Genomic DNA, 72,089 nt, shown 5'->3' with positions numbered 1-72,089 from the left:
TCAATCTAGATATAGCAGTGGTCAGTGAAGTGAAATCTAAAGAAGTCGAGAATTTCTGGTCAGATGAGTACTAGAGTCACATCAACAGTGGCAGAAAATGGTATTACAGAAGTGTAATACGCTATGAATAGGAAGGTAGCGTAGCGAGTGAGTTACTGCGAACAGTTCGGTGATGAGGTGGTTCTCATCAAAATCGACAGCAAACTAACACCGACAACAATAGTTCAGGTAGGCACGTCGACGTCGCAGGTAGTGGATGAAGAAATGTGTGTGTGATTTCCTAAGGGACTAAACTGCTGAGGTCATCGATCCCTAGACGTACACACTACTTAAACTAACGTATGCTAAGAACGACACACACACACCCATGACCGCGGGAGAAATCGAACCTCGGCGGAATGGGCCGCGCAATCCGTGACATGTTGCCTCCTTCCACGTGGCCACTCCGCACGACAGAGGAAGTATATGAGGATATCGATCACGTAATTCAGTACGTAAAAGGAGATGAAAATATAATAGTGATGAAGATTGGAATGCATTTGTAGCGCAGTGAGTAGAAGGAAAGTTACTGGAGAATATGGGTTTGGTAATAGAAAACGAGAGGAAAAAGATCGATTGAGTTCCTCAATAAATTCCATCTAGTAATACTGACTACACTGTTCAAGGATCACAAGAGGAAGGGTGTACTTGTAAAAGGTAAGGAGATACAGGAATATTTCAGTTAGATCACAATAGGCAGAGATTCCGAAATCAGATACTGGATTGCAAAGCATACCCAGCAGTAGATATAGATTCAGATCACAGTTTAAGAGTGATCAAGAGTAGACTGAGAGTCATGAAGAATGATGAGGGACGCTTGAAGTTCTCTCAGGCTACACATACTGCAGTAAAGAATAGTTCAGAAGGTAGTTCACTTGAAGAGGAATGGGCATCTCTTGCAAGAACAATCACGGAAGTAAAGAAACCATGAATAACAGATGAAGTACTTCAGTTGATAGATTAAAGAAGGAAGTACAAAAATATTCAAGGAAATTCAGGAATACAGCAATACAAGTCACTTAAGAATGAAATAAATAGGAAGTGCAAGGAAGCTAAGCTGGCCTCTGTGGCCGAGCGGTTCTAGGCGCTTCAGTCCGGAACCACTCGGCTGCTACAGTCGCAGGTTCGAATCCAGACTCGGGCATGGATGTGTGCGATGTCCTTAGGTTAGTTAGGTTTACGTAGTTCTAAGTCTAGGGGACGGATGACCTCAGCTGTTAAGACCCATAGTGCTTAGGGCCATTTGCAAGGAAGCTAAGGCAAAATGGTTGTATGAAAAATGTGATCGCAAATGAAAAAATTGACGGAAGGACTGTCTAAGCAGACAGGAAAATTAAAACAACCTTCGCTGAAATTAAAAGCAAGGGTAGTAACATTAAGAGTGCAACGGAAAAGCGTTCGACAACGTAAAATGGTACAACTTTTAGAAATTCTGAGAAAAGGATGATATACAATATGTACAAGAGCCAAGAGGGAATATTAAGGGTGGACAACCAAGAATGAAGTGTTCAGATTAAAATGGGTGTAGGACATGGATGCAGCCTTCCCTGCCCCCCGCCCCCCTCCTGCTGTTCCATCTGTACATCGAAGAACCAATGATGGAAATAAAAGAAAGGTTCAGGAGTGGAATTAAAATTCAAAGTGAAAGGATATCAATGATAAGATTCGCTGATGACATTGCTATCCTGAGTGAAAGTGAAGAGGAATTACATGATCTTCTGAATATAATGGACTGAGAGTAAATCGAGGAAAGGCGAAAGTATTGAGAAGTAGCAGAAATGAAAACAGCGAGAAACTTAACATCAGGATTGATGGTCACGATTTAGATGAGTAGATTAAAGAATTCTACTATCTAGGCAGCAAAATAACCACTGATGGATGGAGAAAGAAGGACATCGAAAGCAGACTAACACTGGCAAAAAGGGCACTCCTGACGAATAGGAGTCTCCTAGTATAAAACGTAGGCCTTAATTTGAGGAAGAAATTTCAGAAAATGTACGTTTGGAGCACAGCATTTTATGTTAGTGGAACATGGGCTGTGGGAAAACCGGAACAGAAGAGAATCCAAGCATTAGAGGGGTGATGCTATAGACGAATGTTGAAAATTAGGTGGACTGATAAGGTTAGGAATGAGGAAGTTCCGCGCAGAATCAGAGAGGAAAGGAATATGTAGAAAATACTGATAAGAAGGGACACGATGATAGGGCATCTGTTAAGACATGAGGGACTGACTTCTATAGCACTAGAGGGAGGTGTGAAGAGCAAAAACTGTAAAGAAAGCCAGAGATTGGAATACACCTAGGAAATAACTGTGGACGAAGATTTTGATTTACATTATTATAATGCTTCTTGCATTTAGCCTTGATTATGAGGGGGTTTGTCTATTTCTGAATAATTTTAGTTATTCACTCAATTGTTGGGTTGATCTCATAAATTACTTTACAGTCAGAATATAAGATGTCTGTCATGTTCTTGAATAAAAATATTAAAATAAAGGTCACTCGCCGCTCAAAGCAACCCTAGCATTCCGTGGTTCGGCACAACTTGATTCGAAGGAATGCAATAGTTTAATGGTATAACGTTGTCATTAAAGTTGTTAAACTCGATGCACAAACATCGTATGAACAAGTATGGGGAGGGATCCCTCTTGCATTCTTTCCAAGGAATCATCCTGTCATTCGTCTTGCGTGTGTTATGGAAATCATGAAAACCCTACGTCTGGATTGCCAGAAGAAGACTGAACCACAGTCCACACGAATGCACCCAGTACCTTACTCCTCACGTGAATTTTTTTCGATCTGTGGCAGAGGACATCAGGCGTAGCAGGAAGGGGAATCTCAAAGGGAAAGATACCACACGAAAAAGACTGTCAATGAAATGGTAACTTGTGGTTCCATATGTAAGGCAATTGAAAATGTAACAATCAAGGGGAATAGGCTATTTTCTTATGTGAAAAATATGTTCGGATTGTTGTTAGTTTGATTGAATTTAAGATATAAATAGCTTTTAAGGTTAATAATCTCATAAAATATCATTTAAAATCATTAAGTATCAAGATTTGATCACGTGATCGAAAGTCCTATGTTATTGGCTGATGCTATGGTGACGTTACAAGTTAGGAGTAAGACGAAGTTATACGGGTGTAAAGAAGCGTTACCCGAAGTTACGACGTTTTTACGCACTTTTCTTCAAACAATTTATCTATTTAGTGAAGGAAAACTCTATTAAAACTGTAAAGTAACAAAAGGAACGAATTTTGTGAACGCTGATAGTGGAAATCTTTCGAAAATTGATGCCTTCATGCTCCACCCACTTAGAGCGGCGGAAGAACTTACGCAAACGTGTACATATGCTATAAGTAGATTGTCGACTATCAGTCATAAGCTACGACCCAAAGCACAATAAAATTATTCTTGGCAAAACTTAGTGCTATTTCCTCTGTAGAATACCCTCAGCAGGGATACTGCGTGTAGCAGATGTTCGTTGACGCAAAAAATAAGGCATCTGACAGAAGACAAAGAGGTCACATGTACGGATTCTGCAAGGTTCATATATTATTAAATATTTTCCACATACGAAAATAACGTTAGCAAGAACTGATACAGAATTTGTTTCGATTGTGGAATGTATTAAATATACACTACGTGAAGAAAAGTATCCGGACACCTGGCTGAAAATGACTTACCTGTTGGTGGCGCCTTCCATCGGTAATGCTGGATTTCAATATGGTGTTGGCCCACCCTTAGCCTTGATGACAGCTTTCAAGCTCGCAGGCATACGTTCAATCAGGTGCTGGAATGTTTCTTGGGGAATGACAGCCATTCTTCAAGAACTGCTGCACTGGGGAGACATATCGATGGCGGTAGGTGAGGACTGGCACGAAGTCGGCGTTCCAAAACATCTCAAAAGAGTTCCATAGGATTCAGGTCAGGACTCTGTGCAGGCAGTCCACTACAGGGAGGTGATTGTCGTGTAACCTCTCCGCCATACGCCGTGCCTTACGAAAGGTGCTCCATCGTGTTGAAAGATGCAATCGCCATCCCTGAATTGCTCTTCAACAGTGGGAAGCAAGAAGGTGCTGAAAACTTCAATGTAGGCCTGTGCTGTGATAGTGCCACGCAAAACAACAAGGGGTGCAAGCCCCCTCCATGAAAAACATCACAGCCTCCGAATTTTACTGTTGCCACTACACACGCTGTCAGATGACGTTCACCGGGCATTAGCCATATCCACACCCTGCCATCGGATCGCCACATCATGTACCGTATTCGCCACTCCACACAACGGTTTTCTACTGTTCAATCGACCAAGCGAGGCGTCGTTTGCCATTACTGGCTTGAGGTATGGCTTATGAGCAGCCACTCAGCCATGAAATCCAAGTTTCTTAACCCCCCCGACTAACTGTCATAGTACTTCCAGTCGATCTAGATTCAGTTTGGAATTCCTGTGTGATGGTCTGGATAGATGTCTTTCTATTACACATTACGACACTCTTCAACTGCCGGCGGTCTCTGTCAGTCAACAGACGATGTCGGCCTGTACGCTTTTGTGCTGTACGTGTTCCTTCACGTCTCCACTTCACTGTCACTTCGGAAACAGTGGACCTAAGGAAGTTTAGGAGTATGGAAATCTCGCGTACAGACGTATGACAGAAGTGACACCCAATCACCTGACTACGTTCGAAATCCCAGAGTTCCGCGGAGTGTCCCGTTCTGCTCTCTCACGATGTCTAATGACTACAGATGATGTTGGTATGGAGTACGTGGCAGTAGGTGGCAGCACAATGCACCTAAAATGAAGAACGTATGTTTTGGGGGGTATCTGGATGCTTCTGATAGCATAGTGTAGGTTCGTATCAGTCTTCATCTGAGAAATGGACAACAGAGGATAAATGGATTTACTTTGTGGACAGACAATTCACTGTTTTGGGAAGAATTGCTATTAGTGTAGATGCCACTACATGCCCAGCATACAAAGAGGTGTATGAGGATGAGGTTATAAGAAGAAATATAAAGTGTCTACAGCATGCAGGTGACACAAGCGTAAGGGTTGTGATGTCAATGAGTGAAAACTAGCTTTAGCGTCTGCAGCAGACTTGCTTCATCTTTATGTAAGATGACGAAACTGCAAAAGTTTAAACAATAGGCATCCTAGCTGGAGGGTACGAAGATAAAAACATTGTTTCTAATGAAGTAAAAAGTACTTGGTCACATTGAACAGATAGAATCTTTTTGAAGTGACGTGTGTGAACCGCGAATGGCGAAGCAAGGGCCTATAAACAGCAAGGAAAACACAATAATATTCTGTTTCTGATCGGAGTGGTGTAGTCTTGTAAATTTGATTTGGTTTTCATATGACAGGAATGACGAGTTGTTTTATAAGTAAGCTAAAAATGTTCTTTTGGGTTACGTTCGAGACAGCAAAAAGAATATTGAGAATGTGCTAAATGACTATGAGTTTGGCCTTAGAAAACGCAAAGGCAAGAGAGAGGCAATTCTGACGTTGCGGTATAATGGAAGCAAGGGTAAAGAAAAATCGAGACACGTTCGTAGGATTCGTCGATCCGGAAAAAGCGTTCGAAAATATAAAATGATGCAAGATGTTCTAAATTCTGAGAAAAATAGGGTTAAGCTATAGGGACAGACTGGTAATGTACAATATGCACAAGAGCCAGGAGGGAATAATAAGAGTGGACGATCAAGAACGAAGTTCTGAGATTAAAAAGGTTGTAAGACAGGGATGTAGACTTTCACCCCTACTGTTCAATATGTACATCAAAGAAGCAATGATGGAAATAAAAGGAAGTTTCGGTATTGGGTTTAAAATTCAAGGTGAATGGATGTCAATGATACGATTCGCTGATGACATTGCTCTCCTGAGTGAAAGTGAAGAAGAATTACATGATCTACTGAATGGAATGAACAATCTAATGCGTACAGAATATGGACTGAGAGTAAAACGAAGAAAAACAAAAGAAATGAGAAGTAGGAGAAATGAGAACTGCGAGAAACTTAACACCAAGTTTGATGGCTACGAAGTAGATGAAGTTAAGGAATTCTACTACCTAGACAATAAAATAACAGTGACGGACGGAGCAAGGAGGATATCATAAGCAGACTAGCATTGGCAAGAAGTGCATTCCTGGTGAAGAGAATTCTACGAGTATCGAACATAGGCATTAATTTGAAGAAGAAATTTCTGAGAATGTACTTTGGAGTGCAGCAATGTATGGTAGTGAAATATGGACTGTGGGAAAACCAGAACAGAAGAGCATCGAAGCATTTGAGATGTGGCGCTAGAGCCGAATGTCGAAAAGTAGGTAGACTGATTAGGTTACGGATGAGGAGGTTCTGCGCAGACTTGGTGAGGAAAGGAATATTTGGAAAACACTGATAAGGAGAAGGGACAGGATGATACGACACATGTTAAGAGATCAGGGAATGACTTGTATAGTATCAGAGTGCAAAAACTATACAGGAAGAGAGTGATTGGAGTACATCCAGCAAATAATTGAGGACACAGGCTGTAAGTGCTACTCTGAGATCAAGAGGTTAGCACAGGAGAGGAATTCGTGGCGGGCCGCATCAAACCAGTTAGAAGAGTGATTGTCCAAAGAGAAAAAATGTTGGGTAAAACGACCATTGCCAATAGACGTGTAATGTCGTTTAGTGACGTGATACTTTGTTGTGACAGTAGGACATATCTCGGAGCAAGCTAATGTTAACTTTATAGTGCAACATATTTTTAGCAAAGTTAGTGAACTTGTGCGTCGACGTGGTGGCAATTTCTCCGTACAATGCAACCACATTTTATGCATCTTATTCCCGGAACGCTCAAAAACAACTTTCCAGGAGCTTTTATAAGTGGATTTGTACAATATGGTACTACACACAATTTGTAACGCACTTTCCGAAACGTATATTGCGAAACAAGACACCAATGTCAATTAGCATTATGACACCAGGAGCAACGAGCTAGCCAGTGACGTTACAAGCAGTATACGACTCGAATGGAGTGTTTCGGCGGGCTTTAAATTATTATTTTAATTTTATTTGCGTTTTTATTAAAGAATACTGCAATTAAAGAGGGAAAAAAGCATGTTAGGAGCATAAAATGACATAATTAAACATTTAAGACAATTTCGACAAAACAGTGAAATACCTTATTGTAACGTTGCACTAGCGAAATGAAAAGAAGATGAGTTACCAGAGAACATGGACTCCGCAATATGAATAGAGGAGGAGAAATTATAACTAGCTTCTGTAAGAAATTAGAGTTAGTTATAGCAATGTAGTTAGTTAAAGCAATATAGTTATAGCAATGTACTTGTAAAAGAGCACTGACACACAGCAAGATTTCTGTTGATTCCAGGGTAGACAAATAGAGATTCAGAAGTCAGGTATTGTATCCTAAGGCGTATCCAGAAGCAGATATAGCCTCTGCCGACAATTTGATAATGAGGAGCGTTTGCTGCGGTGTGTAATATCGACTAATCTCGCAGGTGGTGATAAAATAAGTCCTGATAAATTAATGATACGCAGAATAGATACATGATGCCCAAGAGAAAAAGTTAATAACATCATCCGGATTTAATGTTCGAGGAAAATAATTAACCCCGAACAACGCGCACTTACACCCACTTGGCGCAGCGGAAAGAATGGACCAGTATATCGAAATGAACGTAATGAGCAGGTGGCCACCTGCTGGGTGGATTCCGGATGGTGTATTGGACTTCCTTTTTCAATTGTTTCTTTGGTTTAGAGTACTGCTTGCTGAGAAATCTCTCCCACGGTTAACTCACGGTAGCAGCCTGTGTGGCTGGACTAGCATCGTCATCATGTTAATGATTGTAGATGAACGGACGTAGCGAGCGCTACGGTCGCAGGTTCGAATCCTGCCTCGGGAATGGATGCGTGTGATGTCCTTAGGTTAGTTAGGTTTAAGTAGTTCTAAGTTCTAGGGGACTGATGACCTCAGCAGTTACGTCGCATAGTGCTCAGGGCCATTTGAACCATTTTTTTGAACGGACGCGTTGCGAATGTCGCCTACAGCCTTCGACGACTGGGGTCATAGGAAATAACTCACATGACGCCTCGGTAGCAGGGGCAGAACGCCGTACAAGGAAGAGCTCAGTTTCTCTTCTGGTATCTCCCGACACGACAACAAATACTATCTTATTCTCCTATGATCTATTCGACACTTCGATAATGATGGCCCTTCCAGACATTTTACGTCTGCCTTATGAATACTAATCACGTTGGCCCGTAGAATGTGTAAGTCTGGCGATATACCATCTGACTTTCGGAAAAATATCATCCAAACAATTCCGAAGACTGCAAGAACTGCGAGAATTACCGCACAATCAGCTTATCAGCTCATTCACCCAAGTTGCCTGCAAGAATAATATACAGAAGAATGGAAAAGAAAATTCAGGATTTGCTTGAAGACGATCACTTTGGCTTTAGGAAAAGTAAAGACACCAGAGAGGCATTTCTGGTGTTGCGGTTTATAACGGAAGCAAGACTAAAGCAAATTCAAGACACGTTCATAGTAGCATTTGTCGACCTGGAAAAAGCGTCCGACAATGTAAAATGGTGTAAGATGTTCGAAATTCTGTGAACAATGCAGGGAGAGACGGGTAATATACAATATGTACAAGAGCCAAAAGGGAATAATAAGAGTGGACGACCGAGAACGAAGTGCTCAGATTAAAAAGGGTGTAAGACAGGGATGTAGACCTTCACCCCTACTGTTCAATCTGTACATCGAAGAAGCAGCGATGGAAATAAAAGAAAGGTTCAGGAGTGCGATTTAAATTCAGAGTGAAAAGATGTCAATGCTACGATTTGTTGATGACATTGCTATCCTGAGTGAAAGTGAAGAAGAATAACATAGTCTGCTGAATGAAATAAAGAATCTAATAAGTACAGAATATGGACTAAGAGTAAATCGAAGCAAGATGAAAGTAATGGGGACTAATAGAAATGAGAACAACGAGAAACTTAACATCAGTATTCATGGCCACGAAGTTGATGACGTTACGGCAGCAAAATAACCAATGACGGACGGAGCAAGGAGGACATCAAAATCAGACCACCCCTGGCAAAGAGAACATTTCTGGCCCAGGCAAGTCTTCTAGTATCAAACATAGACCTTAATTCTAGAAAGAAATTTCTGAGAATGTGTGTCTGGAGCACAGCATGGTAGTGAAACATGGACTGTAGATAAAGCGGAACACAAGAGAATCGAAGCATTTGGGATGTGGTGCTACAGACCAATGTTGAAAATTAGGTTGACTGATAAGATAAGGAAGGAAGAGGTTCTCTGCGCAGAATCGTAGAGGAAAGGAATAAGTGGAAAGCACTGACAAAGAGAAGGGACAGGGTAACAGGAGATCTGGTAAGACATCAGGGAATAACTTCCATGGTACTAAAGGGAGCTATAGAGGGCAAAAACTGTAGAGGAAGACAGAGATTGGAATGCGTCTAGCAAATAATTGAGGACGTAAGTTGCAATTGCTACTCAGAAGAAGAGGTTGCCACAGGATGTTAGACACAATACTTCCACAGTACATATACTTAGGAATAGAGCAGTGGTACGTAAGGGGAATTGGATACCTTATATTTCTTTGCTTTTGTTAATCCGTTATGCAATGTCTTTGTGATGTATGAAAGTTGTAAATTAAAATAGAAATTATTGTTGGTACTCTAGCATTCTGTGCAGCAGAAAAACTACGTATGTTTTGTGCAGGAGGGCAGCCCAGTGTTGCAACAATGCAGCCTGCTACTCTGAGTGACACTCTGGGTAAAGTAGCAGACGAGTGGCTTTAGTAGCGTTGATGCTCGCTGCACCTCAGAATGAATTTTACTGCCACGAATTAATGTGCTCACTAAATTAACACTTTTCACGGTCAATTTGCTTATCGAGTATGTGATACGTGCAGCAATACCCACGACCTGATAGACTAATCAATCAGTAAGGCGGTGGCTCTTTTATTTTTCAGGAAAACAAGTCAGTAATTAATTGAGTATTTAGTATTTGACGTATGGGTTTCAGTTTAACGCTCCGTTACTCGTGCGAAAATTCGTGACATCTACACTCGCGCGAATGACTGGTGGCATCCACAAAACAAGCGGTCTATTTGTACACTTTGAACGGTCTTTATGACTGGTTTTATGATTTTTTTATTAAATCTAAATATAATACATTTAATATTTCTACACAGTATAATATATTCTAACGTTTGAAACAGTTTGACCATTCGAAGAACAGCCGGCCGCGGTGGCCGAGTGGTTCTAGGCGCTTCAGTCTGGAACCGCGGGATCGCTACGGTCGCAGGTTACAATCCTGCCTCGAGCATGGGTGTGTGTGTTGTCTTAGGTTAGTTAGGTTTAAGTAGTTCTAGGTTCTAGGGGACTGATGACCTCAGATGTTAAGTCCCATAGTGCTCAGAGCCATTTGAACCATTCGAAGAACAATATCTTCAGCTTGATTACTGGCATTACATGGTCCCTCTTGTTGCTTACCGACGTACGGTTCTAAATTCAAAGTGTAAGATGTTTTTACATCAACCAAAGAAAACACGTTTAACCCATACTTTACTGGTTTGCTAGGAATATATTGCCTGAACGGGCAGTTTCCTACAAATGCCAAAAGGTGTTCGTCAATAGTAAGATATTCAGTAGGTGAAAAATATTTTTGGCAATTGTTCGTGAATAGTTCAAGTACCTTTCTGATAGTTGTGAGAGCAGCCAACTTGTCCCTGCGAACACCTCTATCACGGATATTATCAAATCTCAGACATCTCAACAGTAGCCTGAATCAGTTTTCACTTACGCATAAATAACATGATTCAAGTCCGTTTCCCGTTGGGTTGTCCCACAATTTCAATATTCTCTTCCTGGAACATCTCAAAGATCCACATAGATATAACAAACCAATGAAAGGTCTCCTCTCTATCGCACCTGTTTCTTTAGCATCCTGTTCCCTAGAGAAGTTACAGGGAACTTCACTGATGTATATATATTAGTGCATCTTGCGATAATGCTTATTATGTTTTCATCCAAGAACAAATTTAGAAATTCTATTTCTGTCTTTTTTATACGAGATCTACTTCTAACACTGGTAGGATACTCATTTTTCCTCCCTTTAGTTATTTCGTCTTTCCCTAAAAAGTGCATCCTTTTGAGTTACTTCTTCTTGTGATTCATATTCATCGTTTTCTGACACTTCTTGTTCTGTCCCTGAATCATGACCGCTTTCATGAACGGAATCCTCAGTCTCTGAGTCAGCACTATCACTGTGAGCAACTTCATCACTCAGCTCACTGAACCATTCCAACCGTACATTAGGATCTCTACTAAACTCTGTCCGAGGTTTTTTGCCTTTGACATTTCTTCCACAATTTAGAAATAAAGAGAATACTAGGCAACATGGATAATAACTGCAATCAGTTTCAATGCGTCTAAATTTACGCACATGAAAGATCGATTGAATCTAGGAAAGCAATGAAGTAATACAGACTTACTTTTTTTCGGATTGTGGCAGCAGAGCTCGCGCGGATGACAAGTATCCTCCACACTATAATAATATCTTATAAACAATGTATCTTTCGTAACTAAAAGCCAACAATGATTGCAGATAACAGCCGGAGAGTTAACAGAGAGCTACTCAAAATGGCGCGAATTCAATACAGCCCTGTAAGACAAAACTGAGCGGGAAAGTCATGTGGATGACGAGTGCTATCCGCGAGAGCAACGGAGGGTTAATACGTCATGCTGTCGCTTTTGTAATGACTCCTTTAGATAGTAAACCTTCACTTACGCACTGCATACTGTCGAGCAGAATCAGTTACCTTTATGACTTTCATTTCCTCTTCTCTGCCAAACAAAGGTTACATTACAATGTCTAGCACAATAATAATGTAATCATTGACTATGAAATATAGTATTGACACGAACTTCTCGATTTCAGTATTCTTAAACTTGAACAGGATATTTATTGCTAGGTATATGATCATGTTGTACCTTGGAACTGTTCCTCACATTGGGGAAAATTTTACTTTCGGAGTAATTTTTGTAATTACAGAGAAATACTACAGCACACATAAACTGAATGCTATCATTTCAAAATGGAATAACAAATGTTATTTTATTTCTATTACAGTGATGGCTACACGCCAAAGTTTGAAAACTATTACAAGGAGCAACACACTAACCCATGTAACAGACGAGACAATAAGGACTTAAGAAGCAGATTAGCACAGACAAAGATGAACGATACTAGTATCAAACATTGACCTTTAGAAAGAAATATACGTTCTAAACACAGTAGTATTTGGAACTGAAAGATAAACGGAAGAAAAAGTGGAAAGGCGAGGGTTGAAGATTTTGACATATGGTGTTGTACGAGGATGTTGAAAATTGGATAGGGATAAAACAAGAAATGAGTTGGTTCTCTGCAGAATGGGCAAAGAGAAGAACAAGCGGAAAATACTGACAAGAAAAAGGTACAGATAGTAGGACATGTCTTACGTTATAAAGGAGTAACTTCCGGGCTGCTAGTAGAAGCCGTAGGGCGTAAAACCTAAAGGGAAGAGAGACACTAGATTAAATCCAGCGAATAACTGAGGTCCTTGGATGCAGGTGGAGGTCCGGGATCAGGTGTTTGCAACTGAAGAGAAATTTGTGGTTGGCGGCATCAAACCTGTCATAAGACTCAGAAAACACACACATACACACACACACACACGCACACACACACACACAGACAATGATCCAAAAGGCCAATGAGTTTGCGTACGTTATGCTATGAAAAAGATACCCGAAACAAGACATGAACACCTCCAACATGAACTACATCGTCTTCACTACATCTTCTTGAACCTCTCACGGTGCTGTCAGTGGCTTTCAGCCTTTACTAAGAGCTAATTTCCTGAGTCGTCGGAGCACAGTACGCGCTTCCAGTCAGCTAATGTGTAATTTCCATTTTGTTTTGCCCTCTGAAGGTGTGCTGCTTCATGAGGCGCTGTGCAGAATGGTCTTTTGAGGGCTACCCGACAGCAGCTGTCCTCTGTATGCAGTTCCCTTCTAATCGTTCACATGGAAACTGGTTGAAATGTACCTGCTTTGACTGGCAGGAGCAATTCTTGTCAAATTTGAAAACGTTTGTCTTTGACAGGTTGTGAAACATGTCTACAGTTATTGTCACTTCGTAGCCCTTGTTGCATGGCTGGGAGAGGTACACCGTATCTTGTAGAAAAGTTGGTGCGTCTTTTTTATGCATCACTGCAAATTTAAACGCAGCCAATACACCTCAGACAAACAGAAGCTAAACGATGTCAAAGTTAGCGTAAGGAGGGCTATGCGTGAAGCGTTCAGTGAATTCGAAAGTTAAATTCTATGTACCGACTTGACAGAAAATCCTAGGTATTTCTGGTCTTACGTAAAATCAGTAAGTGCATCGAAACAGCACATCCATGCACTCTGGGATGATAATGGCATTGAAACAGAGGATGACACGCGTAAAGCTGAAATACTAAACACCTCTTTCCAAAGCTGTTTCACAGAGGAAGACTGCACTGCAGTTCCTTCTCTAAATCCTCGCCCGAACGGAAGAATGGCTGACATCGAAATAAGTGTCCAAGGAATAGAAAAGCAACTGAAATCACCCAACTGAGGAAAGTCCACTGGACCTGACGAGATACCAATTCGATTCTACACAGAGTACGCGAAAGAACTTGCCCCCCTTCTAACAGCCGTGTACCGCAAGTCTCTAGAGGAACGGAGGGTTCCAAATGATTGGAAAAGAGCACAGGTAGTTACAGGTTTCAAGAAGGGTCGTCGAGAAGATGCGCAAAACTTTAGGCCTATATCTCTGACATCGATCTGTTGTAGAATTTTAGAACATGTTTTTTTGCTCGCGTATCATGTCATTTCTGGAAACCCAGAATCTAGTCTGTAGGAATCAACATGTATTCTGGAAACAGCGATTGTGTGAGACCCAACTTGCTTTATTTGTTCATGAGACCCAGAAAATATTAGATACATGCTTCCAGGTAGATGCCATTTTCCCTGACTTCGGGATGGCGTTCGATACAGTTCCGCACTGTCGCCTGATGAACAAAGTAAGAGCCTACGGAATATCAGACCAGCTGTGTGGCTGGATTGAAGAGTTTTTAGCAAGCAGAACACAGCATGTTTTTTTCAATGGAGACACGTCTACAGACGTCAAAGCAACCTCTGGTGTGGCACAGGAGAGTGTTATGAAACCATTGCTTTTCACAATACATATAAATGACCTAGTAGATATTGTCGGATGATGCTGTAGTATACAGAGAAGTTGCAGAATTAGAAAATTGCAGCGAAATGCAGGAAGATCTGCAGCGGATAGGCACTTGGTGCAGGGAGTGGCAAATGACCCTTAACATAGACAAATGAATACATAAAAAGAAGTATCCTTTGATGTATGATTATAAGATAGCGGAACAAACACTGATAGCAGTTACTTCTGTAAAATATCTGGGAGTACGCGTACGGAACGATTTAAAGTGGAATGATCGTATAAAATTAATCGTTGGTAGGGCGGGTGCCAGGTTGAGATTCATTGGGAGAGTCCTTAGAAAATGTAGTCCATCCACAAAGGAGGTGGCTTACAAAACACTCGTTCGACGCGTACTTGAGTATTGCTCATCAGTGTGTGATCCGTACCAGGTCGGGTTGACAGAGGAGATAGAGAAGATCCAAAGAAGAGTTGCGCGTTTCGTCAGAGTTTTATTTGGTAAGCGTGATAGCGTTACGGAGATGTTCAGCCGTCTCAAGTGGCAGACTCTGCAAGAGAGACGCTCTGCATCGCGGTGTAGGTTGCTGTCCAGGTTTCGAGAGGGTGCGTTTCTTGATGAGGTACCGAATATACTGCTTTCCCCTACTTATACCTCCCGAGGAGATCACGAATGTAAAATTAGAGAGATTCGAGCCCGCACGGAGGTTCTCCGGCAGTCGTTCTTCCTGCAAACATACACGACTCGAACAGGAAGGAGAGGTAATGACAGTGGCACGTAGGGTGCCCTCCACCACGCACCGTTGGGTGGCTTGCGGAGTGTGAATGTAGATGAACACGTCTGGAGACTTCACTTAAGGTGTGGTCATGGCCAAGTCCAAATACAATAGCTCCTTTCTACCATTCTGCCACATCTTGAAGTTGACCTAGCTTACTGCGCTGGTTCCACATAGTGGACTGGCACATACAAAACACATCACTGGCACGACTTACGTTGGACTCACATGACCGGTTGGTAACAGTTCTACACCGTCTGCAGTCCTCTGAAACGGTCAGTGTGCTCTTTTGTGTGGGTGACTGATATTTTGTCCGGTGCGTTTCTGATAAAATTCAATCCAATTAGTCTGTGCTACAAAATTCATTCAGGATGAGACAAGTCTAACGCTAATACGTAGTGTCGTTAAGGTACAGCAAATTTAGTGAGATAAATCATAGTGATACGAGTCAGTTCTCCTGAAGAAATGCATCGTCTGAAGTAATTCATCGTCACCGTGTTCACTGCTCCGCGTAAAGAGGCGCCCACAACCTGAACAATGCCAAGTCTCTAGTGGAACATAGCTGTTAAGTGGCAATCTCCGACGCACTCAGCCGGTAATCCTCACCGTGCAGCAGACGAGGAAGGTAAATTGAAGCCAGTGGTTCTCCGGGCGTAGAGTTCCTTCGGGCGCATTAATACGGTGCAAATTGGGGGAGCGGACGCTCGGCTCCCACCCCGCGTCTCGTCAGCAGCGCCAGGCTTCAGACGCTGCCTCCGTGAACATCAGCGAACTTTATGCAGAGCGCTACGGCGCCGTCGCCCCAGGGCTCTGAAGTGCAACCGGCGTCAACGCCCCTAATGGCAGTTGTCTGCTGCCTTACCACGGCTGTCACTCAGTGTAGCGGGATGCATTTTCGCAACATGTGCGAGACCTACTGCGCTAAGCAGACATGGCTTTTCTATCACAGAGAATGCTTCAGCACTAACAACGATTTCTATTCTAATTTAGAACATTCTCACAGCACAAAGTCGTTACACAACTAATTAATAAAAGCAAATTGTTTAAGGTTTTCAGCTGGCCGGAGTGGCCGAGCGGTTCTAGGCGCTTCAGTCTGGAACCGCGTGACCGCTACGGTCGCAGGTTCGAATTCTGCCCCAGGCATGGAGGTGTGCGATGTCCTTATGCTTGTTAGGTTTAAGTAGTTCTAAGTTCTAGGAGACTGATGATCTCAGCTGTTAAGCCCTAAAGTGCTCAGAGCCATTTGAACCATTTTAAGGTTTTCATTTCTTGTTACGTATGACATTCGTAATCACTGTAGAAATATTGTGTGAAACCCTAATTGCTAGCTTTATTTATTTAGCGTGGAAAGGTTACAGAAATTCGCGACCAAGTGCAGTGCAAGAAGTACAAGAAAGACGTAGTCTATAGCAGAGAGCCTTACATTTATTTCTAGAAACAACAGTTATATATATATATATATATCAGAAATTATTGAAATTATGAAACAGTCGTGCAAAGAAATATGCATAATATACAAATGTGGTAGTGCAGTATCCAAATTAAGAAACACGAACCCCCTGTACGCTGGGCATAGCTGCTTCGCCTGTCTACAGCGCAGTTTCGTAAACGTCTGTATGGCAACGCCTACTCACAGCGGCATAGACGGCCATTGTTTTCGCCTAATGCCATTTGCACTTTGGAACTGAAAGCTATCAAAAGCACTATCAGGGATTCCCTTAAGCTGACTCGACTGCAGGAGTGTATTACCAGTAAGGAATCAACGTATTAAAACTCCATACACTATGCGTCACTTTTTTCACATATCTCAGTGTTTATGACATCATGTGTCTTGAGCTGAGTGGCGTCCAATGATATATTTGTGTAAGTATATTCAGCGCCATACGTTCATACTGCCAGCGAAATATGTCGCATATAGAGTTTATAACGAAGAAGTAATAAATTTAAATGTCATACATGATATATCAGAATTTCACGCACCTCAGTACTCATGACGTCATACCTACGGACGTATGTGTTACACAACGATGTAATTTTGCAGCTACATTCAGCGGCATACGTGGATACTGTTTGCAAAGGTTTGGTGAATATACTTAGTAGAGAAGAAGTAATAATTTTAAACGCCATGCACTGCACTGTAGTTTTCCACGTATCTCTTTGTTTATGACGTTACATCTCCTGAACTGTGATGAGTATGTAGTTCTTACTCCCCACAAACATTATGGCATAGTTGGCCGACAGTAAGGGCCATATGTACCAAATCTGGTACAGTGGGAGATAGGCAAAACACACACATACATGCGTTACATACGTTTTTATATGTACGTTAAGCCAACTTCCGAATTTTTCTTTGTCGGAATTCGTATGCATCATATCGTGCTCGGATTCGAAATTATAGATCCTAATATTTTATTGTTCCCATCGTTTTCCTGTAATTTGTCATTAATTGCGTCAGTACTCGTGTGTGTCGTGGTAAATTGTGTATTTTCAGACGTTGGAGAGTGTCGCGAAAAACTCGTACCATGTCATCCATTGTAATCTTAATGTGTGATTTTTAGGAACTTTTAGAAACAGTATGCTCTTTCAAAAACGATCATTCCCTAATATCTTTGTTTGACTACGTAAAAAAGTGAGTACAATTTGCAGCATTTTAAGTCGCAAACACGTTTTTGAGAATTCTCCTATGTTACGCCTGTTGCGCGTAGCTTATTTCGTTGCAAATTTGCGTTTGTATTTACAGTTATTGTTCAAAGAATCGATAAATCAAAATTTCTGTGCGTATCGAAATGAACATATCTACATTTCAGACTTAGAAATTTACATGTTTTGTGCGTAACCAACGTAATAAATCGGCGCGTGTGGTCTATTGACTGTGACATATCGTGTCACACTTACTTTTTCCTCTCAACCAGAGTGCATGTAGTGTGCATTTAACGTAATCAAACGCTATTTCTACTTTGTCCGCGACTATAACCTCATAAATATTTATAGGCAGTACTACCTGAATCTGATCTTAAAGGGAATAACAAATACTTATAGCTAAACAGAGGCTGAAATTAAAAAACGAACAGTAGGTTTATTGGAACTTGATTTCCTTACTTTTCCGTAAAACATTTCATAAGCCACAATGCAGCGCCACTGTGAATGGGGCACTCTAACGCGAGATGAGTAAGTTGATGTTCGTAAGCAGCTGTAAATCGCCCTGACTGTTGACAACCGATTGGAAACTGCTGCGAACTGCTATCTTCGGAGACCTCGCAAGAGATTTATAACAGAGATACTAATGGCACCTCAGACACCATCCTCTCCTTTGAATTTTGTTTCCTCTGCAGCAAGTACTGAATCTACCACTGTTTGTCCATTCGGCTATGAGTGGCGTGTCGGTGGTAGGGCTATCTATGCTGTACAGGGGAGGCATGAAGAACTCTAAGTATTGTACCTATACCATAAACCAGTAGGTTGGAGGTGCTGTCTTTCGCTGAGCCAGTGGGACTCATCTGAACTGTTGGGAATCTTGCTGTGTCCTGTGTCGTGAGGTGGCAAATGTAAAAGGGTAAGTGTCTATTAACTGTCGGCAGTTCAAACGTACGCTGAATAATGATTCCCCTTATGGAAATGGCAGGAGGAGATAGGAAGGAACACAAGTATCACGCAGTGCATACTCCTGGGAAACTCGTTCAACATTTTGAAGAGACTATTCTGGCAGCCATAGAGCGAACAGGACGAAATCAACAGCCGACTGTGGGGACTTTAGGAACAACTGAGGCCTGTCATCTGAACTTAGAGGTCATATTTGCCTCATTGCAGTGACTGGCAGAGAGGGTTGAGAAGACGAGCCTTACACACCGGGCCTCAACGAAACTCGCAATGTGTCGCATTATACCCAGAAATTATCGTGGCCCGCTGGTTCTGAATCGAGTAGAAGGACTCAACAAGAGACTTCGGTGATTCTATGACAAGCTATGCTCTCTTCTCATTTAATGAGAAAATTGGCTTTCAAAAAGATATTCTCGCCATAGGTAATTCCTGGCAGACACAACTGTAGAAGTATGGTTAAGTACACAGAAACACAATTTTTCAAAATCAGTCCTGATATAAGCCATAAGCATAAGGTCATCAATTATAAAAGGTACGTAGACCACAGCGTTGAAGAAATTGTAGCAAAGAATGTTATGCTGAACAGTATTGATCCAAATTTGTATTTTACTGTTGAACATGAGGTCCATGAAAGCATTAATACTTTAAAATTGCTATTACCAGATAAGAAGCTGAATGTTAGTTTTGTATCTACGAGGCATTTTTCCAGTCCGTGATTTTCAGGATTATGGAACTACCATTAGAAATGGAAAGAATTCAGGAAGAACTGAAGAGCCTGAAACAGATTACTATAGCTAATATTTACAGCACTGATAGCTAATAATTACCGCACTGAATGTGTTAACATCTTATTTAATAAAATAAGAAATTCTTACCAGAATTCAAACCAGTTCCTAATTGAAGACAACTATAGGTGTACTAAAATGGTCTATCTGGGCAATATCTCTGACAAATTTAATAAAATCATAAAGACAGCCTTCACCATAGAATTCTCAAGAGATTATCTACTGCAACGTAAGTTAAGACATGCTACAGACAACCAAATGCTGAAATTCCAGAGTTTATAAAATAATTTGTAATACTTGCAACAGCCGTTACATTTGTGACACAGGCAGTGCTTTTAGGATTAGATTTTAGAAACATGCTTCCGGAACAGGTAGTAGTATAATTTGCTTATATTCAATACGTCACCCATAACAAATATTCCAGGGGAGCTACTGACAACAACTTCAAAGTTCTTCATAAAATCACGAAGGAAATGTTCCTTAATAACGTAGAGGAACTTGAGCTTTATATTCACCGTAAGAAAGAACATCCAGCCCTACATAACAAGCAACTGGAATTTACAGAAAAGTTTTTATGCCATTTTTTAGATGGAGTAATCTAGCTTCCGAGATATTCACGTTCACAGTTTTAGATTCAACTCTCATATAAGTCAATGTACGTTAGTACTTATCTCACTATAGTGGCACGACCATTATGTTCCAATCTTTTTCTTTTTAGCACTACTGATTATTTTACAATTTAAAACTATGTATATCTCTATTTATAATTTTGATACTCATGACAATATAAACGTTATATCAATGTAATATTTCGCAAATACTACTGCATGTCCCGAGAGGCCCCGCCCCCCCCCCCCCCCCCCATTACTGTACTTCAGATTTAAATGTTTATTTTTACTGTTAACATAAATATAATTCCTATTGGCTACAATTAACCTTTTACTGCACTACATCATCACTGTTATTTACTTGTCATTCCTAGGTGACTAACAGTTATGTGTAATCTGACGTTAATTGCAGTCCTGACTAGGCAGTTGTATAAAGTTTCTTATCATTCATAAAATCATTCATGGGCTGTAGATATTACCTTATGACATCAGTATTCGTATTTTCATAATTCAGTTTACATATGGGCCACCAGTTGTTCGACTCTTGTGCTATTGATCATTTTAATATTTTAGCTGTTTTACTGTCACGACAACATAAACGTTACATACAGTGGATGTTTAAGAAATACAGTAAAACTTGCTCAAAACGGAATCGCTTAGGACTACAATAATTTTCCAAATTGGATAAGTTTCCGGATTACGCAAAACTCACTGGGATACGTAAGATTTGTCAGGTATCATGCAACAAAATACAGTAAAATTTTTTAACTAAGCGTATACTGGATTTACATACCTTCAGTCCAGAACAGATGTTCATTTACTGTGCACTGGACAATATAACACCGGGCTATTACACTAATTGATAAATAAACACGGTATTTCTATATTTTTACTCGATCTTTAAATTCGTTTATTATTGCTTGTACGTACATATTAATCCCATGTTTATTTGATTTACATTTCACTTTTTTTGCCACATATCAAAGAGAGAGGGAAACTTGTTTTAATTTTCTGTTCAAACTTGTTTTATAGGCTATTTTTTGCCCCATACAGTAGTTCCAAGAAGTTGGGAAAATTTGTATGTGCTTCAGATTGCAAAACATCGTTTATGCATGCAATGGCTTCTTCAGGCGTATTAATTTTTCTAGGGGCATCATTTTCCTCCTCTTCTTCTTCCTTTGTTTCTTCTTCATCATCCTCTGTGTTGCATATTTCTATTAAATCTGTTGCTGAAGTGAAAGTGGAGTGAGTTGACAAAAAGTCATCACTTCGAATGTAATCATCGGCACTACATGAAATGTTTCAGATTTTCATTAATCCAGCAATGCAGCGTTTTCTTAAACTTCGATGGCCACAGAAGCGTCTTGCTCTTGACCCCCAAATCCCACTTTGTTGAAGCACTTGGTGACAGTTTCGGGTTTTACTTCCTTTACTGCGAAACCAATCCAATTTACTGCATCCAGGGCAGAAACTGACCTTGCAAGAGCAAACGAACATTCGGCTTCTTCAACACTAAATATAAGAGGTTGCATCAGTAATCACCTATAACGACATTTGAATGTGTACATAACTCCCTGGTCCATGGGTTGTGTGAAGCTGGTTGAACCTGGAGGGAAACAAGCCAATTTCACGTTTGTTAACGTTACTTTCGGATGGCAGGCTGCATTGTCTAGGAAAAGGAGAACTTGGCGGTTTCCTTTTTCTTCGTTTTGATGTTGAAAGAGCCCAGCTATTCTTCCATAAGACCATTCACCATCCACGCCTTTTTATTGCTTCACCATATGACAGGAAGCTTGCTGAATTCTATGTTTTTGCAACAACGGGGTTTTGCCGCCTTTCCAATCACCAGTGGCTTCTCCATTTCACCCAACGCGTTTCCACACATCATTCAGTGAGTCTTTCCTTGGACATTTTTCCGTCGGTGCAGTTTTCACCTCTAATTGCTAGCAATTTTGAAGGCAGCGCGCGATAAAACAGTCGCGTTTCATCGGCACTGAACACGTCTTTCGGATCATAATTCATAATTAAATTGAACAGTATTGTCTTCCATGCTGTTGCTACACTTTCCTGCACATCCTTAGCTTCCCCACACATTTCATTCCACTCGATGTTGTGCCTAGCTTTGAAACTGTCCAGCCATTGTGTGGATGCCTTAAACTCCGTAATTTCAAGCTCTTTAGCGAGCCTCATTCTGCAACATGGGTCCAGATAAAGGTAAGTTTTTTGCGTTTGCACTTGCGAACCATTCCTACACTATTTCGTTAATTACATTATTTCCGGTCTTCTTCGCCTTCCTTTTATATGCCCGTTCCCTTTCATCCAATCTACCCGAATCTTATCCTTGTTTCTTAAAGGCTCACAGATTTGTGTTTTACCGCATTTGAAACGTAACAATTTCACACACAGAGAGATTGTCTTTCTCACTCACCTCCATTACATTAATCTTTTCGTGAAGTGTTAACGAAACACATACCGTTTGTTCGACATCATACTACTGTATCTCTTAAAATGCTGCTAGTCAACTGAAAGTGACAGGAAATAATTACCTTGCCGGGTAAAACCATTGTTTAACGGAAGAATACCCACCTATTTCACTGTGCACATTGCAGCAGAGTGTTGGTAGATGCGCAACAATGGTCCTGTATGCGCCAGTGTGTGTCAGTAATGAGGAAAACGAGAAAGCCGATAAACAGAGCGCTGACGAACGAACCTTTTCCTTTGATGTACTGTACAGACACTGAGCGTAACTTTTTCGTTGTTGCACAGAGCGGCGCGGTTTTAGGTCCACACCACAGCACCGCGCTGCGCTGGACTCTTTACTTGGTTTTGTGCCGATTAACACAGCTGTTAAAACCAAGTCCTTGTAGAGTCGTGAATAACTAGTGAATGGTACTGCAGTTGTACTGTATGGGCTATTTTCCGCATTATACAATGAATTATTAAGTATGTTCTAAGATTTGTTTTCGGTTTCCCTATTAGGCACGTTCCGCTTTCTACAAAAAACAGCATATAAAATTGCACTGAGTACCTCGGGACTGAAGTACTTGAACAGTATGGGCAAATTTCAGAAATTATACACGTGCTGATTTGAGCACGTTTTACTGTATTATTGCATTTTATAATTCCACGAATTACAGCATTTTAGCCTGTAGTAATTGAGATAGGCAGAAGCTCTTTTACTATAACACTTCATCACTGTCATTAATTGTATCTTACTTTATGACAAAGACTTGTCAACGATCTAAAGTCATTCGGATTCTTGATGTGTACATGTGTTTTACATTTCTATGAAAGTTATTTGTATAGTCTGTCATTCATACTCTAAAACTATATTATTACATTTTTTAACAGTGACGTGGCCACTTAAACAATAAATATTATGTCTGTGAGAAACTAACTCTATAATGAACACCAAATTATATGTACAATGTAGATATTCACCAGATGGTCATACAGGATAGATCGTACGTTCCCACCTTACCACTGTTATTAATTTTATCGTTTTTTGCTATTAAAACTGATTTAGATCCGGAGTCTAATACATACTTAGTATACATATGTGCGGTATGAGTCACCATCCGGTCAGCCGCCCTTTCCAATTCTTACTTCGTACAAGGGCAAGCAGCCCAGAAGTAAAAACTGGAATGAGGCTGCTGCCTCCGATGAGCCGAAGGAAACATGGAGAGAACACACAACACAGTTGCATCATCATTTCGACGCCTACTAAATCACACATGAAACACGACGAGCAGTTTTCTTTTCATACGTAGGAGTGTAATGCTTCATGACGCAATTATTCAAAATCTTTCAGATCAGAGATTGAGGACAGAAATTCTAAAACATCACAATCCTAGCCTCAGTTAATTGCTTAGTTACCGATGCACACAAAGTTCAAGAGTTAGCTGAGTAATATTTCTGTCTACCAGTTATCGCTTCGCTTGAGACAAACAACCCGTGCCCCAGCCACAGCCCCATCCCCAGAACTGTCATGTTAGCACCGCGTAAACAAGGCAGGACACCCTACATACAGCGTTTGCCACTCCGGCGCAACGGTAATTTTAGTACATTGCCCCAGCTCGGCGCAAGGCGCAGTCACGTGTGAAAGGCCGTGTGACCCACGGTCGGAAGAACTGCTTCTTCAGGCAAGTAGAATGCAAATTTTGTCATCGCATGGGACATAAAAACTAATCCGCTGTTAGAATGCTAGAAAGCCCTCCCTTGTTTGATATGGGAATGAGAAACGCATAAACACGAATAGAGAAGCGCATTTCGCAGTAGTCCCCTCACGCACGAATCCAAATGTTTGCGCATGGATGCGTTTGATTTCTTCAGATTAGACACACAAGAAAATGTGCATCCCATTAACCAGAAAGTTTCCCGCGCTGCAATTCAACAACTCTGTGACAAGTACAAACATTTGCTCCACGGTACTCTAGGACGAGCAAAACATTTTCATGCGAATATTATGCTGGAAGCTAATGCATTACGAGACGACGCGGCAACAGAAATTCATATACTGGCATCGACTGCTGTCTTAAAAGCTATTTTAGCAAGTCATTGGCATCAACCTTAGTCTTCATTCGAAAGCCGAAAGAGAAAATTCATCTTTGTGCGGATTTCAAATGCACGGTAAATTCACAGACACTCGTTGATTCCTACCCACTCCCACACACATTGGAAATATTGGATCGTTTATCGGGAGGACAATTCTAGTCAAAAATGATCTTGGAGAAGCCTATCTTCAGTTACGATTGGATGAAGAGACAAAGAAAATTTTAGTGTAAATACTGATGTTGGCCTATTTGAATATCAACGTGTACCTTTCGGATGTGCTTCTCGACCCTTTCTGTTTCAAAAATTTCCCAAACAAGTACGGTCAAAGGTGCCTTCTTGTTTTAATCATATTGACGTCGTAATCGTCTACGGACAAACACTGGAGCAATATCTTAAAATTTTGACTGTCACTTTTAACTGAGATAGGACTCAAATGTAACTTTCAGAAGTGTTCTTTCTCCAATACAACGACTGAATACTTATGACATATCATCGAAGGCAGTCGTGCACGTCTTTCGACGAAACATTTTCATGCAATTCAGCAATTCCTTCTCCTAAAAATTTATGTGAACCGCAAGCTGTTCTTGGAAAACTGACTTAGCACATAATGTTCATTCTTAATGTAGCGCAAATTGCCGCTCCTCTAAACCGCCTCAGACCTCAAACTTTTCTGTTTCATTGGGCACAAGACTGTGACCAAACTTTTGAAAGACTGAAAAATTCGTTGATTCGCCAACCTTGCCTTATGCACTACGATCTGCCCAAACCAACTGTGCTGGCAGTCGATGCCTCGTCCCATGGCATCGGGGCATAACTATCCCGCAAAACTGATAAAACAGAACGCCAATCGCATTTGCATCCAAAATATTGAACAGTGCTCAGTTGATTTGTAGCCAATTGGAGAAGGAAGTCATGGAAATAATATATGGTATTACCAAATTTCGTCATTGCCTGGACCTCAGAAAAATTTTCCTGGTCACAGACCATAAGCCTTTGACTGCCCTGTTTCATCCGTCAAAACCAGTACTTGATGGCATGGCGCAAAAGCTTCGACATTGGTTGCTGTTATTGTCAAAATTACCAGTATGAAATTCTGTATCATCCGAGGGAGCAACACGCAAACGCCACCACACTGTCTCGGTTCCTTGTCGGCTCAGTTGCAAAATTTGATGCATCAAAACCTACTTGTTTACATATTGATCCTTGTGATTCGCGAGCATTGAATTCTTTTCTTATTGATTCACAACGGATCACAGAAGCTATGGAGCATGAACAATCACTTCAATTGCTAAAAAGTTACGTCCACAAAGGTTGGCCGCACTCTCACAAATGTATTCCTGATTCCTTAGTGTGAAGGTATGCACCGCAGCAGTTTATTTCTTTTGAATGATATGATCCTGACTTATATGCCTATCGAACAGACAAGAGTGTTAATACTCGCCTTACTGCAACAACAGGTGTTAAGTCTTATACAGGAAGGTCACTGGGAAACAGTACGCACTAAGCAACTGACTTGGTCCAGATAAGCAAACAGAATGTGTGAAGGCACAAACAATGACGCACTTCCGCCGACAATCAGGCCTCAACACCCCAGGAATTTTTCTCCTGGACACATTCTGATACTCCACGGCAGCTGTTCCACATAGACTTTGCTGGTCCCTTTTCGCAAGCAGGTTGGTTGATTATTGTTGATGTCTACGGCAAATACCCTTTTGTTATGCCGCCATCTCTATCAAGCTGCTCGCTTCCGTATTTTCTCTGGAATACTTGTCACAAATAGTTGTTTCTTACAATGGATCTCTTTTATTCCAAGGAATTTTCACAACTTTGCGCACACAATGGAATACAGCATGTCAGGCAGCACCAATCTCGCCTCAGTCTAACGGCGAGGCCGAACGTTTCAGTTGAACGTTCAAGATGCAAATGTCGAAACTTCGAGCTTCACATTCACGAGAAGATGCCTTATTGACGTTTCTCATTTCATATCGCACTTTGTTTCCTCCTGACATTCCGCCAGCAGAACCTTTGCGACGGGATATGCCATCGAACCTTGCTGCATTTGCTTCGTCCGAGCCATTCTGCTCCAGCTTCAGACTTCACCACGGAGTTTCACACGAAAGTCAGATTTCAATATCGAATGTAGAACAAGATACATTTATGAGAATCCACTGTTGTTCCCAGCACCGTATACTACTCGCAACAATGCTGGCAAGCATGTGCCAACAAAATGAACTACGGACCTGTGAATTCAGTGATCCTGCCGTTAATCAAACTGTTTCAGATTTCTTCACTGCACAACGTCCGGCCGCCGTAATGTAATCACACCCGACCGCCACAATGCAGCCGCGTACGCGGCTTACCAACTGGGTGCTTCCAACTGCTGCTGTCCCACCGACGGAAGTCTTCACCTGCCCAACTGCGACGCTCTTACTGCCCACGCCGTTGGTCGTCTCTCGCACGGAATCGACGCCATCAACGTCGCTAGTAGCCGCCACCATCTACTTCACATTCCATACTCCTACCTGTGCCCTCGGATGCTACCTGCGTCTGGTTTTCCGAGGTGTTTCCCTGACGCTCGCAAGACGCAATGTGGGGACGCTGATTGGTCTGATCTGCCCCCAGGCAAGTAATCAGAATCATCGAGATCCATGGCACAAGCTTCCGTCGTACCTTCCAAGCAGGGCGGAGAGGGGTGTAGTCATCTCTGCTCACAGCCAAGTAACCAGCCTCATCAACCAAGGCACAGGATTCAACTCGTACCTTCCAATTTTGGCTGGAAGGGATACGGTATCGGCAGCTATCCGTCACCCGCACTTTCAACTACGCGTGCCTCCGTTTACGATTCCGCGTTTCCTACAGCCGCAACCGCATTACGAGGGCGCTGTCATGAACGATTACGCCACTGGCAATGAGCAACCCCTCCCCGGAGCTTCAACCGAGGGTCTACTTAGGTTCGAATATTCATCCGCTGAGCATATGTTGTGTGTTTGCCATTTCAGTAACATTTACGGACTTTCATAGTGGCCAGGGCTCATGATCTACTGAATACTTATTGTATTGAGGACTGATTGATTTTTATATCTGCGGCATTTGTATATGTTTCAACATTCAAAGCTACTGTTAAGAAGTGAACTGACACTGCAACTACAGCAACAATGTTATGTACTACTTCCACTATTTCATATCAGATGTAGAATAAATTAATATATGAGTCCTCTGTTCATGAACAGCATCTGCTCCTCGCTCCTGTATCCACTAAATAACCACACAGCGTGGAAGGATGTCATAACAACAAGTACCTTACACTGGCACAAAATCACCGCACGTTCTGTAATCCATGCTTTAGGTCCGTGTTTTCCTTGTAAGAAGCGACTCGGCTGTATAAACAAAGTTCAGTTATACCTGGGCAAACGTAATCGACATAACAAGTAGTTGATTTTAGTGAAATACGCGTTACGTAAGTGTATTGCACTAGCTGCAGATGGTTACGTACGTCTGTTTCAAATGAAGGACACTATTGATAACACTGCGGTTTCATGGTTGCTAGTTGGAGTCGTTCCTGCCAGTAAATCCATGACATCTTTGATTAATGGTAGAACGCATATCGTCTACTTGGTTAACAATCTGGTGTCCTACCGACCGTCCTTGTTACGTTTACCGTTACCAGAAGCCCTGCTGAGTGCAGTTCACTTTCATTGGGTAGCAACTGTTTTTTCCATTTAGTCGTTTCTTATAACGTATTATCTTCTTTATAATATCAAAATATTCTACGTTAATATCTGAAGGGCTGAACTACTAGTAATTATATATCTAATACATGTACTTCACGCAATGTAAGTCTCAAGGCCATTGGATACCGATGACGTTACGCCAGAGACAATAGGTGGGGCTTCAGCTATTTAACTACCGGCAGACAAGCCGTGTTCAGCAGTGTTCTCCACGCCTGCACAGACAGATCTGCTCCACGCTAATGGTTCTTACAACCATCAAGGATACATCAGCCGACTTCTTTCACTACATTATTTTAGTGTCCGTTGCGATTGTAACTGAAGCATTATGCTTTATTACTCTTCTTTGTGCCTGAACTATTGTTGTCAGTGTTGGTTTGCTGGCGATTCTGGTGACAACAACCGTCACACTGAACTGTTCCCAATAGCTGACTCTCTACACTACCTTCGTACTCATAACTAATCCTACTGTTATATCATATCGGATGTTGTTGATGATACCCTATAGTCTTTTTTTTTTTTTTTTTTTTTTTTGTGGTTTTAGGGCGCACAACTTCAATGGTCATTAGCGCCCTGACTACTCTAAGAATGCACCGCGAGGCACAAGTTGACCACAACAACTAAAAGGGAAAACACGATAAAAGACAGACTGACAGGCATAGGATTAAAAAACAGCATCATCAAATGTCCTTAGCGAGGTTTGTCAAATTGATAAAACGAAGAACACGAGCAGCTGCTCGTGGGTCATCCGCTAAAATGGCATCGAAAGTATTTGGCAGGTTAAGATCGAGGCGCAGTGTGTTAAGATCTGGACAGGACATTAAAATGTGTCTAACCGTCAGCAAGTGCCCACATGGGCAGAACGGCGCCGGCGCAGCCGTCAGCTGATGGCGATGGCTGAACCGGCAGTGTCCAATTCTTAACCGGGCTAAAACGACCTCCTCCCGCCGAGAAGGGCGTGAGGAGGACGTCCAAGCCACGGGAAGAGGTTTTAAGGCCCGAAGCTTGTTGTCGGTAAGTGCAGCCCAATCGGCATGCCACAGAGATAAGATGCGCCGACAAATCACCCTGCTAAAATCGGACGAAGGGACGCGCCTGACCTTCAATTCTTGTCTTTCCATTTCATCTTATTGATCTATATTATATCTAGATTGAACTTGTGCACTTCCCTTTTCAGTTTTTCTATGTTTCCTATCACGTTAAAACTTCTGACGTACTCCGACTAATAGAATGCTACCATTTCGTTGATTATTCGTTCTTTTTTTCTTATTGTCACCTTCCCCCTTGGCAGTCGCCGCCGGAGATCCGAATGAGGGACTAGTCCGGAAGCTTCTTCGAATGGAGAGATCATTATGAGACTTTTTCCAATTACAAGCTACATGTCCTGTGGATACACCTTACGTGTCTTTAACGGTGTGATTTCCATGGCCCTCTGCATCCTGATACGATTGATCAGAGCTGATTCTTCCGCATTTTAGGGGTACTTTTCCACTCCAAGTGCCCTGAATCTCGGTCCGCTCCTACAATCTCTTTGACAAGGCATTTGGCGGATCGAGGGTGATTTCTCACGCCGAAAGTCTTCAGCCACAATCCTGATGATTTTTATTCAGAATTTTATCAGTGGCCGGGAACAAATGGATTACTAGTCAAAAATGCTGCTCTTGGACTACGGTTCAAAGAACTGCTCATGTCGCTCGTAAAAGTTTACTTTTATTAGTTTTTGTCTTTCTTCGGCGCATTATTCTTCACTTTCCTAGTTCCCTAATTTTTCTTCTCTGACGTTTGTCTTTTATTCGGTTTTCCGCAGCCAGCACCGATTACTCTCTTGTACCAACCTCTTCATCTCAAGAACCACTTGCATCCTTCGCCATCAGTTATTTGTTGCATGTCCCTGGATGTTTTACGTGTTAACACCTCATATGACGGTACGCAGTGCACACAGGCACACTGTGTAACCGCTCAATGTCTTTCAATACGATCACAACGACACCCCTCGATCGACGTTAACACTCGTGGTGTCAATCGCCTTCATACATGGCAGTGGACCTTTGAAAATTCGTGACGCTAGCTCAATGGTCGTCAATTGATTTAAATGTATTTCCCGGCCGACTCTTAATTCAATTACTGCCACGGGGGTGAGGAGAAAGAACACATCCGGGTGGTACCAGCATTATGCGTATTTAGATGTTCCATTAATATGAATGGTTTGCAATGTTGCAGCGATTCAATTCGAACTCTATGCTGATGTACATCAGTACCGACAAGGACCATTTTCGCCGATAAACATGCAAGTACGTAATGGATGTCCAGTTTCTCAATATAGTTCGTCGCACTCACACATTATACATCCGCTGTAAGAACAATTTCATGCCTTTACATTTTTCGTGTCTCACAATATTGGTTGGCTAAATATTATGACGATACGTTGCATACAACTTCCACAGATATTTTTTATCATGTATTCAAGACTACGTAATGAAGCCAAAATCGTAGATACAATTGAAATGTAGTTTGTTTCTTAACCCTTCTCTTTTCACTAATTAAATACGAAATATGAATCGGGATAGGAGGTGATGATCCTATCCTTCTTTATTAGTATTTTAGGTCCCCGTTAATTAATATCTGGTAGTTAATAAGCGAACTATTTTGTATGCTGGCGCGTTGTTTGTACCAGTTACCCCAGCAACCGTCCAAGGATAAGATTCTATTAATGTTCCGCGCACACGCGTTTCACCATTTTATAAATTGCAGAATTACGTAAACTATAGCTTACCGTTGCGCACAACTTTAGTGGGTTCCACAACCATAATAATTTCCCAAGAGTATTTTTCCCAGCTAACAAAAAGTTCGAATGATGTAGTCGGATTCATTTTCACTTCACCCGACAATAAACGTCTCTGATCACTTCGTCACACGTAGGCCTAATGTATTTTAAACGTGCTTGAAGAGTCTTTAAATAATCTCCTTAACGAATTTCGCAGTCGCGTACCACTTTTTCATCGACTAGCGCGATCGCGATAACTGTAGGTAGAGAGCTCAATAATGTGTTACATGTTCTTTTATATGTATTAAAAAACAAACGCGCCCCTATATCTTTCTGTCCAACTTGGCCTTTGCTACTCTGCTTTTTATTACTTTTCATTATATTGCTTCTTAGTAATACTGTGCAGTTATTAAGGTTTCGTATTACTTTCCCCTTTTTAATTCTTCCCCGTTTTTAATTAATATGATGCTAAGTGACACGCCTGCCCGCAAGTACCGTTATAACTGACGAAGATGATTGTTTTGGTGTTACAGGTGTTATTATATGGGGAGACATAACGTTGCATGGGCGCACTGACCTTCACATTCTTGAACACAGTTCACTCACCAGTCAACGTTCTTGAGACACTGTACTGCTTCCTCTTTTCCTTCTTTTCACTGGTGCATTCAGCACTGACTTCATTTTTCTGGATAATTATGAGTGACAGCATCAAACAGCATGCAGGAGCTCTTGAAACGAAAGGATATTCTACGTATGGACTGGCCTAATCGTGCCCCGACAGCCCCATGAACCACGTTTGTGAAGTGTTGGGGGGACTATTGCATCACGTCCAGATACGAAAATGACCATCCAGCAGTGTGCAACCGCGCAGGTGAAGGAACTGAACACCCTGCCACAGGAACACTTTACCATCCCCGTGACCTGCATGGAGAACACTGCAGAACATGGAATGCCATCCGTGGTGATCACATATCCTATTAAGAACCTTTCGTAATGTTCAGGGGACCATCATGTTCGCAATGACTTCAATGTAATTATTGTCTTTGAATACAAGTGTCATTTCTGTTCGTATCATTGCACTTTTTTTTCACTTACCGTCTTTACTATACCGTAGCCCTGTTACTTGGCAGTGGCGCATCATAAGGAAGCTATTTTTGTCCTTAAGTTTTGTAAGCTAGTGTACATGGATCACCGCAAATGTATAGAAAATGTAACATCAATGTATATATCCCGTGCTTCATAAGATTTCAGTTTAATATATAAATACTTCGGTCCGATAGGAAAAATTTATTCTTTGCAAATTTTATTAAGATGAACAAATGAACAGTGTAAAATGGGATGGACTAGGGTAAGGGTTTACGGAAGCGATATGTAGGTTTATAAAAGTGGGAAAAGAAGTGGCATTATGTGAAAATAAAATATTTTCTTGGTAGTAATGGATGCCCGGATGGACAAGATAATCGAAGTATTGATGCGTGAAAAGTCGAAGTGTACAGACGGATGTAGAGGACCAGTAGCTTTTCAAGAGGGAAAGAGCAGTATTTTACAGAAAGGAAGCGTTTTTTATTGTGATAACAGTCGCGCGCTGTAACGTAGTTAAGGGGATAATATTACGGAGACATATACTGCAGAAATGGAAGTGCAGAGATGAGCGTAACAAAGAGGTTGACAGCATAATACCCAAGCATCATTTTGGCAGTGAATTACTAAATTTTAAGGCCGGCCGAAGTGGCCGTGCGGTAAAAGACGCTGCAGTCTGGAACCGCAAGACCGCTACGGTCGCAAGTTCGAATCCTGCCTCGGGCATGGATGTTTGTGATGTCCTTAGGTTAGTTAGGTTTAACTGGTTCTACGTTCTAGGGGACTAATGACCTCAGCAGTTGAGTCCCATACTGCTCAGAGCCATTTTACTAAATTTTAAGAGGTAACACCGATCTGAAGTTATCCATGAAGAGGAGACCAAAAGCGAAGATTTAATGAAAAAAAGAAACGCGAAAGACAAGTCAAGATACATAAGACAGCAGAAAGATGAGGGTCTTCGACGGGTTTCACCGCAAGAACACAAATATATGTTGCAGAAGCAAAGATTGCATGCAAAGGAGATAACAGCGTTATTTCATGAAAGAGACGGAGTGAAGCTGAGAACTACAATGGTGGTGCGAAATTAGTTGTAGGAAGCGCTTGCAGCTTTTCGTATCTGAATAGGTGGTCTGCGACAACTCAATTAATGTCAAATTACTTACAGTGAGGAAAAATATATGCGTTAGAGCTGACAATGAAATATTAATAAACAGATGCCATGTTACTCAAATGAATCTTTTCGTGTTAGTCCACTGATCTGTGGAAAAATCTGTGTAAATATATTAACTTGACCACTAAAACCTATCTCCATGTTACATCCCAAATGTCTGAAGGAGGTATTCACACAAGGATGATGTACTGAAGCATGAGTGGAAATAACAGCAATTTTAATTGATTTGTTGATTTTCGAAATAACTCATCCTTCTGCTCCGAGAAGATCTGCAGCTCCTGCGACTGCCAGCTGCCGCAGAAGACACATCACAGATAAGGATTTTGGCTGACTGGTTTGGAGGAGGAGACCAAACAGCGAGGATATCGGTCCAATCGAATTGGGGAAGGACTGAGAAGGAATTCGGCCGTGCCCTTTCAAAGGAATCATCTCGGCATTTGCCTGAAGCGATTTAGGGAAATCAGGTAAAATCTAAATCAGGATGGCCGTACTTGGGTTTGAACTGTCGTCTTCCCGAATGCGAGTCCAGTGTGCTAACCACTGCGCCACCTCACTCGGTCTGTTGAGGAAGCAATCACTTCTCAGGAAAGCCGACTTCCTTCCTCATCCTTCCCTATCCCATGAGACCGATGACCTCGCAGTTTGGTCTCCTCCCCCAAAATCCACCTCCCCCTCCCTACAGAAACGCAGCTGCTCTCGGTCGTTACTTGAAGACTGTCGGCAATTAGGTTGCCAGTGGTGGGAGGTAATGCCTTAAATTTGGTGTTCTCTTAACACTTTTAAACTGTGGATGCTCCGCGTTCTTCTCACAAGGTTCCGCTTTGCTAACTACAGATGTTCGTCTACAAGTTAGATATTTTTTCAAACGGAATGTAGGCGAATTGATCGCATTCATTGTCGACATTAAGGGGTAATTGTATTTGTGCATCTCTGGCACACCATAGATTCTAAGACCACCTGGCACTCTGGGAACGAGTCCCTTGGCTGTCTCAGCATCAAGTTTGGAGTCACTGATTGAAGTTTCCGTATTTTGAATTACCTTGGCAGTGGCGTCTGTCCATAGTGCATTGTACACGGCATCTTCTAATAATTCCTTCACCTCTTGTTCATATTGCACGTTGTCCAAGAGGACAGTGGTATTGCATTTTTCCTCCTTTTACATCACAATATCGTTTTTCTTCTTCACTTGTATGACAGCTACCCTTACCTCATGGCTAATGTTGAGCCTCTGTGGGTTGGCACGCAGTAGAATTCGAACGGTTTCTCACGTGATTTTCTCAGCTTATATCGCAGTTCTATGGTGGAGTGCTGCTTCCACGGACTCGAAGGTTTCCTCCTCACCGATCCATTCGTATGTGACAGTAAGTTTGCTCCCTTACCCAACTTCTGCGGCCGCGTTGCTGAACGAATGAATTGAGAGGTTTACCACAGGTGTGTGACTACTGTTATTTGGCTTCCCAATTAGAAATGAAAAATGCGTGTTTCATTGTTTTCGGAAATTCAGTCACTAAGGAGGTGAAAGAGGGTCAGACTGATTCACTGCCCCATCATCACCCATCCCAAACCGCTAAGGATAGAAACTTGAAATTTGGAGAGGGTCTGGATCTTATACTGTAGGCATCGTTTAAGAAGGGTTGTTCGAAACTACACCCCTAAGAGGCTGAAACTGGGAATGAAAGGTTTTTTCAAAACATGTCAAGGTAATTTTTAAGCTAGAGGTACAAAAATGGGTTTTTTGTTTCTCAGTCAGAAATAAAAAAATACGAGTTTCAGGATTTTTCGAACTTTAAGGACTAAGGGGGTAAAAAAAGGGATAGAAATATATAAGGAAATATTTCTTTACATTAAAAAAATTTTAATGGTAATTCTATGAAAACTGGTGGTTCAGTTCTAGGTTAGATATGTTGATATGTGTGTTCTGCAATGAGCTTTTTTGGAAATACCACGACAAAAACGTAAAAGGCATATTTACAAAAATCGTGGATCCCAGCTACCAGAATCCCTTTTTGTGGACAAGTACATTCTCAAAGACCATGTTTCTTTGAATTTATTTAGCGCGAAAGGTACACAATTTGTGAGCAATATAAAAATTCAATTAAAGAAAAACAAAGCCAAACAAAACGAAAAGTCTCCGCAAAACCTACAATGAATGTGAGCGTAGCAGCAGGGGCTAAATTAGTTATGTGAGGAGTGAATCATGTGAAATTTGCACCGCAGATATTGAGAAAATTGGAAATGCTATTGATGTGTGGTTTTCACAAAATAGATTGATAGTCAGGGGCTCGTATTCTTAGCCAATTCACAGATTGTAATAATACTTAAACAGAGTATTTTTGTGCAATCATGCTCATTATGCATGTTTCATTAATAAACTAAACGTAGGGCGAATTAGAATGTCTGTGGTGCTGTTGCAGGACTCTCGTGCGAGTCATTTAGGAGATATCGCATTTTGAAACATTCTTGCACTGACACTTGAACAATATCTGTGGTAGCACACACTAAAGAACAACACTAGTCATGTGGATTTTGACCCGTAACGAGACAATTGACAATCACAGGTTGTTTCCAAAATGAACACCGGCAGTGGCAATACACGCATTCAGTCTGGTATGGAACGACTGCTGCACACGTGCTAGCGTTTCAGCGCAGATGCCTGAGCAGGCTGTAGTAATATGTCATTGAGTATCATTCGACGTAGTTAGTATGCCCAGCTAGACAGCATCTTTCAGCTTGAAGCGTAGATAAAAGTCTACAGGCGTCAAATCCGGGGAATGGACAGGCCAAATTACAGATCCTTTGCATCCAGTGCAACTCTATGTAAACAATTTGATAAGACAGGCCGAATACTTCGTGCACTTTGGGCTGGACAGACTTCATAGTGGTATCCAGATTCATCCTAGACTGCAAAGAAATGTCTTCTAGCATCAGTAGAAGATAGTCTGTTCGAACGCTGCGATACGTTTGTGCATTCAGAGTTCCTTCTATGAAACACGGGACTATGAGTTGATGGTTCACTATACCACACAACACGTTTACACTCCACAGAAGCTGATTTTCCACCTGACAAAGCCAATGCGGATTGTCAACAGACCAATACTGCATGTTTCGGCGGTTTATCTGGCCATGATTAGTATTTCTAGCTTCATCACTAAGCAAGATACATGATAAATCTAGAGGAACCTGTCTTAATGCCCATGTACAGAAGTAAATACGATTCTCATAATCGTTTCCATGTAACACTTAATGGAGAGAAATGTGATTGTGTTGGAACCTATGTTGATAGAGAGTGTATAGGACACTTGCCTGACTCATTCCACCTCCTTGAACACACCTGGATAACACTCAGCTATTTATTGCGCCGCGAGGACCCACATTTATGTCCCTGCGGGTCAGATTCGAGGGTGGTCCGCATCTTGTAGGACAGCCCGCTTTTAATTCCGCTCAGGCAGACGTTTGCACTGCCTGATTCACTTCCTGCATTTTTATCAGATGACGTTGCGATGGCAGATTTAGTTTTGAGTTTTATTCGTGAAGGGGCTTTTTATCGCTTGTTCTAAATGTTTGTCTATTTTTGTGTTGAGTCTGGCCTTTGGTCTACGATTCTAAACTGGAGTTTTTAGTGCTTTTCTTGGTGGTTGGCACATTTACATTTTTTTGTTTCTATGGTCGTCCATCCATTGTCACACTCGGTGTGATTTTAATTCCTTTTTCTGGTCTCTGACTGTGTCTTTCTTGTCCTGTGTCGTCTCTTGTCATCTCCATTGTTTATTCTTATTCTTTGTGGGTGTTTCAAGTTAGCGGAAAAAGGGACTGATGGCCCTAGTAGTCTGATGCCTTCAATCCCACAAACCAACCAACCATCCAACCAACCAACAGTCCTCAAAACTCCGTAAGGCTAATTAATCAGAGTCCCCTATCCTCAAGTACCGAAGTGTATCTAGACTCTGCCTGAGCTATTCCACGTATGTCCTGGTTACTTCCTTCTCCGGTCGTATCATTCAATACTGTTACGTAGATTATGGCACCAGTTTCGTACTATGACATCGTACACGAATACTTCTCTTAGTTAGGCTTAAAACTCCCTAAGGAGTAAGCTGATGATGTTGCTCTGGCGAATCTAGTCGTCATTAATAAATTCTCATCTGTTGAGATTTTCGGCAGTTGAAGTAATTACAAAAGTATTCTATAATTTTCCCTTATAGGTACCACGGATTGGTAGGTGAATTCACTTGGTGCAATAAGGACGCCAATTTTTTTAGTATGCCTTTATAGTGGGTCCGGCCTTTACTTTAATATTCTTATGGGCCTTGTCTCCAATTCAAAAACTGTGTCCGTTTTGTGCCTTCGATCCACCGAAGCTAATTTCATAGCTAAGAACTGAGTATACGTTGGCATCGTACGTCAAAGGACATTGGCTGTTACGAACTGACGCTAAACCTAAGAGCATAACATGATGATGACATTCCTTCACCAATATCTTCGTGTTCGTTCCATATTAGCTGACAATGTTCATCCGCCCAAAAACTTTGAATGTTACCCAATCTATGTATTAATTTTTGTTAAATGTGACAGCCGTTTCTCTACTCTGAAGTAAATAATGTTCGATTTGTGTTCGGCGTTAATTTACAACACTGCCCAATCGCTATCTCGAGCTGTGCTTGACAGGTCTGACAGATGTGAGGGCAACTGATGTTACTGCATTTAAGAGCTTGCTTACTCGCCGTCACTCACCAAAAGGAAAAACCTGATATGTGAGCGCAGCAGCGGGAAACGGCTAGTTTCTTAGAAATATTTTACAATTTTTCCTATCAATATCTTGGAATAGTTGTTTTAAAACTGAAGTTGAACTTTTTGAATCCTCGTAGCGATGTTTACCATTTGTGCTACGCCAAAGTACTCAAAATGTTTAGGAACTTACTTATTTTAACCTCAACACTTGTGTTAATATTCGTGAAACCACATCTTACGCATGTCGATACGTCCCACACACTGCAGCAATATTCTAAGATGGGTCGCAAGAGTAAGAAATTTCCTTTGTAGACAAATTAAATTTTCCCAGTAACAACGAACCAAATGGCTGCTTTACACATGAGCTTGGGACATCATTTTTTTATTAGATTGTTGATGACAGGTATTTATTTACCGATCCCAGCTGCTACTAGTAGTTGGCGTGTTAGAATTTTTTTGAAATGTACATTTTACATTAATGAAAATTTAAAGCAAGTGGCTGAGTTTTGTATACCTTTCAAATCTTAATATCTAATTGAATCTTTCTGCCGTTTTTTCCAGACGATACTTCATTGAAGAGAACTGCGGCGTCTTCGAAAAGTCCTACGTTACTATGAAGTCTGCCAGGTTACAACACACTTTCCTAACGTATACATGAAGTAGTTTCATCTGCCTACAATCTACGTCCGAGGAATCATGCTACGTCTTCCATATCTACAAATCCTCAATCCAGTCAGAAATCTCCATTGGTACCTGTTACGACCGTAGTTTCGTTGGTAAGAGTTAACACGGTTCGGAGTCAAAACGTTACGGGAAGTCAAGAAATACTGTATGTCTCTGATTACTTTGATGCATGTCTTCCCGGATTTTATGTGAGAAAAGTGAGAATTAGGTTCTAAGTAGTTAATTTTTCCGGGATCCGGGCTGGTTGACATTAAGGTTACTTTATTAGAGATATCACTCAGTTTGAGCACATAATATTATCCAATATTCTAGAACTAATTGCAGACGGATGTGACATGTACATCATTCATATTAGTGGACGCAGCCTTTGTTAGAGGTATCTGCGGTATATTATGATCAAGAGGGAATGGCAACCACATTCTGAATAGAATCTGATACAGATTCCATCGGGACCTGAAATTTTATTCAGATTCATCAACTTAAGCAATTTGTAAACCCAGATTTGCAGAAACACTATGCTGTTCTGACAAATGGCTGCAAATGATTGTTGTGCAAATTTCCTTTACGTCTATGGTCACAAACTTCGTCAACAGATTACCGGTTTCGGTCTATAATGACCATCCTCATATCTGTAGCTAAATATAGGAAAACATAAATTCACTAGCAAATAATCTGTTATGGTTTTGCTGTTATTTCTATATATTTTACGATGCTCGTGCTCATTTTGTATTTAACATTTGACGATACCACTATGGCTGCAGTACATAAGGACAGTTTTATAAAACAGGTGTGTCTCTTCATACATGAAGCACACTAATGTACATGTATGTCAGTAGCACTTTTCATTATGGTCTATTCTATTGTTTTAAGCTGTTGACCGAAAGTGGTGATCTGTTTGCAAAACGTTTGTGACCATAGACGTAAAGGAAATTAATTCTATGTTCGGGTCACTGTTTTATTCGCGACAATGTCGCAGCTTGCGATTATTGGGTAACTTCAGGTAGCCGCTAGCTGAATTCACCTCAGTCTACCAACATGTTCGCTGATTCGAATTCGTGAAAAGAGCACATACTTACGAAATTGAATTTTCTCATTTTAAAAGTACTGAAGGAGTGATCTCGATAGAAAACGTTGATCAGCGTAGATCGCATAAAATTTTTAAGAAAACCCGTTTCGACAGACTTCGCGGTTATCTTAGGTCCTAAAAATCTTTAGCTGTGAAACGTATTCATTTTACATTGAACCTCAAACCAAGTTGTCAAGTGTTTAAGTCAGAACATTATAAAAAAATTTGTCATAACGGAAATACTTACAAGCATAAACCACCTTGGGCAATATACATAATACATACGTATTTGCACAAGATGCCTTTAAGTGGCTCCGTGACTGCAGTCACCACCTAATGAAGAGAGCAGCAAGAATGCTGGGGACGGTACGTTTCAACCATTGGACCACGTACCTCTCCTTTGCAGGTTTGGCATAAGATCAGACATCTCTGTGGATCCCAGACACCTGCAGGTGTTTTTTGTATTACTTTGGACGGCACTGTCTAAACTGAGCCAGATGATGTCGCTGAACGTTTTGCTCTGCACTATGCTCAAGATTCAGTGTCTCAGTGTTACCAACCTGCCTTTAGTTTCTTGAAGCCCGCTACTTAATCAAACGGAGCAAACGAGTGTGTTAGGAACGTTTTGTTTCTGACACGGGTATGGGCTACACTTTGCTCTCTCCAAGGTTGACATCAGCAGTGTACCCTACCAGTCCTTACCCTCCTGGATGGACCCGTTGATTCTCGCACAACATCTTGCGACCCATTTTGCTGCAGCATCAGCATCGACCACCTATCCAGTTGCTTTCCTTCACCAGAAACAGCTGGCAGAAGCTTCCGCCTTATGTTTTACGCCTTGTTAGTCAGAATCTTACAACGATCCTTCTCCTGAATAGGAATTTCTTTCCCCACGTTCTTCTTATCATGATACGGTCCCTGCCCCAGACTCCATTCATAACTAATTCTTTCAACATCTCATTCCTCCACAGTGACATCATCTTCTATGTGTGCTTCACCGCATTTGGCTCCAGGATGACTTCCCTTCTCAATAGAGGGAAAGCATCTTGGTTCTCGTTCTTAAGCCTCGTAAGAACCCCCTGTTTGTCGAAAGCTATCGGACAATTAGTCTGACAAACGTTGTTTGCAAGTTACTTGAATGGGTGGTAGCCTGTCGTCTGAATTGGGTCCTCGAATCTTGGGATCTATTTTCCTCTAACCGAGAGAGTGACAGTCTCCGATCGATAATTTACTTCGCTGAAATCCGCAGTTTGGCAGGCGTCGCCAGTAAGTTGCAGTATTTTTCGACCTTCACAAGCCCTATGACATGGCTTGGCCCCAACATATCTTCATTACTCTTCATGAGTGGGGTCTTCAGTGCCCACTCCAGATTTTTATCAGCCAGTTCCCGTTCAGGGTTTGGGTTGGTACTGATTTTAGTTCTCCACAAACCCAGGAAAATGGCATCCCACGGGGTTTCGTATTGAGTGTACTTCTTTTCCTCATTGCTATCGATGGACTTGCGGCATCCTTCGGTCGTTTGGTCACCCTTGCTCTGTATGAGGATGATTTCTGCATTTGGGTTAGTTCCTCTTCGATGGCCTCAGCAGAACGGCAGCTCCAGGGTGATATACGGCGTGCCTCTGCATTGACCCTCTCGCATGGGTTTGAAAGTCTCTCCTTTACAATCGCAGGTGGTCCAGTTCTGTTACTGTACTAAGGTCCACCCCTATCAAGAGCTCTACCTCGATGCTAAACGAATACCTGTGGTCCCACACTTTCCTGGGTCTTCTATTCGACAGCAAGCTCATTTGGCTGCCTCAAACAGACTTCTGAAAATAGAATGTTTCCGTAAACTCAATTTCCTCCAATTCCTTGCCCACACCTCTTGGGGTGGTCATTTCACTCTTCCCTGCCTTTATCGGGATTTAGTGCTGTCTCACTTGTACTATGGTTGTCAAGTTTATGGTTTGGCTGCTTCTTTCAAACTGCTCCTGTTGGATCCAGTCCACCATCGTGGTAACTGTTTGGCCACTGGTGCGTTCCCTACTAGCCCTGTTGATAGTTTCGTGGTTGAAGCTGGGATCCCCCTTTTTCTATTTGGCAGTCCTAGCTTCTCGTTTCTTATGCAATCGCTGTCCATTCCTCTCCCGCTCACCCTTCCTATTCTATCCTGCCCTCGGGTGGATCTACTGGTTTGGCTTCACCTTGCGGCTCTTCACCGTGATTTTCAGCTTCCTCCTTCGTCCTGTCTCCCTCATTGGCTCGCCAACACCCTATCATGAATAGTTCCTCGGCCCCAGATTCGGAATGATCGTCGCCGGTGTCACAGAGATTCCATTCCCCGTCCCCTGATGGTGTTCAGTTGTTGTTTCCGCCGAATTTTTTGGGAGTTTCGGGATGCTGTTGCTTTTTCACACTGATGGCTCTAAATCTGCTGATCATGTGGGATATGCCTTCATGTCCTCTGTTGGGATGGAAAATCATCTCCTGCCACCTGCAGATGGGGTGTTCACTGCGGAATTGATGGCCATTTCCCACGCCCTTACCTTTATTAAACAGTCCGAACTCAACCGTGTTTTTTATGTATGGAATCAATCCGCAGGGGGGTCCACAACTCTTTTGTGGATACGTGTGTGGCGAGCATTTGACCCCGAGCTAGCGCAGCTCTCTTTCCTTTCCAGGTTGCATACCTTCCTTTTCCACATCCTTCCCCATTCCCCATCCCCATCCCCCCTTCCTCACCACCGCCTCTTCCCTTCCCCTTCTCCTGCTATGGGAGTATGTTTTGTGCCTACGTCCGGAGATGGACACTTGTAACTGTAAGACAGTCTCTCTTCTTTGCTTTCTGTGCTTTCTATGCTCTGTCCTCCCTTTGTCTGTATCTTTTTCTTGCCTCTTCTCTTTATCCCCTTCTCTGCTGCGGCATTTGAGGCCTCATTTCTTTCTTTTTTTTTTGGTTCTCCCTTTCTCTTTCTTTCCTCCCTGTGCGTGTCTGAAGGCAACCCACACGTTCCCATGCATAGCCGGTGACGGGATAACGCGTAATTCCCCGCCCTGGGTATACAGGTAGGACACGTATGTACCCTCCGGTAACTGCCAGGCCCAGGGAGGGGTGACTACCCGATCAGGTACCTCCTGAACGTGCCTACTGGTCCCTCCGTCCGTTTCTCAGGAGGTGTGACCTGGGGTGTGAACGATCACCTAAGGCGGGAGTGCCCTCAGATGGGGTCCCCGCAAGGAAGGAGGGCGTCATTGGAGACGCCAGTAATCATGGGGGATACTTCCGCAAACGTTTCCTCTACATCTACAATTTCTGCTCACTAGCGAAATTTAAATGAGTCTCAGCCATGGCCAATTATTCCATCAGTGCCACAATTTCTTGTTGTTTCTCGATCGGACTAAGGTCAAGGTTTCTCCACACTCAACCTTTTCATTATTCAGAAAGGTGTTGACGCAATTGCAGGTCCTGTTAAGTCTTGTTCCCGATTATGAAATGGCACCTAGTTGTTAGAAACAGTCATTATCCTCAAGGCACAAAAATTGCTCCAAACGTCACTGCTACACATCTACCTTGTCCGGGTGGAAGCGCACTGCACTTTAAATTCATCACGCCAGGTGGTTAATACGCGCTCACTTGACGGGTCGTCTAACGAGGAAATTCAAAAGTACCTCTCTGACCAGGGTGTAACGGCTGTACATAGTCATGAAAAGGGTTGACAAGGACTTAATACCAACCCGTACTGTTTTTCTGACAATTGAAAGAGTTCAACTTCCATCGAACATTAAAGCGGGCTGTGAGATAATTTCAGATCGCCCTTACATCCCCAACCCTACATGTTGCTATCGGTGTCAGCGGTTTAATCACACCAACCAGTCGTGTTCCAATCCGGTCAAATGGGTTATGTATGGTAAGGATGCCCATGAAGGTGATTCTCCACCTCCATCCTCTCATTGTATCAACTGTATGGGTGACCACGCTGCTTCCTCTAGAAATTTCCCCATTTTCAAAGATGAACGGTGTATTCAGGAAATCAGAGTGAAGGAAAAGGTGTCTGCATTTGCTGCTCGTAAGTTATTCGCCAGTCGAAGGCCCACTGTGCCTTCAGCAGGTAAATATAGCACTGTCCTTGCATCTCCTCGGCCTACTAAGGAGGCTGGCACACAGGCTTGTGATCTCACCTTTAGTGTAACGGTCGTCAGATCGGCCAGCGCAAAGATCGCCCGTTCAACTTCCCCACTGTCACCTGCTCACTCTACGGCTCACCCTTCATCGGCTTCTGCTACATCACGAGCCCCAAAAGCAGACACCCGGACTTCCAAGAAAGAGCCTACTCGCAACTTCACAACCATCGATTCCTCCCTCATCTCAACGTCCTGTTTCCAAGAAGGCTCGTAAGAAACAAAGTTCTCCTCCTTCTCCGCCACGGCGTGTCTCATCTAGAGCGCCACCTGGCGGTAACCGCCCTCGGCCGTCTTCCGCGTCGCCAAGGCGTACTGCTGGCGGCCGATCAACCGGCCGATCGCTGGTGGCAGGAGCTGCCTCCGAACACACCTATGGATCAGGGTATTCTGCCTTTGGCTGAATGCCGTTCCACGCTATCGGCAGCCGACTCTCAGCAGTCGTTGAATTGAGAGCATCCATGGTAAGATTCTTTCCATTTCTGTCCACCCTATGTCCATTATCCATTAGAATCCCCGCGGCATTAGAGCCAATCGGGATGAATTGTCGATCCTCTTACGCTCCTACTAGCCGGTCATCTTCTGTTTACAGGAAACAAAGCTTTGTTTTCCCTCCTTTTCAGTCAGCCTGGTTTGATCTTCGCTCTGTTGATGGAACTCCAGCACATGGGGGACTTACGATTCTTTTCCATGATACTGTCCATTATCACCTGATCCCCTTAAAAAGTTCCTTCCAAGCTGTTGCTGTCCGTCTTTCCCTTTCTGGATACACCTTATCTCTTTGTACCGTATACATTCCAACGTCCACACCGATGGCAAGAGCTGATCTTCTTCATCTCCTTGCTCAGCTCCCGACCCCCTATTTGCTGGTTGGGGACATTAATGCCAACCAGCCGCTTTGGGGATCTCCGCGTCCTTTGTTCGCGAGGCGCCCTATTGATTGACATTTTCCACCAAGCGGATCTTGTTTGCCTCAACACTGGGGAATCTACATTTTTGTCTGCTCCACGACGAATTTCTGTCATTTGGACCTTTCAGTCGGTACTGTTCAGCTAGTTCGGCACTTTGAATGGTTCGCTCTTGCTGATACACACTCGAGTGACCATTCTCCACGTGTCCTTCGATTGCAGCCGCAACTTCCATTTCTGCGCCCGAGACTCTGGAAGTTTGCCCAAGCCGATTGGCCACTTTTTTCGTCTCTAGCGAAATTCGATGATCGTCACTGTCCTAGCGTCGACGATCAGGTCACTCATGTTACAGAAGTTATTCTTACAGCCGCGGAACGTTCAATACCTCTCACGTCTGATTTGCCCCTGCGCTCCACGGTTCCTTGGTGGGACGAGGCGTGCCGTGACGCAATACGTGAGCGGCGACATGCTCTTCGCGTTTTCCGCCACCATCCTACTTTGGCCAACTGTGTCCGCTATAAGCAGTTACGTGCGCGACGCCGTCGTATCATCCGCGATAGCAAGAAGGCAACTGGGACTTCTTTACTAGCTCTTTTAACACCTTCACTCCCTCCTCAGAAGTTTGGAGTCGAATTCGCTGGTTATCTGGCGCGCCTAGTTTCTCTCCGATCTCTGGGCTCACTGTCGCGCATGATACCTTAGTGGACCCCGTCGGAATTTCTAACTCAATGAGTCAACACTTCGCTGAGATTTAGAGCTGTTCAAATTACCCGCCAGTCTTTCTCCCGAAGAAACGTGCAGCAAAAGTCCGACCTCTTGCTTTCTCCTCTCAAAATTGCGAAAGCTATAACACTGTTTTCTCCATGCGGGAACTCCAACACACACTCTCGCTCTTCCACCACAGGACCGGATGGTATCCACATCCAAATGTTGCTGCATTTATCATACAATAGTCTGCGTTACCTCCTTTGCCTTTACTATCGAATGGACCTACAGTACTTTTCCCAGAAGATGGCGGGAAGCTATCGTAATTCCTGTTCCGAAACCTGGAAAGGACAAACATCTACCCTCTAGCTATCGCCCCATATCCGTCACGAGTAGAGGTTTTGGAGGTATCGTGAATTGCCGTTTAGGCTGGTGGCTGGAGTCCCGAAGCCTTTTAAGACCTGCCAATGCGGTTTACGAAAGTATCGTTGTGCAGTTGACCATCTTGTTGCTCTCTCCATTTATATTGATTTTAAGCTTGACGCAGTACCCGAAAAATTGTACTCCAGATACGGTTTTTACAACTTTGTTTTCGTCTATTTTAAGTATGTACCATAGCTTTATCGTTATTTATGCAGATGGATCCCAGCCGGGGAATGCTATCGGTTGTTCTGTGGTTTTCACTGATAGGGTTTTTAAAGTTCGTCTTCCAGAACAATTTACGAATTATGATGCGGAGTTATATGGCATTCTAATGGCACTGGAGAGGTTTCATAGACCCCACCCTACGAGTTTTCTTGTCTGTTCCGACTCTCTTAGTGCACTGCAAGCGCTTCACCAAATGTATCCGGTAGACCCAAATGTATTCAGCTCATCCACGACTGCTAACAGCGGCTCCAACGCCGTGGCGAGGACGTGATCTTTTTCTGGGTACCTTGCCACGTTGGGATGCAGGTTAACGACATGGCTGATAAAGCTGCCAAGGAAGCATGTTGGGATGGTGCTGTCCATTAATGTCCCATCCAGTTGCATGCCATTATCTCATTTTCGGACAGATGCGTCATGCGTCAGTGGGAGACTGAATGGTTGCAGGTATCGGACAACAAACTGCGGTCGCTCAAACCGACCACGAAAGTTTGGCGGACTTCGTGTCAGCCTCGCCGCTGGAGGGAGGTTTAGCTTACCAGACTGCCCATCGGGCATAGTCCTTTCACACATGGCATCCTTCTTCAGGGAGAGGATCCACCTTTCTGTGAAGTTTGTGGCGTGCCGCTTTCAGTTCAGCATATTGTGACTACGTGTGTCCTGTATACTGATAATAGGGCAGCCCTTTGTCTCGCAGGGGATCTGCCCACCGTCCTCGCAGATACTGATAGCAGTGTTAACCGAGTGATGAAATTTTGTGAACTATCAGGCCTCATCCCTAAACTCGTGGGGAAGGGCGGCAGACTTTAATACGTTATAAACTGCTCTGCATGTTGGGACAGCCTTCGTCCCCATCCATGAGATTACAGATTGACTTTTCGTCAGGGCGCTGATGACCCTATCAAGCCTACTAATCATCACGATAATCATCATCATCCACTTATATCACGAACAATTTTCTCAGAAAACGCCAGACGGAAGCAATATTTTTTTGATCTGGAGAGCATACGACACATGCTGGAGGACAGGCATCACTCGCACACTGTTCTCTTGGGGCTTTCGAGGACGGCTGCCCGTTTTTATTCCTGAATTTATGACAGAGCGCACATTTAAAGTGCGGATGAACACTACTCTCTCCCGTATTTTCTCCCAAGCAAACAGGGTACCCCAGGGCTCCGTGATAAGTGTTGTACTGTTTGCCATCGCCATAAATCCAATTATGGATTGTCTCGTTCCCAGTGTCTTGGGCTTCCTCTTGTGGACGATTTTGCGATCTACTACAGCTCTCAACGAACCAGCCTTCTTGAACGACGTCTTCAAGGATGTATCGATCGCCTCCACTCTTGGAGCATCGAAACCGGCTTCAGATTTTCTCCCAGTAAGGCCGTTTGTGTCAATTTTTGGCGTCGCACGGAGTTTCTTCCGCCTTCCCTACATCAAGGCCCTGTCGACCCTCAATTCGAGGATCTCGGTAAATTCTTGGATCTTATGTTTGACAGAAAACTGTACTGGTCCTCCCATGTTTCCTATCTTTCGGCTTGCTGTCTGCGATCCGACAGCACCCTCCGTGTTCTGAATGGTACTTCCTGGGGAGCGGACCGAGTGGTCCTTCTCCGCTTTTGTCGCCGCTTAGTGCGCTCGAAATTGGACTAAGGAAGCATGGTTTACTCCTCTGCTCGGCCGTCTATTATTCGACTTCTCGACACTGTCCACCACCGTGGATTGCGTTTAGCGTCTGGAGCTTTTACACCAGCCCTGTGGAAAGACTTTGTGCTTAGACTGCTGAACCTCCGCTGTCCAATTGGCGAGCTGTCGTTCTGAGTCTTTATGCTAGCCATCTGTCTTCAATTCCTGCTAATCCGGCCCATGACCATTTTTCCGAGGCCTCCTTGGATTTAGGGTATGCAGGCCTCCCTTCCTCTCTACTACCATAACGAGTCCGCTTACATCAACTGCTACGTTCTCTTTAATTCCACTTCCCTAAAACTTTCTTGACAACTGGGGGTACAGCACCGCCTTGGCTCCGCCCCCGGCCCTATAATAGGGTGTCAGGTGGAGTTTGCGTTTATGTACTGAACTCGGTATGTAGTGAAACTGCGCCCCTTCACTCTTCATGAAAGCCGGCCGGGGTGGTCGAGCGGTTCTAGGTGCTATAGTCTGGAACCGCGTGACCGCTACGGTCGCAGGTTCGAATCCTGCCTCGGGCATGGGTGTGTGTGATGTCCTTAGGTTAGTTAGGTTTAAGAAGTTCTAAGTGGTTTGTGGGATTGAAGGGACCAGACTGAGTTCTAAGTTCTAGGGGACTGATGACCTCAGAAGTTAAGTCCCATAGTGCTCAGAGCCATTTCTTCTTGAAACTGAGACTGTCAGGATACGTATGATGCAGGAAGTAATTGTCTGCAACATATTTCTCCCTTCAGATGGTGCAGTACCCCTGAACATATTGGCTGCAGTGATTGATCAACTCCCTAAACCTTGTCTACTTTTGGGAGATTTTAACGCCCATAAGATGTTATGGGGTAGCACTATGGTAACTGGCAGTTTCAGAGATGTCAAAAATTTACTGGCCCAACTCAATCTCGAACTCGACCTCTGCCTCTTACATACTGTGGTCGCCACACACTTTAGTATGGCTCTTGCTGGTTTTTCAGCCATTGATGTATCAATTTGCAACCCAGGACTTCTCCCATCTATCCACTGGAGAGCACAAGACCTATGTGGTAGTGACCACTTCCCCATCTTCCTGTCAATTCCGCGGCTGTCGCAATGCTGTCGGTCGGAATCGCCACGTTGCACGATAACGCCAGCCCCACACTGCCAATCGGACGAAAGCTACGCCACGGGGACATTATTGAGAAGCACTGCAATACCTTTGTACAGTCGGATAATTATCAAATATTTTGAGGACTGAAGGAAGACTTGCGTGAACGTTGTTTTAGTTGTACCAGAAAGTACAAGGCTGGGTGTGGTTTTGGATGCATCAGCGGCTGGCCGCGCTCTATGAAACAGGAATTGATCGTCTGGTCTCCCAGCTGGATAAATGTACTAACGCGTGTGGTGCTTTCTTTTGACTCGACCCATTCCATGGTCCCATTGTGCCGGGTGTTTGGTTTTCATTGGACTGCCCCTTATAGTTGGAACCTTTCACTGTACCTGTCGTCTTTTTCGTTCTTCGGATCAGATTAGTGTAGTTGAAAGATCAGAAATGCGATCGGTTGCAAATAAACCGTACTTTTACTTATGAAACAACCATCGCGCACTGAAGTTACCCTCCGCTCAGCGTGATTATTCCATATCGCGTGGAATCCTACCCCTCGCGTTCTTCGTTTTATCCACTTGATAAGCCTGTCTAACGACATTTGATTATGCTGTTTTCTTTTAATCCCTTGCATGATAATGTGCTTTTTACAGTGTTGTCCTCGTTATTTGCTGTTTTAACATTGTGCCTCGCAGTGCATTCAATGTTAAGTCTGGGCGCTAATGACTACTGTAGTTCTGGGCCCTAAAACCACAAAAAAAAACCTTAGTGGCAGAGTCTTCTGCACTGGTAAATAAATCGCTCAGAGAGGCTCAACATGTAACTATCTTCAGGAAGAAACCTTAGACAGTTTTGGGATATCCGCATCTACTGTACAAGCACACTTTCCACAGCAGCTCAGCCAAATCAACTTCTTTGTTCCCAGCTTGAACACTAGTTCAAATGTTCAAATGTCTGTGAAATCTTATGGGACTTAACTGCTAAGCCCACACACTACTTAACCTAAATTATCCTAAGGAAAAACACACACACACCCATGCCCGAGAGAGGACTCGAACCTCCGCAGGGACTAGCCGCACAGTCCATCACTACAGCGCCTTAGATTGAACACTAGTCTCTTCGTTACCACAGTGCTGTTGTTGTAAATTTGTCTACAACTTGTCTCATATCAAAGAGGTGTTTGCACTCGGAAAGTCGATCTCGAACCTTCTCACTGTTGGAATATGGTAAATCCCTGAAAGGAAATGGAGAAATGTGCACCTTGCCCTTTGTTTTCAAACTACTAAGTCGCTCATTTTCATGGTGGTAATTAGTAACTAATTCCATACTAAAGACGTTCAAATGTGACGGATAAAAATCATTTTCGTTACATGTTTCCCGTCTTGCAGTGAAAATGTTTTCTCAGTACACTGCCTGGTAAGAAAACTTAAGCGCTCAGAAGAGGAGAAAGGGAAGAGGAAACGGGTAAGCGGGCAAGTCATAACCTCAGAACGCCAATACGTAAAAGGAATTAAAAGCGACCGTACGTTAAGCCCAATCGACAGAACGGGAGAGAGCTAACAGCAAGGACTTCCTCCTGGGGCAGGGCCCACAAAACACGCCGTAGAGTCAACGAAGTTCCCTAACCAAAGATTAAATGTCTTTCACCATATTGCTTCGACGGATACAAAAGTAAAACGTGATCAAAAGCCCACGTGTAATTCGATAAAACTCCAGCGGCAAACGTATACCCGATAAAAATGAGCACAAAGTTCTGGGGATCACCACTTAACAAATGGTGATAGCTAAAAAGGCAATGTACAATACGACACCTTGTTAAATGTTCCTCTCACGACGAGACGACGAGAGCAGGTCGGCCAAGCCTTTAGGATACATTTAATTCGACGGAGCTTGCCCCCGTGAAGAGAAGGCCAGTGGCGATGTCGAAGTTACACCGAATTCCGACCGACAGAAACACAGATATCACCCGAAGGAATGGGAGAGGTAGGAGGCCAAGGTAGGAGGACTGCAGCCTTGGCAGCAGGGTCAGCAGCCTCAATTTCCGTCAGACCGATGTGACGTGGAACCACGTGAACATCACGGTTAACGCACAAGAACATCACGGCGACTGCTTCAAAAGCGAGAAAACGGATGCTTTCTTGAACCCTTGAACGAAGGGATGGTCCGTGTACAACAAACAAACGCTCTGAAGGGCAATGAGAGAATCGGAGCGTACGACACAAGAAAAAGCCTGTGTCGTCGGATCTACTGGGTGACTTGATACCGGGCGAAGAGTTACGCGGTAAAAATCGAGCAGTGTTCTGGAAGCCGATACCAAAAATGTGTGTGTGTGTGATGGTATTTTAGTGTTTACAAAATGAAGTAAAATTTACAAAATTCTTGACAGGATGAGTCCACCTACCAGTATGACGTTGTACTCTCTCCATCCTGCACTCATGCTCTAATTCCGTTGGGATGGGTGTCATACAGCGGTTGTATCCTCACCTGAGGCAAGCTGGCACAGAACAGGTCGTTGATATCCTAGATACTGGCATTGGGACGGAGTTGACATCCAAGCTGATGGCACGGATGCTCTATCGGATCTGGGACTTCTCTGGCCAGGGCAGTGCCTCAGCGTCACATAGAAAAATCATAGAGACACGACCATCTATAGATGAATATTGTCCTGTTGAAAAATGGTGCCATGATACTGTCGCACGAGAGGTTACACGTGAGCATGCAGGTTGTTTGAGACGTACCGCTGTGGTGTCACAGTTCCCTCAATACCGCTGTGGTGTCACAGTTCCCTCAATCACGGTTAGCCTACCTGGAACTCATACCCGAAGGCTCCCCACACCACGACCCCAGGAGCAGTGCCGATGTGCCTCTCTGCCGGACGCTGTGGCGGAGCGCATCTGTCCGGAACCGCGCTGCTGCTACGGTCGCAGGTTCGGACCCTGCCTCGGACATGGATGTGTGTGATGTCCTTAGGATTGTTAGGTTTAAGTAGTTCTAAGTTCTAGGGGACTCATTACCTCAGATGTTAAGTCCCATAGTGTTAGAGCCATTTGAACCATTTTTGTGCGTCTCTAAAACATTGGGAGAAAAGGACAACTCCCCACTTATCCGCCATATTCACCAACGATGCTCATGTGCGGTTGTGAAGCACAGCGATTCATCGCAGAATAGTGTGACGCCATTCTTCGGCGGTCCACGCTTCCCTGTCAGGGTACCACTCCAAAAGCAGCCGTTTGTGTCGCGGTGTTACCGGCGGCCTACGCATGGGACGACGTTTTGCTAGTCTGCCAATGCTGGCCCCTGGGCAGTGGGGCGGGATGACATTGAACGTTGCACGGAGTCCATTATTTGTTCTCGGATTGCAGACGCTGATGTGAAGGGGTTACGATGTGCTCGGTGCACAATACCGCGATCCTACCTTGTGGTGGACATACGTTCTCGATCCGAAGTTTGACGACGACTGCTCTGACCCTCACGTTTCCATACAGTCCAGCACTGGGGTACTGTCACATCCGAGTGCTCCAAAAGTCCTTCACAGTGATCGCTCAACACCTGACGCTGTTCACTCGTCTTATATACACAAGCAGGCGTGGCAGTAACCCTGAACGCGGAGAACCCTAATGCACTTTGGTTACCGTTCTAAATGTCACGTATTGAAGCTACAATCATTACGTACCCTCCTCGCTGTGTACTTGTAGAAAGTTAGAGATATCGTACGGTGTCTTTGGGTAGTTAATACTTGTATCAGTCAGTGTATATCTGTAATAGATAACGAATCACATTTTCAGACAATTTTGCACTCATGCATTCACTAAAATTAAAACGCAGTACTTGATGAAACATGCTAAAAGCGGCGAGATTTCCCTTTATAGGATGACACCGATATTTTACGAGGAAAGTACATACCACCCCAACGCTTGGAAGCTTTTACGGAAGCTGAAGTATAAGCAGAACAAGGAAATACATAACATTTCAGATGTTACAATTGTTCAAATGGCTCTGAGCACTATGGGACTTACTTTCTGAAGTCATCAGTCCGCGAGAACTTAGAACTACTTAAACCTAACTAACCTAAGGACATCACGCACGTCCATGCCCGAGGCAGGATTCGAACCTGCGACCGTAGAAGTAGCTCAGTTCCGGACTGAAGCGCCTAGAACCGCTAGGATACCGCGGCCGGCTCGGATGTTAAAGAAATGTCAATTCAAACAGAACAGTTTCTGAGGTATAAAAAGTAGCAAGCTAGATAATCGGCAAAATATTCTGCAGCAAACCATCTACTGCACTTTTGAAGTGATTTACAGTCGCTCCGAGATACTCTATACAGTACAAAGGTACAGACTCCAAACGTGGACACGTGTAAGAAGCTATCCGTTTAAATTCTCTGTTGTGCAGTTTGCCTGAGCATAGTACAACGAAGTAATTGCCTGTCTCTCGATGGCGCTTTGCATAATATGAAATGTAGTATCGGTTCACGGAAATCATATTCGTAGTAAAGCAGCTATAGTAATATGAAAGCGAGGTCTGTATGCCAGTAAGTTATACGTTTTAGGTGCTATTTGAAGCGTGGTTGCTGAGGGGTTAATACAATATAGTGGGAAACGTGACAATTCATTTCTTTCTGCCGTCGAACAGTCTGTGTCCCTTTCTATGATTCTTAAAGAAACGTATTACAGCAAAACAACAATGACATACTATAATAAGGGCAACAGCACGTGCAACTTAACTGTGACCTACTTTTCTTTTGTAGTATGATGTAAGTGTGCCGCAAAATAAGTTTATGTGGTACACGAACCCCGCACGCAGTGTAAAGCGCGTCACACGTGCTGGAAGAAGGCGTGGAAGACATTCCAGCATTCCGTTGCGTCTTTTGTATCCTGCACCAACCACACAGTTGCATCGTGGACTGGCCAAGGCGAAACCCGGAATGATACAAGGGGTATGGTGTTTCGCTTTCGTATGTTCGTTTTTGTGAGAATCAAAGTGTCCCAGAATCACCACATCCAGGCACTTGGGCACCGCAGTGCCAATACCATAAAAAAAATCCACAGAGTTGATAATCAGAAGCTGAAGAATGAAGAAGATAAAGGAATCCTGACAAGAAAACCAAATGTGTGTGTATAACTAACTAAACTAAATGTCTAGGCCAGATATAAAATTTTATCACTTGGAAACATTTGTCAATACTTGGAAACATTTGTCAAACTGGAGACAAGCAGCGGCATTCTCCTCTGGATAATGTACCCGCATTTTACGGTACTGTGCTCGGGGAATTCGATCAGGACTATGTACCTACAAATGAAGTACAGCTTCTCACCCTGTTTTGAAGCCGCCAATAGGACACTGATTGCTCGATAACGCTTTGGGAGTCTCAGATCTCTTTGGGAGCCGCAGATATTTGCCGGAGTTCAGCCTGTTTTCAGAACCACCACCACCTTGTCATATTCTCATGTCGTTGGTCAGTTGACAATACGGGATATGCACTGAAGAGAGCTATGACATACATCTTCCTGAAGCAGTTGCTTTACATGCTAGTTGGTCAGTCGGTAAGGTGCTGCAATCTTGCTGGTAGGCAGTGTTAAGAAACTGGCAGTCCACCTATTCTGGAGTAACGGGGTCGAACCCATCACCTGTATTTAGACAATATATTCGTTTGGTTAGACATACATTTAGCTTAACAATAAGAGGAAAAAGCACTATCATATACCAGAGGAAAGAGCACTATCATATACCAGCGTAGAATATAAGCGGAGATTTTTAGAGTTTTCTCACGTAAATCAGTTCCACGAGGAAGATGAAACGTGGCACTATGACATTTGCATCGTGTGAAACTTGCTTGTTGTACAGTCCCTCCCACACATTCCTTGTGACAGTATTAATACGTTAGTTAGATCTGAATTCAGTACAGTTACAAAAATCGTAAGAGTCTGTATTCACCTTTATCACAGACTCAATGCGCCAGATAAATCTGCACTGAGAGTCCGTATTCACCTTTATCACAGACTCAATGCGCCAGATAAATCTGCACTGATAACCTAAAATACGTGGAAGAAACCTGTACTGAGAAACTTTAATAAATTCAAGATGCTGTATTCAGTTTTATTGCATTTATTTGATAAAGAACATGGTAACATTCGGTTTGTTGGAGCTGAAGGAAAGACTCCGTCAGGAACAGTAGCGACATCAGGAATTTTCGCAGAGGATCCCCGGGAACTCGAGAGGCCCTGTCCACGACGAACACGCCCGGTACCGTCGCAGCTTGTATTCTCGTTAAACCTGGCTGACCACGAGTGACGAAGTTGCAGCTTCTTCCCCCAAGAAGTGAAAGATAGCACGACATGATGCCACCACCTCCGCTCCAACCAGCGAATACAAAGCAGTGGTGTCGATCTGCAAGCGGGTCACGAAATTAGATGAGTTTGTAACAGAGGTGGGAACTCCTATGTAGCGAAATACCATCGGTACTTACTTACCTGAGGAAGTTCTACACACTGCTTCGACATTGCCATATATATATTAGCTTTAGCGCTTCTTGCGACTTTTTCACCATCTCTTCTCTTTGTGACTATGCGATGCCCTGTTAGCTTGGTTGTGTATTACCACAAGCCAATGATGCGATGCCACCTTTGGCTTCCTTGTACACTACTATAAGCAAACGATGCGATGTCGTCTTGGCTTTCTTTTACACTACTAGAAGCTAACGACGCCATGTCCTCTTGGCTTCCATGTACACTACTAGAAGCTAACGACGCCGTGTCTTCCATGTACACTACTAGAAGCTAACGACGCCGTGTCTTCTTGGCTTCCATGTACACTACTAGAAGCTAACGACGCCATGTCCTCTTGGCTTCCATGTACACTACTAGAAGCTAACGACGCCATGTCCTCTTGCCTTCCATGTACACTACTAGAAGCTAACGACGCCATGTCCTCTTGGCTTCCATGTACACTACTAGAAGGTAACGACGCCGTGTCTTCTTGGCTTCCATGTACACTACTAGAAGCTAACGACGCCATGTCTTCCATGTACACTACTAGAAGCTAACGACGCCATGTCTTCCATGTACACTACTAGAAGCTAACGACGCCATGTCTTCTTGGCTTCCATGTACACTACTAGAGCTAACGACGCCGTGTCTTCTTGGCTTCCATGTACACTACTAGAAGCTAACGACGCCGTGTCTTCTTGGCTTCCATGTACACTACTAGAAGCTAACGACGCCGTGTCCTCTTGGCTTCCTTGTACACTACTACAAGCACTAAAAGGTAATGGCGCCATGTACTCTTGGCTTCCTTGTACACTAAGCCATGTCCACTTGGCTTCCTTGTACACTACTACAAGCCAACGATGCGGTGTCCTCTTGGCTTCCTTGTACACTACTACAATCCAACGCGATATCCTCTTGGGTTCCTTGTACACTGCTGTAAGCCAACGATGCGATGTCCTCTTGGCTACCTTGTACACTACTACAAGCGAAAGACGCCATGTCGTCTTGAGTTCCGTGTACACTGCTATAAGCCAACGATCCCATGTCCTCTTGTCTTCCTTGCACACTACTACAGGCGGTTCTCCCATCTCTGTGAATGCGAGAGTCTAGTGTAAAATTTCCAGCGCTTTCTCTTTTATAGTTTTACGACAATACACTGAGTGATTTCCCTGGAAACGACTGCTGACGTCATTGCTTCGCCCATTGTCTATGATTATTTTCTCTACGTACTACAATATTACGCTGCATTTCACGGTCTAGCAAATGATGAAAGGTTTATTACTTCAACCATTGGGCTTTATATTTTCCATATAGGCTGAATACTTTCAGCTTATATTAGTCATATCCATTTTAGGTAACTTGAAAACGCCTCCCCAAAAATCGCGTATTTATCTTTTCAGACACTCTCCAGAGTAGTGTCAGTACTTCACTCATTTTCAAAAGGTATTTGAACTGCCGAAACCTAGCTGTATACATCGTTTTAATGTCAGATGTGCGACAGCAACTGAACGAGCCGAACCGTAACCGGAAGCAACGAGATAGATATTCATATCCTTTTTTTTTTTTATTTTATGGCTTCCTATAATCATATGAGGTGAATATCGGAATTGATCCATTAAAAGTTCTCGATCTAAAAGTCCTAAATACCCCTCCCAAGGCCTCTCTTATTTTCCGTTTTACGCTGTGATCTAGTGACTTGCTTGTGAGTGGGGGTCCGCAGCTCGTGGTCGTGCGGTAGCGTTCTTGCTTCCCACGCCCGGGTTCCCGGGTTCGATTCCCGGCGGGGTCAGGGATTTTCTCTGCCTCGTGATGACTGGGTGTTGTGTGATGTCCTTAGGTTAGTTAGGTTTGAGTAGTTCTAAGTTCTAGGGGACTGATGACCATAGATGTTAAGTCCCATAGTGCTCACAGCCATTTGAACCATTTGTGAGTGGGGAATAAAAGAATAAGATTTACGTAACCATGACAAAAATAGCTTTACCGTTTACAATGCAATATACAGAATAAAGTCAGTCTTTTCGAAAACTAACATCGTTGCACATCTATGAAATCAAAATCCGCTGCTGAATAAGCAGCATTGAATACCCAACACACGTATTGTAAATGCTTTGCTCCTCTTTGGCTTGCTATGGACGTGGTGGTGAGACGTCGGCTCTTCAGTTCATTCCACTCTCCGTTTGTAATGAGAACCTGAACGTCGTTTTCCTTTCACTTTTAAATACAGCACGAGGAGAGGTTTTGCAACGACACACTTAAGGTGTGAACAAGTCCCAATCACTCTTAACCGGATTCATGTTGGTAAATAGCATGAGCCGTTATTCCTTTCGGTTGACTCCTCCCTTCTGCAGGAACCCGTTCCCAAAACGAATTTATTGTGCTTATGTATTATCATCTTGGAAGTTGGACCCATCGCCGTAATTTTGATTAATGGTTATGCTATTACACTGGAGGGTCGTGTCCAGACACTACACAGCACTGACATTCACGTCGGTAGCGATGAGAGGCGACGAACATCCGTACATGACACTGGCCCCAAAATTAGTCGACCAGCCTTTCTGCTGGACCCACCACATGTGAGACACATTCGTTGGTATTTCTGTGTCCATTCCCCTCTATGAATATCGTCAAATGAATCCTTCATTCGGTGCCGGATAGAGTCCGACCCCATTACTCCTAGTACCTTTGCAAATAAATTTTCGCAAGCCTTCTTCGCTCATGACAGGGATTTCTACTGTTGTTCGTAATGGACGCTAGATTTTGAGCGGAATTGTCTTCCCCCGCTACTTAATGCTTGGATCTACGGCCGCATAACATTTCTCTTGAGGAATGTTGAATGAATTTCCAGCGTTAGGCAGTTTGTTCATTCGAAAGAAACACTTTATTTCGTTTCCAGTTTTTTAATTTCGCCACTTACAGCATTTCCAAGCAACCTAATGATACGATTAACGGCATAAACTGTGGTCAGTTTCAGATAAAAAAACAAATTAAATACGTCCCAGGTATGTCTCACAAAAATAACATTCTATTCTTACACGTGTAGGTAACAGTATGGAAGATGAAACATGTAATGTTATCTCTTCTGCAACAGAAAGACGGTAGGTATGCTCATGAGCTGTATGTAGATCCACTAACATTCTCACCACCAGACAAAACCATACTTTTGTGTGTTTCTTTCTGTGTTTGAAGCTCGCAGAATGTACGTTTCTCTACTGCAGCAGCAGATGTCTCCAGCTGCCTCTTGCTACTACGTTTGGCACCTGGGCTGCATCCGTCGACGACCTGGGTGGAAGCATCCAAAATGTATGTATGTATGCTTAGCATCTCCTCCTAAACAACTGGGTCTATTTCACCAAACGTGGTGCACACACTAATTACTATCTAAAGAGAAATTTTAGGGATAAGGACCAGCAGACTGCGCCGCTTTCGTCTCATATGGTTCCGCTTTGCTGACTAGAGATGTTCGTCTACAAGTTACAGATTTTTTCAAAATGTATGTAGGCGAATTGATCCCATTTACTGTCGGCCTTCACCTCTTCTTCGTATTGCACGATGTCAAATAGGACAGGGGTATTGGATTTTTCTGCCTTTTATATCACAATATAATTTTTCTTCTTCACTTGTATGACAGCTGCCCTCACCTCATGCCTAACGTTGTGCCTCTGTGGCTCGGCACGTAGTAGAATTCGAAAGGCTTCTCACGTGACTTTCTCAGCTTATATCGCAGTTCTGTGGTGGAGTGCTGCTTCCACGGATTTCTTCCTAGCCGATCCATTCGTATGTGACGACCCTCCAGTACTTCCGCAGCCGCGTTGATATGAAGATATATGTGTTCTGGGATGAAGCTTTTATGGAAGTACCCCGACAAAAACGTAAAAGGCATATTTACAAAAATCTTGGACCCCGGCTACCAGAACCGCTTTTGGTTCAGAAGTACATTCGCAAAGACCATGCTTCTTTGATCTTATTATCGCGAAAGTTATACAATTTGTGTGCAATATAAAAATTTTATTGTTGTTGTAGTTGTGGTCTTCAGTCCTGGGACTGATTTGATGCAGCTCTCCATGCTACTCTATCCTGTGCAAGCTGCTTCATCTCCCAGTACAGCCTACATCCTTCTGAATCTGCTTAGTGTATTCATCTCTTGGTCTCCCTCTACGATTTTTACCCTCCACGCTGCACTCCAATACTAAATTGGTGATCCCTTGATGCCTCAGAACATGTCCTACCAGCCGATCCCTTCTTCTAGTCAAGGAGTGCCACAAACTCCTCCCCAGTTCTATTCAATACCTCCTCATTAGTTATGTGATCTACTCATCTAATCTTCAGCATTCTTCTGTAGCACCACATTTCGAAAGCTCCTATTCTCTTCTTGTCCAAACTATTTATCGTCCATGTTTCACTTCCATAAATGGCTACACTCCATACAAATACTTTCAGAAACGAATTCCTGACACTTAAATCTATACTCCTTGTCATTGTCAGTCTACATTTTACATCATCTCAACTTCGACCATCATCAGTTATTTTTCTCCCCACATAGCAAAATTCCTTTACTACTTTAAGTGTCTCTTTTCCTAATCTAATTCCCTCAGCATCACCCGACTTAATTCGACTACATTCCATTATCCTCGTTTTGCTTTTGTTGATGTTCATCTTATATCCTCCTTTCAAGATACTGTCGACTCCGTTCAACTGCTCTTCCTAGTACTTTACAATGTCATTGGCGAACCTTAAAGTTCTTATTTCTAAAAAATGCAATTAAAGAAAAATAAAGCAAAACAAAACGAAAAATCTCTGCAAACCCTACAATCAATGTGAGCGTAGCAGCAGGTGCTAAACAAGTTATGTGCAGAGTGAACCAGGTAAAATTTTCATCGCAGATATTGAGGATATTGAAGGTGCTATTGACGTGTGGTTTTCACAAAATAGATTGGTAGTCAGGGGCTGGTATTCTTTGTCAATTCACAGATTATAATAATACTTACACAGAGCATTTTTTGTGCAAACATACACATTTCAACTTTTTAAATGCAATGCCTGTTGCATTAATAAACTAAACGAATTGCGAATTAGAATGTCTGTGGTGTTGTTTCAGGACTGTCGTGCGAGTCATTTACGAGATATCGCATATTGAGAAATTCTCGCTAGAACAATTGTACAATATCTGTGGTAAGACACAGTAAAGAACAACACTACTCATGTGGATTTTGACCCATAACGAGACAACAGACAATCACGGGTCGTTTCCAAAATGACCACCGGCAGTGGCAATACAGGCTTTCAGTCTGGTATGGAACGACTGCTGCACACGTGCTGGCATTTCAGAGCAAATGTCTAGTAGGCAGGCTGTGGTAATATGTCATTGAATACCATTCGGTGTAGTTAGTATGTCCACGTAGACAGCATCTTTCAGCTTTCACCATAGACAAAAATCTACAGGCGTCAAATCCGGAGATTGGACTGGCCAAATTACAGATCCTCTTCATCCAATCCAACTATATGGAAACAATTTCTTAAGACAGGTCGAGTACATCGTGCACTAATGGCTAGACAACCTTCATAGTGGTATCACAGGTTCATCCTAGACTACAAAGGAAAGTCTTCTAGCATCAGTAGAAGATAGTCTGTTAGAACGCGGCGATAATTGTACGCATTCAGAGTCCCTTCTGTGAAAGACAGGACTATGAGCTGATGGTTCATTATACCACACTACACGTTTACACTCCATGGACGTGACGTTCCACCTGACAAGGCCAGGGGGGATTCTCAACGGACCAATACTACATGTTTCGGCGGTTTATCTGGCCATGATTAGTAATTGTAGCTTCAACATTAAACAAGATAAATCTGGAGGAACCTTTCTTAATGCACACGTACAGAAGTAAACACGATTCTCATAATCATTTCCTTTTAACACTTGACTGAGTGAAATGTGATGGTGTTGGAACCTATGTCGATGGAGAGTGCATAGGACTCTTGCCTGACTCATTCCACCTCCTCGTCGAATTGTGTGGGATCTAACCTCCGGATCAACTGCAACAGCATCGAGAACATTAATTTCACCCTTTTCTGTTGTCATATGTGTCATTCTGTCGTATTGACTAGGTGTTACACTAACAATCTCATGTAAGTGGTGGAAGAGGATGATACATAACTACCAAGATGGTTGACGTCTACTGGGATACCTCGTTGCATACGCTGCACAAAAACGAATGTGTTCTCCCTATACTCTCCATAAACTATGAGCATTATGGCTTTTTCTGCATCGTAAATCCCATCGTCCACTGACGACCTACTGCTTGGACTGCCACACACTGACTGCCTAGCAAGTCACAATGCACCCAAGGACCACAGAAGCACACTCTAAGCAGACATAACAAAAGCGCATCTAGCAACTAAGCAGGTTGAATGTCACAAACAAGTGTCGGTGTGGAAACTATTCAAAATGCGATATCTCGAGCCCAACTCGCAGTAGAATCTTGCAATAAACATCACTGACATTGTAACTTACCACGTCGTTAATTTATTTTGTCAATAGGGGTTTTCCAATTTAAAAAATGTATGAAACTTCCTGGCAGATTAAAACTGTGTGCCCGACCGAGACTCGAACTCGGGACCTTTGCCTTTCGCGGGCAAGTGCTCTACCAACTGAGCTACCTAAGCACGACTCACGCCCAGTACTCACAGCTTTACTTCTGCCAGTACCTAGGTAGCTCAGTTGGTAGAGCACTTGCCCGCGAGAGGCAAAGGTCCCGAGTTCGAGTCTCGGTCGGTCACACAGTTTTAATCTGCCAGGAAGTTTCATATCAGCGCACACTCCGCTGCAGAGTGAAAATCTCATTCTGAAAAAAATGTATGTTTGCACAAAAATACACCTTCTATGTATTATTACAGTCTGTGTATTCGCTAACAGTTCGAGCTCCGGACTACCAGTCCATTCTGTGAAGACAACACATCAACAGCGGTGGAAGTTGTAGGTGATGCACCCTGTATATATATGTATTTACATATAGGGCTATTACAAATGATTGAAGCGCTTTCATAAATTCACTGTAGCTCCATTCATTGACATATGGTCACGACACACTACAGATACGTAGAAAAACTCATAAAGTTTTGTTCGGCTGAAGCCGCACTTCAGGTTTCTGCCGCCAGAGCGCTCGAGAGCGCAGTGAGACAAAATGGCGACAGGAGCAGAGAAAGCGTATGTCGTGCTTGAAGTGCACTCACATCAGTCAGTCATAACAGTGCAACGACACTTCAGGACGAAGTTCAACAAAGATCCACCAACTGCTAACTCCAATCGGCGATGGTATGCGCAGTTTAAAGCTTCTGGATGCCTTTGTAAGGGGAAATCAACGGGTCGGCCTGCAGTGAGCGAAGAAACGGTTGAACGCGTGCGGGCAAGTTTCACGCGTAGCCCGCGGAAGTCGACGAATAAAGCAAGCAGGGAGCTAAACGTACCACAGCCGACGGTTTGGAAAATCTTACTGAAAAGGCTAAAACAGAAGCCTTACCGTTTACCATTGCTACAAGCCCTGACGCCCGATGACAAAGTCAAACGCTTTGAATTTTCGACGCGGTTGCAACAGCTCATGGAAGAGGATGCGTTCAGTGCGATGTTGGGCATTCTTAAACAGGAGATTGGAAAACCGATGGATCGGTCGTGGTGGAGATCATGATCAGCAATTCATGTCATGGCCTCCACGCTCTCCCGACTTAACCCCATGCGATTTCTTTCTGTGGGGTTATGTGAAAGATTCAGTGTTTAAACCTCCTCTACCAAGAAATGTGCCAGAACTGCGAGCATTCGAACTCATTGATGGGGACATGGTGCGCCGAGTGTGGGAGGAACTTGATTATCGGCTTGATGTCTGCCGAATCACTAAAGAGGCACATATCGAACATTTGTGAATGCCTAAAAAAACTTTTTTGAGTTTTTGTATGTGTGTGCAAAGCATTGTGAAAATATCTCAAATAATAAAGTTATTGTAGAGCTGTGAAATCGCTTCAATCATTTGTAATAACCATATATAGCAGTCAGTTTTAACTACTTTACGAGGACATTGAAGCCATTAGGCATATCGTCTGTCTCATGTATATTCATTCTGATTACGCATATTTTTAAACGAAACTTTTGTACAAAACAATGTGCTGCGTCGTTTTCTTCCTCACCTTTGGTTTTCACTGGTATCAGGCAGTATTTATGAGTTATTGCCATATGATTAGAATACTACTATGGAAGCTCAGAGCCCAAGAGGGGAACAGGAGATGGACCGACGGGGGAGGCGTGGTCACGGGGTGGGGAAAGGGAGTGGGGAGAAGATGGACTGAGAGAGAGAGAGAGGAAATTAGAACATATATCCAACTTCCATTTATATATAGCATTTGTGAAGCATTGTTGAATTCGCTAGTGTTTTGTACAATCATCTATAAATGAGCATACTTCATTTGGCCTCTTCTATCTTTCATTCTCGTAATAGACATACACAGTGCTTGTTTCAGGCTTTTTATTATACGTACAAAATACATTGACAAGAGGTGGGTGGGGAGGGCAGGGATTTCCAGTGGAAAGCATTAAATGATATGCAGCATCGTCAGCGCTGCTGTCTAAACGTTTATTTCAACGGCGCACGACTCGCGACTGATACCTCTTTGCCTTTAACAAGGTATCTGTCATTGACTCATGTCACTTCAAAAATAATAATGCTTTTCATAATCGTATAAAATATACGCTGACTGACTGCAGCCCCTTTAACATCAGATTCTGTAGTATCTGAACCAATACCACACTCAAAATCACTCAATTTGGGACTGACGCCGTTTTAACAACATACTATTAAGTACGCTGCCAGTTCAGCTGTTAGCATAATACCATCAGCTCCGTGAAGTCGACCAGCGAAGGCTCCAACGACACTCATCGCTCTCATGTATGGCCAGCCTCATCGAACAGCATCATAAACTATGTAAAGCTGCTGGTTACGAGCTTGATGGTTCTGGACTTCGTACTGCATCCTCAAAGGCGATGCCAGCCAGTGGGTGACGTCGTGAGACAGCCCGGTCTCCGAGCGTCATGGAATCATTCGGGAGAGGCGAGGGGTGTCTGTAAGTCCCTGACAGCACACTTGGAACGTGAGCAGTTTACGATAGACAAGCCGCAAGGTCTTGTTGTGGATCTGTCACCTAAATTTCATCAGCAAAGTCATTGTCGTTGCCTACCAGCTATGCTACCTACCACAGCATTCCACTGCAGCAGCAGATGTCACCAGCTGCCTTTTGCAACTACGACTGGCACCTGGGCTGCATCTGTCGACGACCTGCGTGGAAGCATCTAAAATGTATGTCCGTATATATGCTCAATATCTCTTCCTGAAGTACTGGGTCGATTTCACCAAACGTGGTGCACATACTACACTACTGGCCATTAAAATTGCTGCACCAAGAAGAAATGCAGATGATAGACAGGTATTCATTGGACAAATATATTATACTAGAATTCACGTGTGATTACATTTTCACGCAACTTGGGTGCATAGATCCTTGAGAAATCAGTACCCAGAACAACCACCTCTGGCCGTAATAACGGCCTTGATACGCCTGTGCATTGAGTCAAACAGAGCTTGGATGGCACATACAGGTACAGCTGCCCATGCAGCTTCAACATGATACCACAGTTCATCAAGAGTAGTGATGTGGGTATTGTGACGAGCCAGTTGCTCGACCACCATTGACGAGACGTTTTCAATTGGTGAGAGATCTGGAGAATGTGCTGGCCAGGGCACCAGTCGAAAATTTTCTGTATCCAAAAAGGCCCGTACAGGACCTGAAACATGCGGTCATGCATTATCCTGCTGAAATATAGGGTTTCGCAGGAATCAAATGAAGGGTAGAACCACGGGTCGTAACACATCTGAAATGTAACGTCCACTGTTCAAAGTGCCGTCAATGCGAAGAAGAGGTGACGAGACGTGTAACCAATGGAACCCCATGCCATCACGCTGGGTGATACGCCAGTATGGCGATGATGAATACACGCTTCCAATTTTCAATGGCCAGTAGTGTACTAACTACCTAAAAAGAAATTTTGGGGATAAGGACCAGCAACCTGCTATTAGAGTAGGGGTGCTAAAGTGGAGAGAAAAGGGAATGGAAGTAGCTGAACATGGAGATGAAAGGAAGAGGTGAACACAGACAAGGAGAAGGGGATGGACGGTAAGATTGGGAGGGGAAAATGGACAGATAGCAATGAGAAGGAGACAGACAGAGGGGGGAAGAGTATATGGATAGACAAAGGTGAGAGACATACCCGATGTTTAGATGTAGAGTCTTCGATTCTCAATCAAAACACCCCTACTGTTCAATCTGTACATCGAGAAAGCAATGGTGGAAGTAAAAGAAATGTTCAGGAGTGGAATTAAAATTCAAGGTGAAAGTATATTAATTATACGATTCGCTGATGACATTGCTAACTTGAGTGGAAGTGAAGAAAAATTACGAGACCTACTGAAAGAAATGATCTAATGAGTACAGCGTATGGATTGAGGGTAAATCGAAGAAAGACGAAGCTAATGGGAAGCAGAAGAAATGAGAACAGCGAGAAACTTAACATCAGGATTGATGGTCACTAAGTAGATGACGTTAAGGAATTCTGCTGTCTAGGCGGTAAAATAACCAATGACGGACGGAGCAAGGACGACATCAAAAGTAGACTAGCAATGAGAAAAAGGGCATTCCTGACCAAGAGAAGTCTACTAATATCAAATATCTGCCCTAATTTGAAGCAGAAAATTTTTCAGAATGTACGGTTGGAGTACAGCATTGTATGGTAATGAAGCTTGGACTGTGGGAAAACCGGAACAGAAGAGAATCGAAGCATTTGAGAGGTGGTGCTACAGACGAATGGTGAAAATTTGGTGGACTGATAAGGTAAGGAGTGAGGAGATTCTGCGTAGAATCGGAGAGGACCGTAATATGTGGAAAGCACTGACAAGAAAATGGGACAGGATGATAGGAGAAATGCTAAGACATGAGGGAATGACTTCCATGGTACTAGAGGGAGCTGTAGAGGGCAAAAACTCTAGAGGAAGGCAGAGATTGGAATACATCCAGCAAAAATTTGAAAATTTAGGTTGCAAGTGCCACTCTGAGATGAAGAGGTTAGCACAGGAGAGGAATCCAAGGAGATGGACAGAGACAGTGGAGAGGAAGACACGGACAGAGAGAGCAGTAAAAGAAGATGGACTTTGAGGAATGAGGAAGAGAGAGGGGGAGGGAGATATTGACTTAGGGGCGAGGAGGAGATGGACATAGGTGAAAGGAGCAGATTGACAGAGTGCGAGAGCAAATGGTGAGAAGGAGAGTGGAGGAGCAGATGGAGAAGGAGAGAGGGGAGAAGATGATGGATGGCGGAGGAGATGGACAGAGATGGGGAAGTAGGAGATGCACTAATAAATGCTTAGAATAAATACATTTCGGGGCAACGGTGGTTGCTCAGCTAGTCCAATAATAAGGAATTCTTTTGTAGAGTAAGCTCTCCTGACCACTTGTTTGACGTGACGTGCGCACGAGCATTTAACGGATTAGTCCCATTGGCTTACTTTTTATGTTGAAAAACTTGTCGGGTGTTGTTGTCTAGTTTCACGCATAGCTTCGGCAGAGAAAAAACTTCACTGCACGTGCTTGTCAAGGATTGGCACCCGGTTAGACTCGTGCAATAAGCCGTAAGGTGACGTGTTTGCACCCATGGATTCCATTTCGTCGCGACGTGAGCGAGAGCAAAGTGTAGCCACCGCTGGCAATTTGCCGCCTTCATCGCGATCTTATTTCTCGTGGCTCCTCTACTGTGCAGAGAGGTGACGATGTTTGGACAGCTGTGGAAACAGCAGCCGCTACCTGCTTCCATCGTCCCCTGGCTTCGCACACAGGCGCCCGCTGCCCGTTTCATTTCCGCCAGCCACTCGAGGCTGAGTTCTCAGCTTACGGCGCTCGCAGAGTCGGCGCTCACATAGAAACCTGTTTCGTACTAATGAAAAACCAGGGACGAGGCCAAGTGCAAACATTTATTACCAGCAGTTGCGACATCGTCGCACCAAATTCACAGTGATCTAGAAAAGCTTTGATGTCTTAATTACTGTTACCGACCATAATCATATACGACAGTTAAATGATTTTGGTCTGCGAAGACCGTCTTCAAAACTAAAAAATAGGACAGAGGTAAGCTGCCAGTGGAGTTGAAAAATTATAAGGTACACCAAAATTATACAAAAACAGCCAAACAAAAATTATAATTTGCACTTAATTAACTTATTGTCATACATGGCTACAAGCGCTTTTCTAGGACATTTTAACTGATTTCAGTGGCTTATATGTGACTATTCTTCGTAATATAGTTCATCTACACTTCCCTATTCTTCTATGCTACAGCTTTGTTGAGTAGAGAGTGAGGTTATTGAAGCTTTATTTCAGCTTCGCAATGGAGCACTTTACGCTTTCTTATTCATTGTTCCTTTATTTATTTGGTGTTTTGAACTTCGATTTATATACTTTTACCTATAATTAATATAAAAAACTATGATACATAATACAGGTATGCTACATAAAAGTTCTGTCATAAAGCACCTTCTTCATGCCATCATGTATTTATTAAAACTGCCTGCCAATAACTTTTCGTGAAATGACAGACGTTCATGTCTCACTCGCCCCATGCGAAGCCTAGACCTACGGTTAGCTATTACAGTTGCAGCTGTTAATAGGCATTTCTCTTCATAATAAAGTTAAATTTGATTCAAAATCCCTTCCCCAGAATAGAGAAAACATTAATATCATAGAAGTAATGACAAGATGCTGGTTGTATATACGTACTTACGCCGACAGAATGGCTCTAGTTTCATTGGTTCAGATTTACCAGTAGGCTGCATTAATTATGTTATCTTTCTTCGAAATTTCTTTCTCACTGGATTAAAATTGTTACTTGAAGCTGATATTATTTTACTACATCTTTTAATTACATTTTCACTATCGCAATTTCAATTTGTAATGTACTATTTTAAGCTAGAGTAAAAATCCAAATGCGTTATGCGCGCTGGATTTTCGAAGGTCTGAATTGCTTTACTGTTCCATTCGCTTGTGTGAAAAAATAGTAAAATTAATGAACAACCATTTTCGACCATCATTTTGTACCTATTCTTCAACCTAACTGGTAACTATAGTAATGTACTACTACTCTACTTTGTTTAAGGTAATTAACCAGACACTTAAATATAAAATAGTGTTCACAAATTAAATGAAAATATTGGTCGTTAATATTCATCTACAATATTATAAGAAATAATTTCCATTATTGAGAAAGAGATTTCAACAACAAAATAATGCTATAGTGCGTGAAGCATTTAACTTTCTATTTGGCAGGCTTACTTACTGAGATGGTATACGCTCACTTATCGTACTGCAGAAATTAGAACCAACAAATTCCTGATAATTTTCATAGATTAAATACGATTTTTGCGTAGAATAAACTTAAATTTTTTTATGCCACACACTACCAGGTAGAATAAGCAAATATACTATAAGTTATTCTGCTTGGGGAATACATTTCACGTTACAAAATTTCACATGGAGGTAGGAGAGGGGAGTTGGCAACGGATAAAACTAATCTTCAACCAATGGCAACACATATTTTAAAAATATTTTAAAATTCATAAAAAATAAATAATTTTTCTGTAAAAGACACATTTGTGGACAATAATTGTCATAATTTAAACTTTAAAAATATTATATTACCGCTAAATCACATGAAGATAATATTAACAATGGTACTGTGTAACGGTATTGCTGATGGTCCATGAAATGATCGTGGTCGTGATGGAGTCGGCATTAGGAGTATGACTATAGGACCTGTGGAATTGCAGCTATTGACTAAAAGTCGGTGAGGGGGAGGAGGGGTGAGAGAGTGAAGTGGGGGATGGTGTGAAGTGGAGCGTTCGGATTAGGGTTGGTAAATGGATTGTATCTCGGGACAGATTTCATTGTTTAGGAGTGGGAGTTCGTTGAAAGATCGGCTGGAGAAGATTGAGAACAAATGAGGGCCCATGAAATATGGGATGTGGCAGCAGAGGCGCTGCAGGGTAACTGCGTTGGTGATTAGTGGGAGGCATACTGGGTACCAGGACTAGGCTTCGCGGTGAATGTATTGGCTCTGAAGGTGCTCTAGAGAGAGAAGAAGGTGCAAAAGTGGATTAACTGTTATAGGACGGTTGGTGGATGCGGTACGCTAAATGGATCGCATGTCTTTTCAGGATTTCAATGGACTTTTAGAATTTAGGGAAGTTGGAGTTCCAGGCAACGTTTGCGTAAGTGACGGTAGTAGAGATGAGAGATTTATATGAGAGGATAATGGCAGAAAAGTGGCCATTTAGTAGTTTCAGTCGTTGTCATGCCCTGTGTCCATGGTAAGGAGGTGTGCATTTCATGTTAGTTTTTTGTTGATATATAGTCGTATATACATTATTGTGTTGTAGGGATAGATTTGTTATAGATGGAGAGGTGGACATCTGGACAACAGGAACTCTGAGTGGTGTGACCGAAGATGGAGGCTTAGGTTTCCTGTAGATTCATTTGAAGTTACCTCGTATTACACCACTCGACCAGAAGATTTTAGATGGCGTTGATGAGAGGCGTGTGAAAGTTGCAAGGTGTGGTTAGTAGAAGGTTGCAGGAGGTAGGTGGGGTGATTTAAGTGTTTCATTGTTATGTAGTTTTACATTCATGTGAACTGGCCGTGCAGTGACGACCCCTGTAACGCCGTACCACAGGCGTGTCAGTGTCGTAGCACCTCGATTTGGCAAGAGATGTATAGATTTATCACGACCATTCCAATGTGTTGCATGTGGTACTAACTTTATTTCATCAAGCTTCTCTAGCTTATTATTTTTTGAATGTACAATGCTATAGTGGATGGCTGGTTTAGAAAGCTGTCTGCAACTATGACTGCGAGAATGTATCATTTACGTATATATTATCATTTCTGACTTCTTATTCCGTAATTTGGATGCACTTCACACATGGTCATCTTGAACGGCAGCAATCTCCTGTCTTCCCTGATAGATATTGAGGTTAATCATCGTGGTTCGAAATCTATTATCTGCTGCATCTGATGGCGGTTCGCGACAGAAATTAATACATGTATTAGAGTTTCATTTGTTGCGGGACTTCTCTAAACATCGAGAGTGCTACACTAGGTACGAATACTACTTCCGTCTTCCTTGATACTGTTACCACACCTGTACTATCCTTGTGACATAACTATGTACGTGTGTGTTTTCTGCAGATACAGATGACAGCACCAAACAGACTCAACGAGTAGAAGGCTTCCTTTCGCTTTGTTTACAGTTGGTAGTGTAATGGATGATCGGCGGTTGTTCGGAGTGTAAGATTTGCATTCATTTTCAGGTAAGTTACCAGTACTGGTATTTAAAAAATATATTATTATGTATTATTGAAGTGCGTGAAACAGGAATATCAAAGAACACTATTACCCTATGAATGTGAATTACTTTTTCTGCTAGAAACTTACAAAATGTTCAGGCCATATGGCCCCACTAGGAGGAGGCGATAGCTGCTCGCAAGAAAAGAAAAGAAGGTTATGTGCAAAAAGATAACACCCAAATAGATAAACTTGTTGCCGGCCGCGGTGGCCGTGCGGTTCTAGCGCTGCAGTCCGGAACCGCGGAGCTGCTACGGTCGCAGGTTCGAATCCTGCCTCGGTCATGGATGTGTGTGATGTCCTTAGGTTAGTTAGGTTTAAGTAGTTCTAAGTTCTAGGGGACTGATGACCTAAGATGTTAAGTCCCATAGTGCTCAGAGCCATTTGAACCATTTTTCATAAACTTGTTTACTCTGAGATGTCTAAATGAACGGAAACGGAAATCCTGGAGTACCTTCTAAGTGGTTGGCTGTTTGTTGACGAGATGTTTTTGGATTTTCAGATGAGGAAATAAAAAACCGTTAAAACAACACAGAAAATATTTGATAATGAGAGCCGTGCTGGGGGACATGAAATATTTTCCAATACTTCACCAATTGAGCTGCAGAATGAGGCTACTCTAATGTTTCTAGTGACTCTGCTGACTTGGATGATGCTACCCTAGACGAAATGTTTCAGAATAAAGAAATATGGCAATTAAAGTAAAATGAAGAAGTGAGAATCTTGATCGTTCTAACTTTAACTCACAATACTATGCAAGTTTTTCAGAACCTTATGAGGAAATGACAGCCATTCAGTACCTCGAAATTTTTTATTATGGTGTGTTTGCGCAGATTGCAGAAGAGACAATTGCAAATGCTACCCAGAAAACACTGAACAGTGTAAATATTATTTCTTTCGAAATGGAGCAATTTTTTGGGATTTATATCATGAATGGGGTGATCAAAGTCCTTTCCTCTCGCTTCACATAGACTGAACACAGAGTAGTTGAAATAATTTTGGAATATATTTCTACAGATAGATTTGACAAACTAAAGACACATTCATTTTTTAAATAATGATATTGTTCAGCCTAGGCGTCCAAATAGT

Source organism: Schistocerca serialis, chromosome 5, assembly GCF_023864345.2.
Source record: "Schistocerca serialis cubense isolate TAMUIC-IGC-003099 chromosome 5, iqSchSeri2.2, whole genome shotgun sequence".
NCBI lineage: Eukaryota > Metazoa > Arthropoda > Insecta > Orthoptera > Acrididae > Schistocerca > Schistocerca serialis.
Note: the sequence above shows the minus strand (reverse complement) of the source record.